This window comes from Phaseolus vulgaris, chromosome 11 (genome assembly GCF_051622355.1).
Source record: "Phaseolus vulgaris cultivar YP4 chromosome 11, ASM5162235v1, whole genome shotgun sequence".
Classification (NCBI taxonomy): domain Eukaryota; kingdom Viridiplantae; phylum Streptophyta; class Magnoliopsida; order Fabales; family Fabaceae; genus Phaseolus; species Phaseolus vulgaris.
Genome location: NC_143508.1, coordinates 46943392 through 47015480, shown reverse-complemented (window position 1 = coordinate 47015480; position 72089 = coordinate 46943392). Strand labels below are relative to the sequence as shown.

Here is a 72089-nt window from a genome sequence, read left to right as displayed (position 1 = left end):
ACAATATTTAATAATATTAATAATATTTAATAATATTTAATAGTATTAATAATGTTAATAATTTTATATTATTAACTATATTAATATTGATAATCTTATTAATAAGTATAATAATCATAATGTGACAAGAAAACTTGACTGGTGTAATGGTTAAAGCTTATTTGGACATTCCTCAAGTCCCACCTATAAAGTATATTGAATTACATACGGACCCAGTAGGTAGGTATTACTTACGGACTGAAGTTGGTGGGTAATGTTTGCGTTTATAAATCGAAGAGATACAAATGCGGCTATGGTAAATAGCCTGCATTCGTAAATCGTATTTTTTAAGTGCAATCTGTTTAATGTTAATTCCCAATTAAATTGACCTATTCAATTATAACCCAGCCAAAAAATACATAAATTCAGATAATCAAATTTTATATATTGATCAGAATGTTTTACAAACACTAATAATATATCTTTATCTATCTATCTAATTCTTAACTATTCATCAACTATCCTAGAGTGATATGAGTTGATTTTATATAATTCCATTTTAGAGATGACACTTGACTTATGATTGAGATTTTAGCAATTATATGGTGAATGATGATGAAGGGCAGAAATTAAGAGAACTCAAAGGAAGCAACATAGTGATTATGACCGAATGGAAAAGATGCAAAAATAAGAACATAACATAAAGAGATATGGCGAAATGGAAGATGAAAAACAAAGATGGAGGAAAAGGAAGCCCACTTAAAGGGTGGTTTCCTCCAAGATAAGTGTAGAGGACCGCCACTTGAGAGCTCTCAAATCAATCAAGATAAGACTTAATGCTAAATGGACACAAGCCTCACAAACACCTCACACAAATTGTGTTGATTAACTTTTTTATTCAAATTCAACATGAAAATACAAGGAGTAAGACATCCTATTTATAGGAGATGGTGCCTTGGAAAACAAGAAGCAATGATAGGATGGGAAAAACCAAAATAAGGTGTGGCTAGGGTTTTGACCAAGTCAATGCCACCTCTATAAGCCTACTCTTCTAGAAACTAGGTAAAAAAACAAGCTAAAGTGATAAGCACACCCTCCTATTATGCTAAAAGCACCTTATTCTACTGCAATTAAAAATAAAGACACTAGTTGATGCTAAGCACACCCCCTATTATGCTAAAGACACCTTATTCTACTTAAATTAAAAATAAAGACACTAGTTGATGCTAAGCACACCCCTTATTATGTTAAAGGCACCTTATTCTACTGAAATTAAAAATAAAGACACTAGTTGATGCTCAACTCCCAAGGCTTGTGCTCTGCTCCTCGTGACCCTCTGTGGAAGTCTTGGTGCTGAGGCATTGACTAGTGGATCTTGACCTAGCCCTGTGTCTTGCGTCATGCTCCTAGTCATCCGCCTGGAAGGTTGGGCTTGGTTAGTGGGCACACTCTCTCCTAGGTCATCATTATGCTATTCGGGTGGGATGAAATTCATCCCCGAATTTGGAAGACCTGCAAAGAAAGGAGTGAGATCACTGACATTAAAAGAATTACTTCCTAGGCAAACAAGAAAAGCTCAAAACAAGAAAGCTAAATCAAGTTTGAAAGAGAAGATGACAAAACTTTTTAAAGGAAGACAAGCAAGAAAAGCACACAAAAAAACTCTAAGACACTTACTAAACCTTTAACAATGAAGTTTTCTTTTCTTTAGAAATATTCAAAGCAAAAGGATAAAAATTACACAATGTTGAAATCAATTTGCCAAATAAAATGAATCCACCATTTTTAAATGTTGCTCTTGAAAAGATTGGAAGAAAAATAGTTTGCGCAACTCCTCTTTTTTTTTTTATACTTGTTTTTGGTTTATGGAAATAAGATGTCCATAATTTTTGTCATGCAGATTTTCATTTAGCTCCAATTATCACAAAAAGTTTGGGATTCAAATTAAATGAACACTTGAAATGTATGTTTGGAACTTAAATCTACTTCTACTAAAACCAATTTCTAATAACTTTTATACCTTCACAATTAAAAGCAAATCAAGTAGAAGAAAAAAGGACTCTTAGAAACCCTAAGAACATATGACTCAAAACAAAAAGAGGCAAGAACAAAAAAAAAATGGACACAAAATAACATTCAAAAGCGAACAGAGAGCTATTGAATAAAAGAAAGCAGAAATCTAAAATCAAGAAATTAAAGGGCTGAATTTAAATTTGCTTGAATGTAAAGGCACAAATTTAAAGGTGCAAGAAAAGTAAAGTGCAAAATCAACTCAAAGCAAATATGCTAAAAAAAAACCAAAGCTCTGATAACCACATGATGTGAGTTGATTTTAGATGGTTCCATTTTAGAGATGACATTTGACTTATGCTTGAGATTTTAGCAATTATATGGTGAATGATGATGAAGGGCGGAAATTAAGAGAACTCAAAGGAAGCAACATAGTGATTATGACCAAATGGAAAATATGCAAAAATAAGAACATAACATAAAGGTTAATGGCGGAATGGAAGATGAAAACAAAGATGTAGGAAAAGGAAGCTTATGGATGATATGAGAGGGGTGGACACACCATTTGAAGGGTGGTTTCCTCAAAGATAAGTGTAGAGGGTCGCCACTTGAGAGCTCTCAAATCACTCAAGATAAGACTTAATGCTAAGAGAACACAAACCTCACAAACACCTCACACAAATTGTGTCAATTAACTTTTTTATTCAAATTCAACATGAAAATACAAGGAGTAAGACATCCTATTTATAGGTGATGATGCCTTGGAAAACAAGAAGCAAGGATAGGATGGGAAAAACCAAAATTAGGTGCGGCTAGGGTTTTGACCAAGTCAATGCCACCTCTATAAGCCTACTCTTCTAGAAACTAGGTAAAAAAACAAGCTAAAATGATAAGCACACCCCCTATTATGCTAAAAGCACCTTATTCAATTGAAATTAAAAATAAAGACACTAGTTGATGCTAAACACACCACTATTATGCTAAAGGAACCTTATTATACTTAAATTAAAAATAAAGACACTAGTTGATGTTAAGCACACCCTCTATTATGCTAAAGGCACCTTATTCTACTGAAATTAAAAATAAAGACACTAATTGATGCTCAGCTCCCAAGGCTTGTGCTCTGCTCCTCGTGATCCTCTGAGGAAGTCTAGGTGTTAAGGCATTGACTAGTGGATCTTGACCTAGCCCTGTGTCTTACGTCATGCTCCTATTCATTCGCCTGGAAGGATGGGCTTGGTCAGTGGGCACACTCTCTCCTAGATCCTCATCATAGAGTTACAAAAATTTAGGAAATATGTGGACCAAGTATTTCTCACATATGTTAAGGCTTCCGAAGACATTGGTTGCTCATTCGTGAAGTACTGCATTACAAAATAAGGTTCACATAAATTAGTTTTAAGATACATATATGTTAAAGAATTATAAAAATAATTTACCATCATCTTAGCTCATGCCAATCACTTTTAAGCCCTAGTCTTACTATGGTAACCATCCATTGCATAATGTAATATCCACACACAACTTTCTGGTTGTTTATTACATTATAATTCAATAAAAAGTAAAAGTTAATATAGAAAATTTGAATTGGATCGACCTTTTAGGATGTTATATCCACGCCATGAACTGATTAATACAAAAAACCGTGTTAGTAGATGCTTAATTAGTAACATATGGAGTCAAGTTTATAGTGTACTTACTTATCAATGATATTCTTCAGATGTGTGGATGACTTCTTGTGTATGGAACAAAACCACACAATAGTCTTTTCAACCATTGATAAGAGTTAGTAAATATTTAAAACATGAAATAGTAATATTTGATGACTTATAATTAAACTTACTCATTAATATAAAGGCATAAATTAATTTCTTTACCTTTTTTTTCTAGGGTGTTAGTGATGTATGATTGGGTTTCATTTGCCTTTGTTTCAATGGGATTAGTATATGCATGATCAAAGAATCCATACACATTTTCCTTCCCCACAGTGAGACATACTTCATTAAAAAACCTACAAGTTATTAGTTAAAACATAATCAATAATAATTTAACATAAAATAAATTGAAATATAGGTAAAGATACATACATCATAAAAAATTTGAATTATATTTATATTGAGCTCCTGATTCCCAACTACAAATTCTAACAAATCTGCCATGTATATGTACAATGACAATTCAATGTTTATTTAAAAAAATGTATCATCCTAGGGGAAAGACTCGGTTCTGTAAAAGACTCAGCTCCCACATTACAAACCATGTCCTCCGATTGATCATCATCTACATCATCATCTACTGCATCATCCATGGTGGACCCCATATATTTTTCAGTTACAGAAACACGTGGTAAATTTAATAATTCACCATGCCATGTCTAATTTGTATAAGAACGAAGAAACTCGTCACATAGAAGGTGCTCCCTCATTATCTTAACATCTAGAATCCTTGCATTCAAACAGTTAACGCACGAACACCTAATCTTTTCTCCATCATGACCACTATTATTCGTGTTACGTTGCTCAAATTGTATAAATTCTTCTACTCCTCTTTCGTATTCATCACTTATGCGAACAAAATTAATCCAATTTCGATCCATTATATTTTGTAATAGTTATTCAAGTGTTTTCTAATAAATTTTCTATCTCAAGCGATTTCCGAGGGTCGAACAACCCCAGACTCAAAACCAGCACGTATCAATTGTCAAGGGTTGAACACCCTCGTATTCAATACAAACACGATAATTTTATTGTAAACTAACAACTAACATAATATAAATTAATAATAAATATAAATTATAATAAATACAAATATAAATCTATCTACCATCTAATAATTTAACAATTCTATTCTATCTTAAAAACAAAAATAATATAAAATTTAAAAAATAAAAATTATAATAAATAAAAAATAAACAAATTAATAACATAAAAAAATGTAAAAAATTTAAAACACCATCAACCTTGTGCGTGAAGGCAACGGTGGTGGTGAAAAGCGGCGCGAGACAGGCAGCGACAACGTCAACGTAGTCAACAACGACAACACAAGGCGACAACAACGACGAGGAAAGCAAACAAAAATATTCCCAATGAAATAGTGATATTAGCAATGACATAAGACAAAACCTATAACAAAAACGAAAAACATACAAAAATCAACGGTGAAGAAGAAAATAGGAACACAATGCTTACCAATGGCATGAACAATGCAAACCAGAGAGGAAGCACGGAATAGAGGAAGCAGAAGAGAAGTGAGCAGGAACAGAGCAAACATGAAGACAAAAAAGAGGAAGAAAGTATGAAAAGCGTAAGTGGTGCGCTTCAAAGTTAGGGTAAAATTTGATTTAAGAATGCGGCTATTTTGTAATAGCTGTATTCTTAAATCATATGCTGTGATTTATGAATACGGCTACTACAAATAGCCGCATTCATAAATGAAAATAATTTCAAAAATACCACTGCATTTTGAAAGACTATGTTTGAGGTAAACACGCATTTAATAAACCGTAGTTGTTTTAACATTTTGCACTAGTGTTTATACTGGTCGGTATCAGACGAGTCAGTCATTCGACCTAGTGATCGACCGACTGCGTCAAAATACATTTAACACACTTAATAAATAAAAGCAATGATAGTTATGGAAACTCCCTACGAATCATAATAATGTCCCACCTAATCTGGGTGACATCTCCAAGAAATCAACTAAGACTGATTTAGTGAAGGATATTAAAGATATTCTTCAAATATAGAATCCCTACAAGGGATCATGCTATAATCAATTAACAACTGATATTTGATAGATTCAGCCTATCACAAAAAAGGCCCATGACCAAACACTATAATAAACCTTGTACAGAGGTGTAAGGTACGCTTTAATCAGTTTTCATCATACACTCTTTACACATAGTACTTACTTGATCGTCTGAGTACCTTTTTCAAGTTAACCTCGACTGAGCTTTGACAATTAAAGGAAGAGACTTTAAGTGAGGAGCGAGAAGGCAACCCACATGTAAGCAATTGTACAACCAATTTCAGGTACTATCTAAACCCTCTTTTGCCTATACAGGTACAATTGGCATCCACCGTGGGGTGAGGAAACTGCAGGTGATTTAGCCCTCCAAGGAGATGGAATTGCCACAGGAGGCGAGACCTGTACATGAAGATCTTCAATAGGAGCATGAGACTCTAAGCCCTTTCCTTGCATAACAACAGGTAGCACTCCTTGTTCTGAAAAATTTGAAGTATGAGTGGATAACCCTTTCCTGGATTCGTGATCTGAGGCATCCTCAAGAGGAGGCATATCATCCTCCACTCCTCCTGGTTTATCAGAAGCAAGGTGATCCAAGGGTGACCCTGCATTAGCCCCGCCAGGAACAATGATGTTCAATTTATCTGTGGGGCCTTCCACGAGCTTCGGTTGCGGATCTTTCTTATGATATTCTTTACGTTGTTTAGGAGCCATGGTCCTCCCCTGATTCCGTTCATCGAAACCTATGTTCTGAGAAGATTTTTGTTGAGATCCAGGAACACGACCCTGATCATGAATGACCCGAGACTGAGCAAGATCACGCCCTATCATCTTATATTGAGAGCAAAAGGGTGGTAGCCATTCATATTTCACACCAACTATAAAAGTATAGTCTGGATGTTCAACCAAGAGGTTATCGGGAAGAGGGGACCGCATATCAATATCCACCAGCACTCTAGCAAACATACTCCTGTTCTTTCTCATAGTATTCTCATCCAAAGACAAAGGAGTACCAAAACCTTTGATGATGGAAAAAATCGCCCTTGATCTCCAATACTCCAAAGGCAAATTGTAGATTCGAACCCAGGCCTGAGTTTTAGTACTCTTCATAGTAGCTGGAACAAAGTCTTTTGTCCAGACAAACAGTCTCAAGAAACCTGGAGTTAACTTCAAGGAACCCATCCTGAGGACCCATCGCATGTCTTCTAAAGAAGCGAACTCAAACTCATAAAAATCCTTCCTGAGAGGAATTGTTTTTCACGGTCCGAGAGCCTTCCACACCGGTTGTAATTTTTTAGTTAAATCCAGGTGTGTGAGAGGTTTATCCCCCTTAGAAAGAATAACCTGACCATGTAGATGGGTCTTGCAATCCTCAAGTCCAGCCAAGTAATCTGCCTCATCAATCCGGACCACAATCATGTCTCCCTTAATACAAGGATTGGGTAACTATGAAAAGGAATGTCACATGTAGTTCCCAAAGCCTGAGCAAAAGTTTTCCTTCGGCCAGACTTAGCATATACATTCTTCTCAAGAGATACTTCACAATCCTTCAAACAATTCCATGGGATAAGGAAACCCTTGGAACCCTCCACCATTCCCAACGGCTAGCAAGCTACTTCCCACAACAACCACACTGTCGTTGTCCAACTAACATGCCGCACCACCTAAAAATCTTGACTTTACCACAAATGGTGATAAAAATTGTGACTTTACGATAAATTTCGATAAAAATAGTGACTTTACCACAAATTTCGATAAAAATCATGACTTTACCACAAATAAGAACTGATTGCATGAAAAAGGTGGCAACTTTGGTAGTGTGCAATAGAATTTCCAAGAAGAAATTTAAGGAAAGAATACACCTTGGATGCAAACGTAGAGAGTCGTCGCGCCACCACTAGCGTCTCAGTAGACTGTCGCGTCGTCACCTACCAGCACCCACGACCCCTACGCCACCACCGTCCACCACCAAGCTTGAGAATGAACGATCACCCACACAAACCCTAGCCGCACCAAAACCCTTCAGAGGAGAGAGAACAAAGCATATATCACCTGGATTTTATGTCTTTATCTCCAACACTTTATTTATTTCCGGTAAACATCTTTCCTTGACTTTAAGAACCAATTTTGCATGTTGATGACTATTATGTTCTTCTTGTTTAAGACTAATTTGTATTTCTTAGAGGTTTAGGGTTTCTTTTGTTTTTATTTTATGTTTTTAGTATACATTTATATATTTTTGCAGTAAATAAGAGTTGCAACATTTTTTTTAAAAAACTATATTTTTTAGTTAAAATTTTAGAACTAGTATTTGACTATAATTCTTGTAGATATCTGTGATAGATGATCTTTGTTCCTAACTTTTAGAGCCTTAATGAAGATAAGTGGATCATGAAGATTGGGAGAACTAAGCTTAAAGAATCAAATTGATTGAAACAGAAGGTGGTAGACGATCTGGCAGAATTGGATAGTATTGGCCCAATTTCTATTTTAGGTAAGGACCATCCAATTATAGTAATTCAAAACATTATAAATAGAGGATACATGAAGAGATAAGATAATCGCTAGTTTGACAACTTAGCATTTAAGCTTCATTTTTTTTTAAAATTTTCGTTTGTACTCTGTTCACACTTTATTCATTTTACAAATTCCGTTATGTGAATTTATATTAGTGATAAGTGTCTAATTTAAGTAATATGTCATATTAAAATATAGACACGCATGAGAATTTATTGTTAATTTACATATAAAATAATCCCTAATTTATGAATTTATACTTTTTTACATTTTTTATGATATTTATTTGAATAAGAGTATTTTATTCCCAAATTTGGTTTTAATTGCAGATTTCTAGGGAGGATTAAAGATTTGGAGTAAAGGAGAATAATTTGAGCTAAAAAGAGAAAGCTGGAAGGTCCCAGAATGGATAAAGATGCAAAAAAAAGATTGAGCCCTTTTTATACCTATATTACTTAGCCCATTAGCCTTTCTTTCTAAGTTGTTCTTATAATTATGCAAGGGATCAATAGTTAGGGAACATTCTTAAGGATTTTATATGCGAGGAATCGATATAAATGATTTTTATATGGGCATCAATTTCAATCAAAGAACTTAATATTGACATGCTAATCAAAATACATGAGAGTGAGAGAGATGAAACCTAATCCCTATTTTTCCAACTTGAAGCAATCAACTCTTTGTCTGTTTTCTTATTGATCAACGCCAACACAACCACTTTCAATACACTTCTAATTGTTTTGTTTTATATTTAGCAAATTTTGTATTCGATAATTCATTGTTCCTCGTGGGATCGATATCCGTCCTTAGGGACAATTATTACTTCTGAAAAACGCGGTGCATTTGCTGTAAAAAGTCATCAATTAGAAAGTTGATTGAGTTTTGAAAATGGGTAACAAAGAATTTGAAACTATGTTAGACGAAAATCTCTTCGAGTTATTTTCTTCTTTGAAATTGTTTCGAAATTCCATTTTTGTTTGAAAACCATTTTCTTTAAACATACAAATTGATGGTTATGTGTTTTCTTTATTCACAAGGAATCCAAAATTAGGTTTCTTACATTCAAAGTTGAAGATGACTTGATCATGGTTTTTATTCTTTGTTTTGCTGTTTCTACCTTAAAATTTTCTTCTCTTTATTGAAATTTCTTTTAATTTTTGTTTGTTTACAATTTTTCACTTTACATTTTCAGTTTATGTACTTAATTCGTTTCAATTTCAATTTATTTCAATTGCACTTTTAATTCCAGTCATACTTCGTTTACTATTTCTCGCATTTACATTTATGCACTTTAAAACTTTTGTCATTTACATTAATACATTTTATAATTTATGTGATTTACATTTATACAATTTACATTTTTGTCATTTACAATTCCATTAGACGCTATGTTTTTCTTTGGTAGAACTATTCGACAGTTTGGTAAACGATTATCGATTAGATGGTCTAACACTTGTAATAAATTTTCATACTACACAAATTGTTATGTATTTTACTTTTAATTCAATTTACATTCTATATATACTTGAATCATCTAATAAGTTTTCTTTTAACCATCTAATGCATACTCTTTTTTTTTTCTTTACTGTAATTTTAATTTTTTTCCATTTAATTCCAGTTTTTAGTTTATGTTTAATTCTCTTGCACACTTTCATCTACTTTTCACTATTAAAAGTTCATTTGTTGTAGATGGTTTATTAGACGATTCTCTTTAGATAGTTTACATCATACTTTGTTCTACATTTTTTTTGTCAATTCTAATCTCCATTCAAAACTTCCAATTTTAATTTGTGAAAGAAAAAATATTAAACAATAGATTCCATCAACATGTGTTTTCAAGATTCGACCTAAGTTGATCTTATACTAGAGAAACTTAATTTTATTTCGAAAACCATACACTACTAATGATTTCTTACGTGTATATTTGAGTTTTTTCCCTTTTATTTCCTAATTTATATATGGATTTGTTCTAGAAGAATCCATACATATTACACATCTATGCTCCTTACATACTTCATTTGAAACCGTAAAACATTATAATTTTATGTTTATTATACCTTAAATATTAATATAATATAAATAGTGAATATGTACTTAGAAGGTTCAGAACTACAGAACAAAAATGTTTGTTGGCTATTTAAATTAATGTGTACAAATATTTCATATTTTATAATTAATGTGTAGACTTTTACCCATATGGGTTTCCATGATGTAGTTATATTCTAGACTAGGTCAGTTTGCAAGATGGTCCTATGGTTGACCAGGTAGGTTTGCATGATGGTCCTATTGTTGACTAGGTCTGGGAAATAGTACCAAAAAATTAAAGTTTATTTATTTCGCAAACAACATGTTCCAAACTCTATTGTCTTGTTTGGATTGGGGTAAAGATTTGTGAGGAGGAGAAAGAGTGGATTAGAGAGGATTAGAGAAAATGTGTGAAGTTGTTTGGATTGAAGGATGATAAAGTGGATTTGTGAGGATTGTTTATTGAAATTTGTGAGTGATGTGATAGTTAGGAAATAATTTAGAAATTATTTTAAAAATATAAAATGTAAATTTACAAATTTATCCTTATCAATAAAAAATATTTTAATAATGAGTTATGATATATTTTTTATAAATTTGAGTTAATTATTTTTTCCAATATATAATATTCATAATTACTCTTATTTTGTAAAAAATAATAATTTTGTGTTAAATTCAAATAATTTTATAAATATTAAAAGTATAAATATAAATATAATAAAAGTATGAATATATTTATAAAAATTAAAAACAATAAATACATAAAAAAATAAACAACAGAGTACAGATATAACAAAACAAATGTAAATACAATTATTAAGATTAAAAAAGTAAACATATAAAAAAAATTAAACAGTATCTTCTAAATGAAAAAGATATAAAAACAATAAAAACAATATGTTATATATATATATATATATATATATATATATTAAAAACAATAAAACATAGAATGAAAAACTAAACAACAAACACAAAAATAATAAAAAATATAAAAACAGTAAAAAAATATAATAAGAAAATATAAATAAATTTATAAAAATTAATAACAATAAGCACATCAACAAATGTAAATGTATTTATAACAATTTAAAATAGTATTAATAAAATTAAAAATAATAAATACATAAAACGTATTAAAAAAATTTAATAAACATTAAACACATAATAATGTTAAAATAAAAACAAATAAAATTATTAAAGTTATAAAATACAAAATAAACAGTAAAGATAATAATAAAAACTGTAAAACCAACACGTAATAATGAAATAATGAAGAAAAGTAAATACATTTTAAAAAATAAAAACTGTAAACAATAAAAATATATAAAAGAATATAATTACATTTATTAGAAATAAAAAACAGTAACCACACTTAGTAAAAAAAAATTCTAAATAGAAAAAAAATATTAAAATTTTACATGAAGGATGAAGGCATGGAGAAGAAGAATAAGAACAAACTGAAGAACAAGAAGAAGAAACCAACTCCAAGATGCAATCTGGAAAAAAAAAAAACAGAATCAATTCCAACACTTTTCTCACCGAGGGAGAATTCTCCTTCTATCTTTAAAAGCCATAGAATCGATTCTCGTTTTACTTTTAAATGCCATAAAATCAATTTTTCTCCTACCTTTAAAAGTCACAACACAGAATCGTTTCTGCACTATTTGGAAAAATCGAAAATCGATTAGCGCCATTTGGAACAATTGAAAAATCGATTTTGCACCATTTCGAAAAATCAAAAATCGATCCTACACCAATGTACAAGGATAGGAAAATCGATTCTGCACCATTTGGAAAAATCGAAAATCGATTCTGCACTAATTTACAAAGAGACGAAAATCGATTCTGCACTTCCAAAATTCGGAAAGAAGAAGGAAATTGTTGCACCAAGCACAGACACTGTAATAGAGAAACTGAAAACTCACTGGTGCCCACATAGTTTAATATTAGAATTGATGGAAGGGTAGCAACGTAAATGTCTATTTGTGCCTCTACAATTAACGCAAATCTTCTCAATTTTGCGAGAAGTGAAAAACCTATTAAACTCGCTCGCTCGTCCGCTCCCACGCCCTCACATACTCTGATCCAAACAAAAGTTTTTTCTGCACGTCCTTTCTTCCTTAGTTGTTAGTTGTCACACCTAGAAGCAAAACGGTGGAAGAGCTAAAATAAAACGTAGATTTATATGTCTTTAGTTCCAAGATAATAGATAGGTTGTAATAATTGAAAAGAAAAAAATATATTAACGCCTTATATGTTTTTAAGTTAATAGTGTATTCACATTTTGTGTGTTTTTTTTTTTAATTTAATGGCATCTTGACAAATGCGTAATAATTTAATCATTACTTCTAGATGAAATTTAAAATCTATAATTTGAACTAATCAAATTATTTCTATAAATTTTTACTAAAAAACCAATTTTTTTTATAAATAATTTTAATTTTTTTATAAAAATAAATAATCCACTATTCATTTCTACAATTTTTTTATACATTACAAATAATTATTTAGTAAATACTTAAAGCAAAAAATGTTCCAGGGAAACATTTGGCTACTCTTCAGGTCTAAACTTTTTTGCATCTAACTATAAAGTCCTTAACCACTTCTCTCATTGTTGGTCTCTCACCTGGATGCTTGACACTCATTTCCATCAAAAGCACTTGTTCAACTTGTTTCCTCAAATTTGAAGTCAAAAGTTCCTCTTCAACTATTGATTATCGTTGTTATAACTTGGGAAGGAGAATTATTGTGAAAATATATATTCTAACGTTTTAGCCAAAAAAAAAATTAGTTAATCTATTGAGTTACATATGTTATATTTTATAGACACAAAAGTTTTTGTCTCATCACTTAGCAAACAAAACCATCGTTTTGAATAATTATCATCAAATGATATCATTTTTGAAAATATTTCAAAATTAATTAAAACACAATCCAACTCTCTTCTTGTATTTTTTTTTTCCATTTTTTCACATAATTTTACTCTCATTTTCAACATTCGGTAAAATGAAACTATATCAACCAAAGACTCTATTCAAAAAGAAGTATTCTAGATTGTTTAGTATACAAACAACATTGAAAATTTTATATTGGTTCACTCCAACACATGAGCTACATCCAGTTCTTCCTAAAGAAATCTAAGATGTTACACTAATAAAATCAATTGATTACAACGAGTACATTAACCACTCCTGATTATAGCTTAAGGGACTACTACAAGTGATTTATGTATTTGTGACAACTAAGAGTGATTGATGTACTCGTTGTAATCATTGATTGATTAGTGAACCTCTTAATATACTGTCTTGAAGTAGAATTGCATGTGGTTTATGAGTTTAGGTGAACTAGTGTAAAACTGAATTGTTATTTCGTCCTCAAGTATTTTCTCCTTTTTCTCTCATTTAATCGGTAAATGTATGCAAATATACTCCGACATGGAAGTGAGATAGAGAAAAGATGATATAATAAATGTGTGATCATTAACAGTTCATACCTTTAATTGTCCACTATTTATCCTACTAGTAAACTTTTTCTCATATGGGTTTGCATAATGGTCCTATTGCTGACTAGGTATGGGAGTTAGTAGAAGTATGGTTCGATTACCAGCCTATATGTTCATCACCAAGTAATCAAGATGTTTATGCCTTAATTAAGGGATTAGGGGTCCCTTTTATTAATCTAAGGTGTATTCAACCTATTTTTTATATTGGTGTCCCATGTTCAAGGAACTGCAAAGTGACATGAAGTCTTTACGAAAAAATTAAAGTTTATTTCTTTCACCAACAACATGTCCCAAACTTTAAGAGCTACAAAATAACAGAGTTTTTGAAAGAAGAAAAAAAAAATCTTTAACCAATAATACACTAATCTATTTCATAGAGATATCATATCAAGAGGTTAAATAGTAAATATATTTAGTTCCCATATAATAGATTGTAATAAAATTATATTCACATTTTATGTTTTTGTAATTTAATGGCATTTTGACAAAAAGAAAGTAAGACAATAAATATGTAAAAATTACCTCTTCTAGATGAAATTTAAAATCTATATTTGAACAAATCAAATTATTTATATAATTTTTTGTTTTTTATAAATAATTTTAATTTATTTATAAAAATAAATAATCCACTCAAAAAATTCATTCATACAATTTTTCTATGCATCACAAATCATTATTTAACAAATACATAAAGCAAGTGTACTCATGAGCTATTTAAGCATTTTTCTTTTTTATACAATGAATGTCCTAGGCCAACATTTGGCTACTCTTCATTTCAGGACCTTTTTTTGCATCTAACTGTCATGTCCTTAACCACTTCTCTCATTTTTGGTCTCTCATCTGGATGTTTCTTAGTACATCTCAATGCCATCAGAAGCATTTGTTCAACTTCTTCCCTCAAATTTGAAGCCGAAAGTTCCTCTTCAAGCCCTGAGTCAACAATTCCATCAATGCCTTTTGTTTTTTCCCAGGTAGATGTGACCCACCCCACAAGATCTGTTCCTTCCACAAATGAAGGATCATCTACCACCTTCTTTCTGCTTATCAGTTCTAGTAAAACTACTCCATAACTATACACATCAGACTTTGTACTCATCACTGTTGAATAAGCATTCTCTGATGCATACCATAATAAACATGTGTTATTCCCAACAAGATAATTTAAAAGAGAAAGACTAATGTAAACATAATGAAAAAAAATACTAGAAGAATTACCTGGTGCAATGTACCCAACTGTACCAAGAATAGAGAAAGATTGCAATGAAGAGGAATGGTCTAGAAGCCTGGCAATGCCAAAATCAGCAATATGAGGCTCCATGTCAGAATCCAAAAGTATATTCTTTGGTTTAATGTCTCTGTGCACTATGAACGAATGACAATCATGATGAAGATATTCAAGTCCATGAGCAATTCCAACAGCAATCTTATAGCGGACATTCCACCCTAAAGGTGGTGGTGGATACTTCTCATGCAGAACATCATGAAGACTTCCATTTTCCATGTACTTGTATAGAATTAGACCACAGTCCTTTCTTAACCAGAAGTTTTTTATTCTTACTAGATTTCGGTGTCTGATCATCGCAGTGGTTTTAATCTCTGTGGTCATGCTAGTGATCTGATCATTGTTGTCTGAAAAGGGAAATTTCTTTATGACAAAAACATTGTCTTGGTCGAATTCAACTTTGTAAATAACTCCATGCGCTCCTCTCCCAATGATATGCCTATCATTTAGGTTCTGTGTAAACTTCATCACCTTCTTGAGGAAAGTTGATGACCGTTGTTCAGGAAAAATCTTCACATGTTGCTTATAGTGTAGCCAGTAAACAAGACCAAGTAACAGAAATGTTACAAGTAGTGTAGATCCAAGTGCTATCAACACAACTTTAATTTTACTCAGCCCTTTTTTATGTGTAGAATTGCTCTCATCACATGGCTTCAAGCTGTTACTTTTGGAGCAATTCGATGGAAAACATCTAATACATAAGCCAGGAAGGCCCAAGAATGACAGGGGAGAAGAATGGAGCAAGTTCACCAGTGTGTCTGGAAGAGGACCAGAAAAAGAATTGTATGAAATATTGAGTTCAGTCAATGAAGAGAGATCTTCAAGAACTTCAATTTTTCCAGTCAGATTGTTAAGAGAAATATCGAGGCTTTGCAGGGATTTCAGTTTCCCAATCTCTGGAGGAATTTCACCAGTTAGCTCATTAGCACTTAGATTCAACTCATACAAAAGGTTGTGCAACTCACCAATTGATCTAGGAATATGGCCTCCAAAATCATTTCCCCCAAGATGTAGATCAGAAAGGCCTTCATATTCTGATAAGAAAGTTGGGATACCACCAGTGAAATGATTGTCCCTTAAATTTAATGTTGTCAACCCTGTCCAAGTTCTTAAACTCGATGGGAATGAACCATTTAGATAATTGAATCCAGCATCAAAGTATTGCATTTTCTTGCAGTTTGACAGCTCAGGTGGCAAAGAACCTCCTAATTTGTTGTGAGAAAGGTTCAACTTTTGAAGGTTCACAAGGTTTCCTAGCTTAAAGGGTATGATACCAGAAAGATTGTTGTGGGACAAAATAACATTTGTAAGATTTGTGCAGTTTCCCAAACTTGATGGAATTGCTCCATTGATATTGTTCTCACTCAAGTCCACGAAGGTGAGATTACTATTTCTTGTAAAATGAGGTAAAGGTCCAGTTAAGTTGTTTCCATTAAGCCGTAACCTAACAAGTGTTGTGCATCTTCCTATGTCAGGAGGTATACCACCTTGAAATTGATTTGAAGTGAAGATTAGCCTAACTAATTGTTGTCCAAAGCAGAGATTAGGTGGGATGTTGCCAGTGAAGTGATTATATGAGATATCCAACACCTCTAAACTGCTATTGATTCCTAAGCTTTGAGGAATGACTCCAGAGAATTGATTGTGATACAAGGTGAGTTTTTTCAGTTGTTTGAGTTCTGCTAATTCTGAAGGCACCTCCCCAGAAAGGTTATTGTAATACACATGCAAATCTTGAAGGCTAGAAATTTTCCAAATGCTTACTGGAATTCCACCTGTCAAATGGTTGAAATGAAGTCTAAGATCTTGCAATTGACTTAGCTTTCCAAATTCACTTGGAATCTCTCCCTCAAGTTCATTGTTATTCAACATCAACTGTTGTAATGATCTACAATTACCGATTTCTGAAGGTATCTGTCCTGACAAATGATTGTTTTCAAGGCGAAGAATAGAAAGTTCTCTTAGTTGGCCCAAGGATGATGGGATTTTGCCTCCTAAACTTGTGTTGAAAGCATAAATATCTACTAATCCACTGCAATTTCCCAAGGTTGAAGGTATGCCTCCACTAAATTTATTGACTGAAAGGTCCAAATACTGTAAACTTTTACATATGCTAGAACCAAATAATGGAATGGTACCCTCAAGTCTATTATTACTGAGACTTAACTTAACAACACTATGGAGATTGTTAAGACTTTCAGGTAGAACTCCATGCAACTGGTTATAATCCAAATACAGCTTCACTAATTTACTGCAGTTTCCAATGGAGGAGGGAATCCCTCCTGACAACTGATTACCCTCCAGATACAGTGTCAAAATTTTTGTACCATTCCCAACATTCATTGGAATGGAACCAGTCAAAGAGTTTCGGTTCAGCAGAAGATCTTCCAAGTGTTGAAGTCGAAACAAGAACTCAGGAATTTGACCAGTTAGCATATTGTACACAACACTGAAAGAGACTAAACTCTGCAAGTTTCTCAAACTATCAGGTATGTTTCCTGTGATACTGTTATAAGAAAGGTCCAGGTTCTGAAGCAAACTACAATTTCCTAACTCAAGAGGTATTTTCCCTGAGAAGTTGTTTGAGGCCAAGTCAAGTGTTTGCAAATGACTCAAGTGTCCTATTTCAGGTCCCAAAAGACCTGAAATAGAGTGTCCAGAGAGATTAAGAAAGAATGCATTATGGTTATTGTCACACTGGACTCCTAACCAAGAGCATGGAGTGGAATCAGAAGCATTCCAACTCAAGTTTATGGAAGGAGGAACAAATGTCCAATGCTTCTGGAGTGACAGAAGAGCCACCCCATCAATGTTCAGTGCATTAACAGCATATAACAACACAGATAAGTAGAGCATGACCAAGTTGAATCTCACCATGATGTGTAGTTAGCACACACACATGCAAGCTAAAAAGAAATTGATAATTGAAAAGCAACAAAAGTATTGAAGAGAAGAAGTACCTATCTTCACGCTTTATAATGAAGGTTTGAATGAGATTTTTAAAGAAATTGATGACTAGAATTGAATGAAGGAGGATTGAGAGAGAAGGGAAATGAGAAAGGTGCAAAACAATGAATACAATGCTGGGCATCAAGAACTATGCAGGTAGCTCACTATATATAAGGTTAGTCTATAAAAACTATTCACTACAATTATGTAATATCTCATTTATGATAATACAAAATTAAGAGTAGTTAAGCAGAGAAGTTGTCATACTAATTAATTAAGAGTAGCGTTCCAAGTCTAACTTTTAAACATTGACTAAATGGATTTAGGTCAAGAGCTATTCAATACTAAAAATTTAAATAATGAATTAAATAATATCCTATCACATTTTATTTAAGTCTTTATATATGAAAACTTTTTATTTTGTTGACTTCATAATTGAACTAGTTGAGGACTGATTGAATTTCTATCCAACTCCCATGAAAGGGCATTGAATCGAATCAACACAGGAAGATGCTTCGTAGATGTTAGTAGAAACCTCAAAAGGGTTTGACCAAGAAAATAAAAAAGTGTGACATAAGCATGAAAATAACAAGAAACTAATCTTGGATATTGGTTTAGATTTAGTTCTAATTTCCCTTATTTTTCTTTTCAATTCGACCAAAGGAAACTGTGTGTGCTTTTATATATATATAATTTAGGAGTTTGTTCGAGAGAAACATACCAATATTAAATAATCTTAAATTTTTAGGAATTTGTTTATATATTCGTGAGAAACTTGTCAAAATAATATTATAAAACAAATTAGTTTTACTAAGGATCAAAATTTGTCAATAATTAATAATATTTTTATTTATTATTATTATTATTATATATATATATATATTATTATTAGAGTTATTATAGTTAATATTAACTTTTTTTCTACAGGAAATTAAATTCAGGTTCACTTAACAACTTTACGATTCCTATTATTTTTATTATGTTATTATTATTAATATTATTATTATTATAACTGTTATTAATGTTATTAATATTAACATTAACATTATTATTATAATTTTTTTTCATTATTATTATTAGTTTAATTAATAATATTATTATTATATAATTATAATAATTTTATGAAATTTACTGATGTATAATATTGACACTCTTTCATCGATGAATATTACCGACAAATATTGATTCGCGCGACGAATTTTACTGATATTGTCAACAAGTATTGATTTGGCTAAAAAAAATTATTTTTCATATTCGTCAATAATTATCGACGGACAAAAGTCCATCAATACTAAAAATATTATTGATAGACACAAGTCTATTGGTAAATCAATAAATTTTTGTAGTGCAGGCTGATTAACTATAAAATCAATTACACATAATACAAGTCTTAATGGTAATCCAACCTATATAAAAAAAAGTAAGATTTCTAACAAAACCTACAAACCAAACCAGCATCCCAAAAAAGAATAAAACAACTTTGGACAATAAAATGAGTCCATAAATGACTGCCAATAACTTCTTCTAACTGTTAACCAAAATAGAAATACACCAAAATTGAACCTATGAAAAAACTATGTGATCGTGTATTGCCTAACAAGCAATGTCATGCACCTTAGCCCTCCATGGTTCTTGTTTGCTTTACTCAGGCCCCCTCAGACATTGTTCCCACAAAAGGATGTGTTTTTTTATAAATAACATCGGCACATGTTATTGCTTTCCACTGCCATTAATTCGCACAACCTCCAAACAAACTTGGACTTGAAAGTTGCCATGTCATTTTCGTTGGTTACAACTTGCTTGCCTTCTTGCTCTTTGCCCCAGTTTGTGTAAAAAATAATTAGTCATTAAATTAGATTTTAGAGACTAAAAAAATATTGGTATTTAAGATTTTATAAATTATTTATTAATAATATAAATTATCTTAGATGCCAATAATTTTTTTAGTTTCTAAAATAGTATCTACTTTAGTAACTAACTATTTTTTCTCTCTAAAATTAGTTTGTATTTAATAATTTTCTTGTAGTAGTTATTTTAGATCCTAACATATTTGACGAAATTGGTGATGAGTATGAGATGGTGAAGAAAGTTATGGGAGTGTGAGATTATCACTTTGAGCATTGTATAAATAAATTGTAACATATACTTATATAATTCAACAAGAATTTAAAAATAGAAAATACATAAGTTACCAATATTTTTTTTTATGATCCTACAAATAACATCATCATTATCTTGTTTTAAAAATTAAATAAAATCTTAATAACAATAAAATGTAACGATGACCTGTAATGATGACTTTAAATTTTGCGGTCATTCGTCGTGAGTTGTTGGATCGAGGGAGATTCAACGGTTGATATGAGAGTGATGGTTCATTTCCCGCCCCCTTCAAAGGCTATAAATAGTGGTTCCACATTGTTCTGATTTACTGCTTCCCTGCTCCGACATTCGAAACCCACTCGTTCTGGCGCGCTACTTCCCTTACCCGAGACGTTAGTCATGTCTTTCTCATCTTCTTCTCCATCTTCATCTTCGTCCTCTTCCTCTTCTGGCTCCTCCACAACCGAACCCTTGTCAGTCGGGGTAATTCAAACGTTTCCCCCCGTGGAGGAATTTGTAAGGGCTGATGAGCCGGAAGGTGCTGCCGACAGGTTAGATTCCCTTGAACAGTCGTCCCATCTCTTGGGGCTTGACTGGGTGGACCCAAAGGTGATTGGGTTTACGTTCGTCTACCTGGATGGGCCTTCCATTTCCTCTGTTATAGGAAATCATAGAATTTTGAAGTCGGACGCCAGCAATAGTATCTTGGCAATTGATTATTGTCAATCGACCATATGTATGGATCGGTCACCCTTAGAGGGCCCTTTTTTCTTTCTTTATTCTTGTCTCTTTTCCGACTTGCATGTTGCCTTTCCTTTCGATGATTTTACCATGGATGTCCTCCAAACGCTCAATGTGGCCCCCTTTCAACTTCACCGAAACACTTGGGCTTCTCTACAGACTTTTCACCTTATTTGTGACATGTTTCGTCTTTCCCCTACTCCTACCACCTTCTTGAGTTACTATACCTCCCACACGACCGACCCCGTTAGCTGGTTGTCCCTAATCAGTAGGCGGGGTAATACTTTGTTTAGCCCATACACCACCTCTTACAAAAATTTCAAAGGGAAGTTCTTCAAACTTTTTGTTGAGCCCGAGGGGATGGGGCTTTTCTTTGATGGGGTCGATCGGTCCAAATTTCCTCTGCATTGGACCTAGAACCCCACCCGGTTCAAGGAGTGGCTTCAGTCGACTCCGAGCGCCAAAGAACAAAAGATTTATTCTCTTTTGACAACCTCCCAGAAAGGCTCCCTTCATGAAAACTGTTGACCGTGTTCAAGTCTTCCCAACGATGGAATGATTTTTATGGTATGTTAGCATTGTTTTTTGCCTTGGTCAGTTAAAGATTTTTAATTTATGTGTATTTTCCTTGTGCAAATTGTTAGAATGTATGGCTTTAAACTAGAGGGGGGGGGGGGGGGGGGGGGGGAGGGGGGGAGGTTAAATGGTTTAAAGAGGATTTTCACAAACTTTTAAGTCTAGAAAGAAATTACTTCGAGAAAACTTGAATCAGGATTCAGTTTGCCAAAAACACAAAGCAAATAAGCACAACACCAGAAAAACAATCGGTTGTTTCGCAGAAACAATCGATTGTTTATACCAGTTCACACATATAAAATTGAATTTAAAGAGTTCAAGAGATAGAGAGATTGAACACACAGGTTTATACTGGTTCACTCTTAACCAAGAGCTACATCCAGTCTTCCCAGAAACCACTGGGGAATCCACTAAGCAATCAACCCTAGATTACTTACAACACCACCAAAGAAGTGACCTTGATCCCCTCAAGACACACACTTCCTTTGACTCAGCACAAACAACACTAAGAATGTTGATCTTGACAACCTCAAGAACACACAACACTTATCAGCTTCACAAACAGAGTTTCTTCATAGGTACAAAGGATTACACTTGTTACAGAAAAGATCTGAAATCAATACAAGATGAAAATCCTATATCACACTCTTTTTGATCAAAAGCAATCTCAAAAGCAATCTTCAACTCTTCAAAAGCAAAATCAGTGAAAAACTCAAATCTGTTTTTCTTTTGATTAATACTCAGTTCTTGTTTTTTACATTAACTGAACAAACTATTTAATGCATTCAAAGACTGGTCAAAGCATTTAAAACTGGAGCGTAATCAGTTATAAAATCATTTAATGCTCAGTCAAAGCACAAAACAGTTTTCTGTTATGGTCCCAAAACAAACAACCGGTTGAATGCTCGAATCAATCGGTTGTTTTGGTTTGACAGCAAGTCAACCATCAAAAACAGTTTTCAACCTTTCTAAAAACACCTAAGTATAAAACAATCGGTTGTTTCGACAAAACAACAGGTTATTTTTCCAAACGGATGTCCAGCTTCTCCAAACTGATGTTCTGCTCATCCTCTTTAGCACTGTTCTTCGGAATTTGAATGCTTTTGCGATCCACCTCATCATAGACAACATGAACAGACTCTTCTACATTCATTAGCCTCTTGTTGTAGATTTTGTATGCATGACTTGTTAGAGAATAGCCAATGAAAATATCATAATCAGCTTTTTCATCAAACTTCCCTAGGTTTTCCTTTCCATTGTTGAGAACAAAACAGCTGCTACCAAAAACTCTGAGATGATTGATGTTTGACTTCCTTCCATTGAAGAGTTCATAAGGAGTCTTCTTCAGAATTGGCCTAATTAGCACTCTATTCATCACATAACAAGAAGTGCTAACTGCATCAGCCCAAAAATACTTAGGAAGAGAAGATTCACTTAGCATTGTTATAACTAGCTCTTCAAGGGACCTGTTCTTCCTCTCCACCACACCATTTTGTTGTGGAGTTCTTGGAGCAGAGAAATTATGCAAAATTCCCATCTTTTCACAGAACTTGCTGAACTTTTCATTTTGGAATTCACCTCCATGATCACTTCTTATTGAGTCCATGTTGCTGTTCTTTGTATTTTGCAATCTTCTTGTAAGCTTCTTGAATGCAGAAAAGGCATCACTTTTTGATTCCAAGAAGAGAGTCCAAGTGAACCTAGAAAAATCATCCACAATAACAAGAGCATAGTAATTTCCACCAAGGCTCATGGTTCTTGAAGGTCCAAAAAGATCCATGTAAGTAGCTCAAGAGGTTTTAAAGAAGAAACAACATTTTTTATTTTAAAAGAGTTTTTCACTTGTTTCCCTTTTTGGCAAGTTTCACAAATATGGTCCTTCTCAAACTTGAGCTTTGGCAGCCCAATCACAAAATCTCTTGAAATTAACTTGTTCAAGTGATTCATGTGAATGTGGGCAATTCTTCTATGCCAAAGCCAACACTCATCATGCTTGGATAGAAGACATCCAATTGAACAAGGTGAAGAGATATCTAGAAGATAAACATTATTGATTCTCTTACCAATTAACATTACCTCTTTTGTGTTGGGAAGACAAATTTCACAAGAATTTGTTTTGAAGATAACCTGATATCCTTTATCACACAATTGACTAATGCTCAGCAGATTGTGCTTTAATCCTTCCACAAAGAGAACATCATGAATGACCAAGATATCTTTGTCTCCTATGGATCCTCTCCCAAGAATCCTTCATTTGTTGTTGTCCCCATAGGTAACGTGCCCTTCTTGCTTAAAGGAGATGCTTAGAAACTTTGATTTGTCCCTAGTCATGTGCTTGGAGCACCCACTGTCCAGGTACCATTGTTGCATGCTCTCCTCCAAGTTTTCCTACAAAGAAGATTTTCAAGTACAAAGATTTGGTCCCCTTATGAATGTGGGTCCATTTGGTTTACATTCATCATTTGAACCTTCACTATACTTGGGAATCCATTTCATAAAGCCCCTAGGAACAACATATTTTCTGATTTTACAGAATCTGACAGAATGGCCTCTTTTCATGCAGTAGAAGCATGTAACAACCGATTGTTTTGATGGTCCAATCGGTTTTTTTTCTGCCAGTTTCGAAAATGACTTTGAAAATCTATCTTGCTTGTTCTGCGGGTTAAAACCCAATCCAACTTTTCCAAAAACACAGTTTTGAGATGCCAAGACATTCTCAAAGTTGGATTGACCTTTAGAAAGCTTATCCACAGTTTTAACAAGATAATGGACTTTCTTTTCAAGATTTTCGCAATTTTCACAAATAAGAGTATCACACTTGCAAGAGGAGTTTTTGTAAACTATTTCAAGATTTTCAAAATCTGTTTTTGAATTTTCAATTCCTCTTCCAGTGTTTTGACTCTGTTTTCAAGCCAACTATTCATTCCCTTTAACCGGTTGTTCAAGAGGGCCAATCGGTTAGCTTCTTCATGTGTTTCTTGAAAGGCTTGAAGCAATTGACTGTAATTTTCAGAATTTGAGGAGTTGAAAGAACTTACACTACTTAAGTCATCTTCCTTTTGGCCATGAAGCAGAGGTTGAGGCTTTTTCTGTTTTGCCTCATTTTCCTTCGTGCTTGACTTCTTGACCTTACTTCCTTTGATTCATTGATGTTCCCATGAGTAGATTTGAGTGTGTCCCACATCTCTTTAGCAGTTTTGCATTTTGATATCCTGAAAAACTCATTAGTATCTAGTGCATAAGCTATTATGTTTTGAGCAGTAAAATCAAGCTTGGCCATTTTACATTCTTCATTGGTCCATTGAGACCAAGGTTTTCAAATAAAAGAACCATTCTTTTTAAGCTTTGGAATGAAAGGACCATTCTTGATTGAATCCCAAATTTCTTGATCAATAGATTCCATAAAGATTTTCATTCTAGCCTCCCAATACTTGTAATTCAATTCACAGAATAAAGGTGGTTTGTAGATTGAAGCACCTTCCTCAAAAGATAGTTTTCCAGCCATAGAAAAAAGATTTTCGGATCAAACTTGATTATCTTTCAAGTACCAAGCTTTGATACCAATTGTTAGAATGTATGGCTTTAAACTAGAGGGGGTGAATGGTTTAAAGAGGGTTTTCACAAACTTTTAAGTCTAGAAAGAAATTACTTCGAGAAAACTTGAATCATAATTCAGTTTGCCAAAAACACAAAGCAAATAAGTACAACACCAGAAAAACAATCGGTTGTTTATACCAGTTCACAAATATAAAACTGAATTTAAAGAGTTCAAGAGATAGAGAGATTGAACACACAGGTTTATACTGGTTCACTCTTAACCAAGAGTTACATCCAGTCTTCCCAGAAACCACTAGGAATCCACTAAGCAATCAACCCTAGATTACTTACAACACCACCAAAGAAGTGACCTTGATCCCCTCAAGACACACACTTCCTTTGACTCAGCACAAACACCACTAAGAATGCTGATCTTGACAACCTCAAGAACACACAACACTTATCAGCTTCACACACAGAGTTTCTTCAAAGGTACAAAGGATTACACTTGTTACAGAAAAGATCTGAAATCAATACAAGATGAAAATCATATATCACACTCTTTTTGATCAAAGGCAATCTCAAAAGCAATCTTCAACTCTTCAAAAGCAAAATCAGTGAAAAACTCAAATCTGTTTTTCTTTTGATTAATACTCAGTTCTTGTTTTTTTACAGTAACTGAACAAACTATTTAATGCATTCAAAGACTGGTCAAAGCATTTAAAACTGGAGCGTAATCAGTTATAAAATCATTTAATGCTCAGTCAAAGCACAAAACAGCTTTCTGTTATGGTCCCAGAACAAACAATCGGTTGAATGCTCGAATCAATCGATTGTTTTGGTTTGACAGTAAGTCAACCATCAAAAACAGTTTTCAACCTTTCTAAAAACACCTAAGTATAAAACAATCAGTTGTTTTGACAAAACAACAGGTTGTTTTTCACTTAGTTTGAAAAACACTTTTGTTTTAAAAGGTTTGAGAATGCTTAAGCTTTGGATTCAATCAAGAGTGGATTTATACAATTAATCTACCCAGATCCTATCTAAAGACAGCTCAGCAACAGCAAGCATACAACCAGCCTTCCATCAACCTTCAAAGGGTTTGGATTCTTCAAAGCTTGAACACACTGGATTTAACACAAATATCATGACGAAAGAGGTTGAAACGAATTTCAACCGATTGTTTTTCTACAAACAGTTTTAATTGCTTTGATTTTTTGGCTTCCCTGATTGCTCTTTCTCTGATTGTTGATAAATCTTAATTCTTAGCCAATCTTTGCAAAAACCTTTTGACAAACAATTCACCCCCTCTTGTTTAGCCCATTAATTCTAACAGAGGCAAGGGGTTCGACCTTGATCCACTTGGTGAAGTAGTCGACTCTGACCATGAGAAATTTTGTTTGCCCTTTGCTCGGGCTGAAGGGATAGATAATGTCCATTCCCCAGATGACGAATGGCCATGGCACACCATACTATGGAGTGTTTCGGGCTTGAGATGAGACGAAGGGCCAAACTCCTAACATTTAGTGCATTTATTCACATAATGTGCATAATCGCTCTGGACGGTTGGCCAATAGTAGTCGACTCTAAGAACCTTTGCGGCTGTCGTTCTACCACCCGAGTGGTGAACACATGCACCTTCGTGGACTTCCTAGAGGACATACTCTACCTGCTCCTGAGTGCTGCATTTTAATAGCGGTCTGGAATACCCCCTTCAGTAGAAGTCTTGATTGATCATGGTGTACCTCGCACACTGCATTCTCATCGCCTTCTCTTCCTTCGACTTGCATATGCTGAGCTGTAGGTACTTGACGATCGGGGTTATCCAATAATCGTCCCTGGTTACGGCCAAACATTCGACCTCTCCACACTTGGATTCTTTAGCAAAATCTGTACCACAGATCTATGGTGGCTCTTCTTTTTGGTCGCAGCGAGCCGAGCAATGCGTTGGCTCTCGTGTTATCCTCCCTGCAGATATGCTCCACCGTCACTTTGTCGAATCGACCGATAAGATTAGAGACTGTATGGTAGTATCTTTGTAGTAGCGACTCATTCACTTCGAACTCCCCCTTTATCTGGACGACCACAACCTGAGAGTCTCTTTTGCACGTTACTCTTTGTGCTCCCATGACATATGCCAGGTTTAGTCAGACTAGGATGGCTTCGTACTCGGCCTTGTTGTTGGTGGCTTTAAACTCGAACTTGAGAGCCTGCTCAAGAATGAGGTCGCCTGGGCCCTCGACGATGACACCTGCTTCGCATGCCGTTTTCTTGGACGACCCATTAGCATATACAACCCATCCGACTGAAAAATCCTATTGTGGGGTTAGCTCAACCGATAAGTCAGCTAGACACTAGGACTTTATTGCACCTTTCGGCTCATATCGGATATCAAACTCCGAGAGTTGTACTGACCACCCTATCATACACCCTACAAGATCTGGCTTAGATAAGATTTTGAAAATTGGGTAGTCAGTTCTTACCGTGATGGTGTGATTTTGAAAGTACGGTCTCATCCACCTGACCATCAGAACTAAGGCAAGGGCCACCTTCTTTATCATTTGGTACCTCGTCTCAGCCGCGTGGAGTGTCTGACTGACAAAGTATACATGGCGCTCTTCCTTATCCACCTCTTGTACGAGAACTGCACTCACCGCCTCCTTCTAGACCAACAAGTAAACGACTATTGGCTGGTCGGGTCTCGCCTTCTGAATCACTGTCTCTGAGGACAAGAACTTCTTCAGCCACTGGAAGATTTCTTCACACTTTTCATCCCAACTGAATTTCGCTGCTTTCTGAAGCAGTTGCACCATCGGTCGTGTCCGCTCGGCCAACCGAGGACGAACCTCAAAAGGGCGATAAGATGCCTGATAAGCTGTTGTACCTCTTTTACGTTTTGAGGGTTTCTCATCTTGGTTATCACTCGACATTTTTTGGATTGGCCTCAATCCACCGGTAGGTTAACATAAAACCCAGATACTTGCCTCCCTCTACACCGAACGTACATTTTTTGGGGTTTAGCCTCATTTTCGTCTTCCACAAAGCCTCAAAGACTTCCTCCAAGTCCTTGATGTGTTGGTCGCATGAGTTCGACTTCACCACTATGTCGTCCACGTAAACCTCCACTAGTAGGTTGCTCTAGCGTTCTTGTGGCCGAACGACATTACTTCGTAGTAATATTTCGCATCGTTTGTCATAAAGGCGGTTTTCTTCTTTTCCCTCGGATGCATGCTTATCTGGTTGTAGCCAGAATCTGCGTCCAAGAAACTGAGGATTTTATGTTCGGTTGTACCATCAACCAGTCAGTCGATGTTAGGAAGGGGATACGAATCCTTCGGACATGCCTTGTTAAGATTTGTGTAGTCTACGCACATTCTCCATTTGTTGCTAGCCTTGGTGACCATGACTACATTTGCCAACCAAGTGGTGTATCGAGCCTCCCATATGAACCCGACTGACAGAAGCTTCTCGGTTTCTTCCTTTGCTACCAACCTTTTCTCCTCCCTCAGCTTACACTTCTTCTCGACTACCGGTTGTGCTTCCATGTAGATTGTCAGTCTGTGTGATGATATCCGGGCTCATCGCTGGCATATCAAATGTCGTCCAAACAATGAGATATACGTTTTTCTTCAATGCTTGGTGCACTAGCTTAGTCTCAGTCGTCGCTATCGTTGTGCCTACACAAGTGGTGTGCTCCTCGTTAAGGAGAGGTACTTGGTGCAAGTCCTCATTCGGTTCAAGCCTCGGTTCGACAGTCCGAGGATCCAGGTCCACTAGGGCGACCATGTGCTCCCTGCGTTCTGGTTGAGCTTCCCTTTGAGGGACTTCCGTCCTCGAGATGATTTCCTCCTGAGGGATCGGTTATGGCCGTCATCTTGATTCGCCAGCTCCACTCTTAGGCTCGCTGCATAACATTCCTGACACCCCACAACAAGAATCGGTCAAGGATGAAACCTTAACCGGTATACCCTACCGACACTTGAAGACACGGGTCGATCAAGGATGAAACGTTAATCGGTATACTCTCCCGACATGCAAAAGACTTGGTTCAAACAACCACGCTCAACCATATCAGTCATACCGATCGACACTTAACATCTTAAGCAGGATAAGCCTCATATATCGGTATCCTGGCCGATTACCAATTAAAGGTTGATTATTATAACGTGAATTATGTGAAGCAGGAAAAACAAAGAACAATCGATATGTATTCAAAATAAAAGAAGGAGGAGGCCACACCCCGGTCTCGGAGGAGCAAAAACAAAAAAGGGCCACACCCCGACCCGAGGGAACAAAATAGCGTTAAAGGCTAAAAACTTAATGGCCTTCATCTTCAATGCCCTCGGCAATAGTCCTCGGCGCCGAGTTCTTCAAGGCTTCCAGTTCATCAAAGGGCATTAGTCGGCTCTCACAAACGTCCTTTGTGGTGTCAAAAGCACCGACTGGTGGTAGCCCGTTGTAGAATAGGTAGCCCTATGGAACGACCTGGTCGAAGCTTTCGCCCAACATCACCAAGGTAAACCCAGTAACCTTTGGGTCTACCAGTCAAGCCCCAAGAGATGGGACGACTGTTCAAAGGAATCTTACCGGTCGAAAGCACCTTCGGATGATCAGCCCTCACAGATTCCTCCATGGGGGGCAACATTTGAATTGCCCCGACTGACAAGGGCTCGGTCGTGGAGGATCTAGAAGAGGAAGAGGACGAAGATGGAGAAGAAGACAAAGAAGAAAACGAGGAAGACATGACTAACCTCTCGGGAAAACGAAGTCACGCGCCAGAACGAGTGGGGTTCGGATGTCGAAGTAGGGAAGTAGTAACTCGGAACAGTGGGGTACCACTATTTATAGCCTTTGAAGGGGGCGGGAAATGAACCGTCACTCTCATCTAAACCGTTGAATCTCCCTTGATCTAACAGCTCACAACGAATGACACCAAAATTTAAAGTCATCATTGCAGGTCACGTCATGCGCCTGACGCCGCCAACGTGACGTCCCACCTCGGGAAGCCCACTATAAAAAAAACACTTTTAGCAACCACCAAATTCGGTCACTAAAAGCACTATAATCGGTCGCTAAACATATTTGTGACCGAAACAGTCACCAAATAAAGATGGAAGCGAAAACCCTAGTCGCAAAGCCTTTAACGACCGAATTATAAAATGGTTACTAATTTGCAACCGAAATTTCATTGGCTAAATCGGTCGCAGAAAATTTGGTAAAAAAAATTCAAAACCCAAATTAGCGACCGAAATTTTATAAAAAAATCAGTGGCTAAAATAGAAGGTGATAGCGACCTCCATTTTTTTGTTGCTAATGGATTAAAATAATTAATTAAAAAAAAAACTCTTGGTGGCTAAATGGAGACCCCTATAGTGACAAATTTGATTTTGGTGGCTAAAGAGTCACCAAATTGAATTTGGTGGTTATTTTTATATGTATTATTAATACCTATTTAAAATAGTATTTTAACCATTTTATAAAAAAATCAAACTTACTTTTTTTTTTATATAAAAGCTTTCGTGTTAGGCATCATTATTCAACTTGACATCTAATTTTGTTGACTTGCTCCAACCACAAAGCAAGCCAAAACGTTGAGGGGAAACATTAACGCACACCTAGGCAAGGTGGTTGGATTGAGGAATACAAACCTACTTATAGATACTCAAAATTCAATCAAACTAAATAAGAATAAACTTCAAATACATAGTTTAAGAAGAAGTTGTACTCAAATTGAAGGTTAATCGTATTACACAATGAAAACTATTGAAAACTAGTTAAAAAAAGTCAAATCTATTATATAATTCAACATACAAATAATCTTCTTCTGAAATGTCATCTCTAATGTGGTAATGTTTCGATATATGGTATTTTGATACTTGTAGCAGATAATACATCTGGATTGTTGTGGTCTTTGTCAACTGAGACCGGAGAGAAACCACTGAATTTACATAAAGAACGGTCAATTCTAGAAAGAATTGGAGTTTTCCTATCTTCCTCTGTCTCTGAAGAACCCCTTCTTGACATTCACTAGTGCAGAAACATAAAACAAATGCGGTTGTTTTGAATTTATAAATGCGGCTTTATAACCGCATTTGATCAACACGCACTTGTAAATCAAAAAATATAAATGCGGCTATATAGCCGCATTTATAAATACTATTTACAAGTGCGGTTATTTGCTTTAACCGCACTTGTATATGCCGAATCATTAAAAAAAATTAAAAATTTTAAAACATCGTCAATCTTGTGTGAAGCCAAGATTGATGAAGAGTCACGGGAACGAACAACGGTGGCGGCAGCAGAAGCGACGACGGACAGGGAAGCAGCAACGGAGCAAACCAAAAAATCCACAAGAAACCACGAAGACAATGAAAGAGTGCTTCGAGACCACTAATGCAAGGAAAAAAACATATATAAGAAAAACGAAAAACATTTATGCATATATTTGTGAAGATGAAGAGGAAAAAAGAGAGTTCAAGAAACTTACATTGCACAAATGGAATGCAGATGCGGTAAAAGGAGACAAACTCAGAGTGCAAACGCGAAACAAAGGCAAAGACGAGAAATAAAGTTTGAAATTGTGTGTGGCGCGCTTCAAAATTTAAGGTAAAAAAGGATTTACGAATGCGGTTAAAGGTATAACCGCATTCGTAAATCAAAGAATTTTGATTTACGAATGCGGTTATTCAAATAACCGCATTCGTAAATCAAGCGCTTTGATTTACAAGTGCGGTTATTCAAATAACCGCATTCGTAAATCAAGCGTTTTGATTTACGAATGCGGTTATTCAAATAACCGCATTCGTAAATCAAAATAATTTCAAAAATGCCACCGCGTTTTTTTCGAAAGCGGGTAGCGCAAAATCCGCACTAAATAAAGCGTATCCTTTTCTTCTTTTTGCACTAGTGATTGTAGCTTCTTCTCATTGCTTTGAATTTTTTCCTGCAGAAATACAACTAAGGTTGATTGCAATGAGTACAAGAAAAGCCTCGGAACATTGAAATTTTCGATTAACTGAATTCAAGTTCAAATTAGAAAACATAACATAAAGTTGTACCAGAAACATGCAACGAAAAGCTGTTGGAAGCTCATACAAAGACTTGCCACCAATATAACCAAATTAGAAAAATTAACTCTCCGTGAAAAGGTCAAATAAGAACTGCAATAAAATTTATAGATAATCGATTTTGCATACAATGACAAATGTTGCGAGATAGAGGTTAAAGTCATCTTCCTAAATTAACATAAACAAAAAGTTATCTCTCCAGCAAACAAACTATAAAAATATGGACTCATTCCTAGAAGAATCAAGCTAAGGCAGCATAAACCCAGTATCAATCTTACTTTAACGTATACTATTCTCTCCGCCTGGATTTGCTTTTTCAACTGACTTATCTTGAGCGACAAGGTTCCCAATGCATCATTTGCTGGCTCCCCAAGTTATTTCTGTCAACATTACAGAAGAAAACGTCACCACATTCAAAATACAAAAAATAGAAAAACATAAAGCAAAATTTCAATTCTCAAGCGATGAAGCACAAGGGGCCATTTAATTAGCAATGGAAAATCTGCAACAGAACAGAAACCAACACTGAAGACTAAGCACAATCCAAAAGCCCTACTCGCGACTCAAGTGTTGAGATATTCAATTACAGAGAGATAGAGGAACAAAGAACTCGAAAATGATGTTCGCCTGTGATTACCAGCTCAATTTCAAAATTCTATATAGACATAAACAAATTCTGAAAAAACAGTTATGCCACCGATTCTGTTGATTCGGAAGAGAAAAAAAGGAATTGAAACATTAAACAACAAGTTGTATTCAGTTATTGTTGTATTACGGCGGAAACAAACGCAACGTAATTTTTGGTGGTTGCGTAAGTTACGCACCATTCACCACCGCTACTATTTTCTTCATTATATTTTACGCACCATCCAACAGAGTTTAAGACACAAATTTTTCAATACTTGAAATAAAATTATTTCGAAACAACGTTACAATGTTTTATCTAATTACATTATTTATTATTAGAAATAAATAAAACTATGTCGCCATACATATTTTTTAAAATTAAAAAATAATATTAAATAAGTATTTAAATATTCATGATAATAAATATGGATATTTTAATCACTTAATATTTTTCATACTTATACAAATTTAATTGTTTCTAACTTGCAATGCCTATTACCTCTGTTAATAATTTTTAAATAAAATATTAGTAATTAAAAAATTATTTACAATTTAATTATGAAAATTTATTATTTTTATAAAATTAAAGTTATTTTAAACAGATAATTTTATTTAAATCTAATTATGTGACGTCATTTTTTTAAAGGATTAATTTTATTAATAATAATATTTTGTTATGTAATTTTATTTAGAATTTTATTTGAGCTGATATTTTAAAAATAATATTTAATTAACTTTATTTAAATTTAAGAAATTACAAATATAATTGACACAAATTTTTTAAATATTAAAAAAAATAATACAACTAATTATTTTATAAACAAATGACTACTCATGAATATCCAAAGTGGTCCTTCTATAGTTTTTTAAAATAAAAATGAATTATTATTATTATTATTATTATTATTACTATTATTAGTAGTAGTAAAATAAAAATTACATTTAGTGACTAAAAAAAATTCGGTGGCTAAAAAATAAACGTATTTGGTGGTTGATTCAATGACAAAAATAAACAATTATATTTAGCGACCAAAATAAAATCTATGGCTAAAAAATAAACAAATTTGGTGGCTGATTCGGTGGCAAAAAATAAACAATTATATTTAGCGACAAAAAAAAAAAATCGTGGCTAAAAAATAAACATATTCGGTGGCTAATTCGATGACAAAAATAAACAATTATATTTAGCGACCAAAAGAGAATCAGTGGCTAAAAAATAAACATATTCGGTGAAAAAAATAAACAATTATATTTAGCGACCAAAAGAAAATCGGTTGCTAAAAATAAACATATTAAGTGACTAATTCGGTAGCAGAAAATAAGCAATAATATTTAGCGACCGAAATAAAATTGGTTGCTAAAAAATAAACATATTTGGTCGCTAATTCTGCCGCAGATATATTGTTCCCAATTTATTCAAAACAACCACCACTTTAGCGACTGATGGCTTTGTCACTCTTATGTTCAATCGTTGATTCGGTTGCAAAACTAACAAACATCACTAATAATTCAGTCGGTCGCTATTTCGGTCGCAGATTTGACACTACGGGTATTTGGTGGCCATTTCAGTTGAAATTATGACCACTTATTTTCAGTTGCTGAATTCGGTGACTAAATTGTTTTTTTTTTTTTATCAGCAAAAATTGTTATTTTCTTGTAGTGGTCCAACCGGCACACCGACCTCGAATAAAGACTCTTCGGATTAAACATCCTCGAGTCTGGGGGTAAGTGTATCAGTACTATCAGCACGACCGAAACTATGACTCGGCATCCGGTCCAAACCGACTGACATTACCAAAAGCAAGGTTGATTAACAACCCAATGTTTGTTAATCTCCTTTTATTAGGCCCAATTAATGAGAATGAACCCACAATAATCATATAAATTAACACATATCATCATCTAATCCTTAATACTGGGTTCTGAGTGTTGAAGTCTAATTTGAGCGTCGGAGTACCTTTTTGCAGGTACCATCTAAGTCCGAAACTAGCAAGGAGGAGTGGGAGAGTGAGTCTGAGATTCAACCGAAAAGGACGAGTGAGGTGCAGACTGACTAACAAGGAAAAGTCTGAATCGTTCTCATGGTTTCAATCTCGTTAAAAACAAGTTGTATGAATTATTTCATTAGTTTATCTAATTTCAAAACAATGTAATACTTTTCTCAATGATATGATATGATGTAAACAAATATTAGACAACGAATTTCTCAGTCATATGAATATGAAGATGTTTCCTTGAATTATGTATAAAAGAATCACACTCATTATAGCCAAGTAATGTGAACACCTTCTTCTTTTAAATTCAACTTTCAAAATATGTCTATATCTAGAAACTCATTCTCTTTATATTTGAGACTGATTTTAAAACTATCATAATTTAGGCAAGACTTTGAGAATGTTTTTTTTTTATCATATAAGCGAGTTAGAAAACTAGTACTCCTTGATATGTTTAAGATAATGATTTCTTACATGATCTAAAAGAATGCCTTTTCTCCATAATAATATAAGAGAAAACAAAAAATATGTAGTATTATTGTAAGCTATGATTTTACATTTACTAGTGAAAAACAAGTCAAAGTGTTATTTTTTTTTATCTCAAACAATTACATATAGTTTATTAGTTACTATTAAGTTCACTTAACAATTTAATCATCTATATATAAAAAATTATTAAATAAAAACTAATTTTAAAAATAAAAAAAATAATTAATTATTATATTAACCAAATTAGATATTATTTATAAATTAAAAAATTATTGATATCTAAAATAATTTTTATTATTTATAAAAAAAAATATAAACTAATTTTTAAAAGGACATGTAATTGGCTACTATACAATTCCTGATAATAAAGATAATTAATTGGGTCTTTAATGCATTTCCAAACACATCTTTAGTTAGTTAGCTATTAAAATGTATTTGTTATGCAAAAAAACTACATATATAAAGAATCATTACACTCAATCTTCATCTTTATTCATACCATCGTTATCCATCTTCAAATTGTACTTATGTCTTCATAATAAAATCATTTTATTAGGAATGAGTCAATTGTTTCACGGAGAATGATATCCAACAAAATTATGAAACGAAATAGTAAGTTCCATAACTCTTATTTATTCAAGTAGACAAGTTTCATTAAATTACCCATTTATGATCAAAACACCTTTTTCCAACTTGATATTATACATTTCAATAATTTAACACTACACTTAAATTACCCTTTTATGACCAAACCCCCTTTTCCAACTTGATATTATACATTTCAATAATTCAACATGCAATTAGAATTCAAACCATCGCTCATTGTCATGCATGTTACATTTTAATTATTACATTGACTTTTTTTATGTTGTTTTGAAATAAAAGTAACTTAAGTTTTTTTTATAATTTTGTAATATTGAGCACAATCTAAGTTGATTATTAGAGGACACATAGATTGTATTCAATCTTTGATATTCTTCTTCTACAAATTAACTTTTGGGTTTTTTTTTTTTAATTAAAACAACATTGAAAAATGCAACTAATTGGATAAACAAAAATAGAAGATAATGAAAAGTCAATTTATAAATTCAACATCCATATTCTTTATCAAAGTTGTCAAAGGATTCAGATCCAAGAATAATTATCCATATATTAATTAATTAATTCAATCGAACAAATATTATTAAACTAGAAATACCATTCAATCTAATTCATATACAATTATCAAATCAAGATTTTTTTATTCCTAATTTTATTTCTAAAATAAAAAAACAAAAGTTACAATAATAAAGTGCAAATATGAAATTAGAAAATAAGAGAAACAAACTCCGAGGATTAAAAGATTGATACAAACTCAATTCAGATTACATGCTCTTGATTATATAAATTGAACCTTAAGAATTAGATCTCTATTGTTAAAGAACAAAGAACACAGGAAAAGGGAAGAAGAGAAGACAATTCAGAAATTAGAGAAAAGGAGAACAAAACATAATTTTTGAAACTGAAAATCTAAACAAAATTTTTTTTCCCTTTATGACACATTTAGGATATATATATATATATATATATATATATATATATATGCTTTATAATCAACTATAAACATGGGTCTCTCATGTGAGCTTTAATAGGTATGTAAGCCCAGTTACAAAATTCTAAGATGAAACAAGGAAATTGAATTTGCATAAGTTATTATTCACCATATTTGCTTCAATATTTCCATTTCGAAGTCCAAAAAATGTAGAATTCAATGCAACTGCAATAAGACAAAACTAACTAAAAAAAATTATAGCCAAAATAGTGAGCAAAGATTTATTAACTAAAAATACAACATTAAAACAATTATGTACATTGAACTCAATTTAATATTATTGTTCCAATTGTAATAAGATTTATATTCCATTCACATACTTGGGTGTCATAGTAGGGAACAATCATTGAAAGTAAGTATTAATGTTGGTGGCAGGGAGATCTAAGGAAGGTATGTGGAAACAAACAAATGAAAAATTGATTTGCTAGAAATATTGCTTGAGTAGAGGAAGAGGAAATCAAATTCGAAGGAGGCTAGAATAGAGATTGAAAATTGGAAGGAAGGATTTTGGGAGTGAAAATTGAAAAAGGAAGACAATGGTTCAAATTGGATAAATGTCAAGTGACTACAATAATGAATGAGTAGGAAAGTATACCCATGGAATGATTGAGTTTGGAAGGATATTGACACTACCTCACATTATGTAAAATGAACTTATAATAGAATTAGTAATTCTTTGTATAATATATATTAACTTTTATTTTTTATTCATTCACATCAATTTCGTCTATTCCAAACTTTTCACTCACTTTTTTTAATCTAGAAAATCTCATTTTCAACTCTTTTTTCCATTTTTTTTTTCACTCCACTAGCATCAAAGATAGAGTAGTTAGGGCTAGACTTCAATAAATGATGGTTGTGCAAAGTGAATCAATGGTGAGAAAAACACATCTTAGCCATTCATATTTTAGATTTTTATTAAGTGGTACAAAATTCAACAAGCTTCGACTGATCATAATCACTTTTAAATTTAGGATAATCATTCGTTGACGTATTTCTTATAATTTGCTAATAAAATATGAACAATATTCTTTATGAAGTTTTTTATGGTTGCATAAAATTTTGCAACGTTTCAGCACTATACAATCTAGTCTCACTTCTTTTTCCTTCTTCTTTAATTGTTTTATACAGGTTAAGATAAAAGTATTTGTTGTAAATGTATTTCTGACCATTGAGCAACTTCAACTCTCCTAGATTCAAAGTTTGGCTGCACTTCTTCCTGTTCTTTCTCTCAGTCCACGACATTCATCCTTGGATATAGCAAAGGTGGAACTGTGCTTAACCAGATAGTTACTGAACTGGGATTCTCAAATCTTGGTTCCAATGTGAATTCACCCGAGGTGGGATCTGAAGATATTTACGTTGTTCCTAAAACAAAGGAAGACCTACTGAACAGCATCAGCGATATTCATTATGTTGATGTTGGTCTGAACACTGCTGGGGCATCCTAACTAACCATGATGTGTTTGAGAGAATCTCCAAAAGGCTCATGCAAGGAGCTCCTCAACTCCGTTTCATACTTAATGGAACACCCTGACAGTGGAGTGACTGGATTAGGAATGAAAAGGACAAAATGCTGCATCTCTTGAATCTGAAGTCCCTAAGAGTTTATTTTGCTGATATGCCTCCAAGTATGCAGATGCACTTTGAAATAATAGAAAGTTTAGATGTAAGTTAGTACTTCATACTTGATAGGTCCAATGAAAGATTTCTTAATTATAAGGATAAATGTAACTAAAGTAAATGGGTTCTACTTGATTGTTTCAAAGAGCACTTACAGTTTAGTTACATTCATCCTATTAATTATGACATTTTTAAGTGGCTAGAAACACTAAATTGTGTCTCAGCAGAAATTGACGGGTTTCATAGAGCCTTGAAGCTTTCGATATTAAAAACAATAAGATGATAATTTTGAAATTGGATTAAGATAGATTGAAGTTAATTTGAAGACGTTTTACTTCTGTAAAAGAATAGTTGTTGAAGGAGCAAAAATTTCAAGATGATTTCACTGTGAAAAAGATGTTTAGATGACTTTCTTGGAGAATGAGGGAGAGTTTTCAGCAGTTCTGCAGATGAATTGATAGTTCTTTTCAGAGTTTAGTTTGAGTCAATTAAGCTGAAAAGGGACCTCCACATAAGAGGTTTGTTAAAGCTAAATAAACATAGTTTTGCTAATTTGGGGGAGTATGGACTAAAATTTTGTGTATTGGTTTGAATGTCCGAATTAAAAATTTCCCTTAATGCTGAAGATAAAAGATTGGTGATTGAAGTAAAAGTTCTTTAACATTGTCCTACCTAGCTTGGCACTGTGTTACGTGTTTCAGAGGTAAGTTAAAAACTATAAAAAGAAAGTGATGGCTCAAGCATACTAGACTCAATGTTGTTCCATCACATCAATGCTCCCACTTGGGTCACAAGCTGGAGTAACTCATCTCAGCAATTTTATATCTTGTCAGTGAAGTTTTAAAGACATTTTTGTTTCATTTTCTTTCTGAAGTGGGATATATAGTTAGCATAAAATATAAAATATAGAATATAGAAATATAAATATTTGGATGAATTTGGGGAAGACAAAATATCCTAATTTGTGCTTTAAGATCTGATACAAAGTGATTAAACGTTTGAAACTGTGCCATTTCATTTCATAATAGGATGAATTCTTCTGAAGAATTACGAAACTTTCAATATGCAACTTTCTAGTATTCACAAAATGTCTTTTCTATTGCCATTTCATTTCATAATAGGATGAATTCTTCTGATACAACTGAAGAATTCTATGCAACTTTCTAGTATTCACAAAATGTCTTTTCTATTGCCATTTCATTTCGTAATAGGAAGAATTCTTCTGTACAGCTGATGAATTACGGAACTTTCAATACACACTGAACTTTCAATATTCATGCACCATGCCACACTCCAAACCCAAACCATGCCAAACATTTTGCATAGTTATATATGGAATACACACTTTTATGCAAGATGTCAAACAACACTCCAAAAGTTGGACATTCCATAGAATTAGTGCCAAAAACTTTTATGCAACTGAGTCTTTGTGCAAATTAATTCCTTACATTCCATAGAACTTATATACAAGTGAGTCTTTCTGCAAATTAGTTAGAAATGCACAAGTATCATTCAGTTATTACATAACAAAGCAAACCAAAAAAAAAAACTCGATCTTTGTAACCAGATTAATAGCCATTCAGAAATGAAAAATTAAGATTATACAAATTTGAACTGATCTTGTGGGATGCACCAGTCTTTGCTGCAGTGCAAAGCAAAGACAATGCTTCAAAGCCTCAGTAACAAGCAACCAATGGTTCACATATCAGATATTAAACTGATAAGAACATATACTACACTTGTTCTTAGCCAAAAGGTCGAGAAAGGTATGCTTTGAACTGGTTAAATATTCTGGTTTTATATTCTTTCCTCCAGTTCTTGTCAGAGTTCTAATAAATGTGGAACTTTTGTTTCAAGAATGTTTGAACAAAATTATTTTAGAATTGGTTATTGTATCATTTAAATTTTATATTCCAGGAATTTATTTAATTGTTATGTGTAAATTTTTTAAAACCTGTCTATACAGTAGTTTAATTTTGTTGTACAAAAGTGCTATTTGCAGTAGTATTTTTGCTGTATGAAAATACTTGTTTGTAAACAAGAATTTTTTATACAAAAAAATTTGCTTGTGTGCAGTAATTTAAAAATATTGTTGTAGTATTTTGTAATTTGTTGCATTTTAATTCTGTTTCTTTTAACTCTTGTTGTTTATTGTATTTTAATATTTGTTATTTGCTATATTTTAAATCTGTTGAACTTTAGCAACTATTGTTTGTTGTAATTTAAAATGTTGTTTGCTGCATTTAACCTAATTCATTGTTGTATTCTATAAAACAAATAAAAATTCTGCTATACTACCTTCTTTTTAAAAATCTGATGTATATTGTTTTCTTTCGTGTGAAATATTTCTATTGTATTTTACTTTAGAAAACTAATTTTTCTCATTAAATGTATTTGGTTTAAGAAAATACTTAATTATATTGTATAAAATATATAAATTTGAGATATTTTAAGTATGAAAATTATTTCATTAGAGTATAATTTTTATTTGAGAAAGGCAATATGTTAAGGTAATCTAATGTGAGAAGTATTGTGTGGAAGAGACTCTTATGTTTTTTTTAATGATTATAAAAATATATTATAAATTATTTGTGTTAAGTTTTGTAGTAAGACAGAATTTTATTTTGACTATTTTTGGATTTAAACAACTATAAAGAAAGTACTTTGAATTATATTTGCTTATTTTGAATTGTTTTATTTAGACATTCATTTTTTTTTAGCAGCAAAGAATAAAATAGAATAAAAGGGGTACTTCAGGGGTACCCCAACCCATATACAAAAGCCAAGTAGTTCAAGATAAAGATAAATATACATTCTAGTGGGGTAGTAGAACAAACAGATCCTAGCTTTACTTTCCTATATACTTCAGACGACCCCACATCACCTATTTAATCACATCTTCAGAGAAACCCAATTCTTGACCACCTAGCCTCTTTTGTTACGTGTCTTCATATGCTACCTCCAGCACAACTTTCTTTTATGCCCCTTGATATGTATAAATCTGGAAGGCCAACAAGCTTTGTCTATCACAGATCAGCTTCTTCACGCTCCTGTCTACACCTCCACACGGCTTGTCGCACCAACTACTGCAACAGAGTTCCTGGAATCCACCTCGCACACCCAAACAACCTTGAGGCAGCACCTTGAGCCAGCTCCTACTCTGAACCAATGGCACCTTATTTCCTATCCTCACGCCCACCGAAAAAACTGCAAGGAAAAATTACTCCAGTAAGGATTACAGATTCCTTTACTGAAGCAACACAAGAATAGCTCATAATCCACCCTGCTTCACCTTGCTTCTCTTTAAACCTGTACCCTGTAAACTTTGACATCCTTTCCACCGCACCTACCAACCATTCAACTAACACACCACCTTCATATCAGCAATTTTGCAGACAAATGCTTGGATTAAGAATCCAATCCGAATAGGAAAAACTAAACGAACTCGCACCAAACTTCAAGCATAACCACGTGGCCAATTGAGCTGAATGGAATACTTCTTCAGCATCCGGTATCCCTTGTTTGAACACAATTAAATTTCTCTGATCCCATATGCTTCTAATAATTGCGACCCAGAGACCCTTCCAGACTTGATTATGCTTATTAGTTAAGTGAATTAGATGGAAGCTCTCAAAGTGAATTAAGAGATCCTTATGCTGAACAGACACAATACCCATCCACCTTAGACAAAGACCCCATATCCATTGTGCAACCAGACACGTCATAAAAATATGTTGAGCTGATTCATCAGCTACCTTACAGAAAACACACAAAGGGGAATTGACAACTATACCTCTCCTGATGAGATTATCATACGTTGGTAACCTCCCAATTAGAACCCTCCATGTCGAACACACATCTTTGGGTTCCGCTTTGACTTGCCACAACAGCGAAAAAACATTATGCAAGCTGCCATTGGGATAGTTACACAAAGTAAGGTATGCAGATTTGACAGAGAAAACACCTTTGGGATCCCCACCCCATTCAATAGTATCCTCAGAATCCTTGTTCAAAATCTTCCTTGTAATGAGGTTCATCATTTCTTCCTCTACAGAATTTTCCCACTCAAATTTAGACCTTCTCCACCCTAACCTCCAAGACCAGCCTAACTTCCCCCACGAGCCTACCTCTCCCACCAATTTTCCTTGCTCTAAGGATATGGTATACAAGGAAACAAAGATTTAAGCTTATTATTGTCCAGCCATGTATCTTCCCAAAACATGATTTTGTCCCCTTTTCCCACTTTCCATGAGACATGGTTACGGAACCAGCCCTCACCTTCTCCTTCTTCACAAACCTTACGAAGATCACTCCACCACCAGGAATGATTCTTACCACAGCCTTGCGAACTTGTCCTACCAGTACCGTACTTAGATACCAAGATCTCTTTCCATTTCCCTTTTTCTTCACTCATCATCCTCCACTTCCATTTTGCTAACAAAGCCTGATTGAAATTTTGTATATCCTTAACCCCCAACCCCCCTTCCTTATTTGGTTTGCATACATTTTCCCACCGAACCCAGGCTATATATTTACTATCCTTGCCCCACGCCCAAAGGAACCTCCTCTGAATACTAGATATCTTATCACAGACTGACTTTGGGGCTTTATAAAAAGATAGATAAAACAGGGGTATAGAAGTTAAAACCGACTTAATCAGACATAACCTACCGACAAACGATAGACATTTCCCTTTCCACGCATTAAGTCTGGCTTTAACTTTCTCCACCACCGGTTTCCAAAACTGCAGCCTCCTTGGGTTACCACCAACCTGCATTCCCAAACAGATAAAAGGTATTTGCATGATATCGCAATTGAGGGTTTTCGCATATAGCTCAAGATTGCTTCGATCTACCTTTAACCCTGCTATCTTTGATTTATGAAAGTTAACTTTAAGCCCAGAAGCAAGCTCAAATACCCTGAGAATCGCCTTAATTGTAAAGACATTGGAAAAGAAGTCTTCACACATGAACAGGGTATCATCTGCAAATTGTAGCAAGTAGCAGTCTACCTGAGCTCTTCCCACCTTGATACCTCTTAACAGGTCCTCCTTTACAGCTTTGCGAACTAGACCCGCCAGCCCTTCTGCTACAATAAGAAAAAGAAACGGTGCCAAAGGGTCCCCTTGCCTCAACCCCCTTGTAGGTCTGAACTCCTCTGTTGGGCTACCATTAACCAAGACTGACACCGTAGCCGTCTCCAGACATCCTTTCACCCACTTTATCCACTTACTATGAAACCCCATTCTTTGTAACATGTCCAGCAGAAAAGTCCACCTAACCGAGTCATAGGCCTTTTCAAAATCTACCTTCAGGCACACCCCACTCTTCCGATTTCTTCGAACCTCTTCAATCACCTCATTAGCCATCATGACACTGTATAGCATACTCCTATCTTCCACGAAAGCTGACTAAACATCATTTATAACCAAATGCAAGACTTCCTTTATACGGCATGACAAAACCTTAATGATTACCTTGTAAAGAGCTCCCACTAGAGATATAGGTCTGAAGTGCTCAACCAAGACGGGATTCTTCATTTTAGGAATAAGAGCAATAAACGACGCATTGCAACCCTTTGAGAAGCTCCCAGACTCTTGAAACAAGTACACTGCTTCCAAGATATCCTCCTTTAGAATCTCCCAATTACTCTTGATGAAATTAAAATTATAGCCATCTGGGCCAGGACTTTTCGAACCCTCACACAACCACACTGCAGCCTTGACCTCCTCCTCGGAGAAATCCTCTACCATTTTCAGACTAACCGCCTCTGCAAGAGTCATGAAGTCCACAAGACCAAGCCTAACACCATGATCAGGTGTGGCCTTGAACCTCTGTTCAAACACACGTTTCGCTTCCCTACGCACCGCTTCCGGTTCTTCGCACCACTGATTATCTATTTCAACACCTTTAACTTCATTCCTAAGCTTCTTCCACCTAATAATAGAGTGATAATACATGGAATTTAAATCCCCATGCTTAAACCAAGTAGATCTAGCTTTCTGCCTATTTATAGATTCCATCTTTTTATCTAAGATCTTCTGTTGACTGAGTAACTCCAATCTTCTCAATTTTTCTCCTTCCAATAAATCACATTCAGCATCCGTGACATCGAGATTCTCAATCTCCATCATGATTTTGCGCTTGCACTCCTCAATATTTCCGAAAACACTCCTATTCCACTCCTTGATGTCGGTTTTCAGCAACTTCAATTTATGTTTGAGCCTTGACATTCTATTTCCCTGTACCTCATAAGTGTTCCACTTACCTTTCACCAAGTCCTTAAAACCAGGTTCCAAAAGCCAAGCGTCGATAGTTTTGAAAGGTTTAGGACCCCAATCTTTAGCCCACGATTTGGCCACTATGGCACAGTGATCGGAGACTTCCCTCTGCAGTAAATATTGCTTACTCGCAGGCCACCTTTGTAACCATTCCAATGATACTAAAAATCTGTCTAATCCGCTTTTGGCAGACCCATCTGACTTGTACCAGGTGAACTTTTTGCCTACAAGAGGTAACTCCACCAACAGATTCCTATCAATGAACTCATTGAAGTCTTTAATCTCCTTCTTCTGGCTGGAAAGCCCTCTAACACCTTTCCTTTCCTCCATAATCCTAACAGCATTAAAATCCCCGCAACAACACCACACCTCATTCTGACTAGCACTTTTAATGGTTGACAGAGCATCCCATATGACAACTTTATCACTATTTGAGCAAGCAGCATACACATTCACAATAACACATAAGCAATTCATTTTAACATAAATCCCAGACACAGCTATGAAACCTCTTCCTTTAACATGAGACCTATACTCAAACGCTTCTTTGTTCCACATAGAAAGAATACCTCCTGCCCCATTTTCTCCTTCATTGAGTACCCAACCAATTTTATTATCCCCCCATAAAGCAAAGCATTTAGAATCAGAGAAATTCATAACTTTTATCTCCTGCAAACACACAAACTCGGCACCCTCCTTGTAAGAACTTTTACCCCTCCTCCTAGCCCTCTGATGTTTAAATTGATAATAATCATAAACAACCTGATTTCGTGCCCTTCTTCATCTTACTCAAAACTTGTCTATCCCTATCCTCCATCACCTCCACTTCTTGTAGCATCGTATCATCTCCCCATGGACATGTCGTACCTAACCTTTTGGCTAAACCCCATAACCTAACTGATTCGGATTCAACAACTTCTTTCCTAATTCGGTTATTACATTCAACAATTTCAGAATCAGACAACGCATAAGATAATGAACGTGACCTGGTTGGGTATCTGCTCCCGGAATGTAACGATCCTGTGCCCCCTTTTGAACGGCATCGCCGCTGGATTGTTCGGCCCCCTTGCTCCCATAGCGCACGTAGGTGACACACCCTATCTAGGGTTTGACGATCATCCACCTCTATATGTTCCTCCTCGCCATTATGAACGCCACCCGTCTTCTTCCCCAAATCTCCCTGATAACCTTTACTGATCGAATTCTTCCGACAATTATTCGATTCAGAAAGAGAATTCTTTGCTCGATTTGATGAACAAGCACCCCCTTTACTAACATTCAAGCATGAATGTTTCAGTGGTTGCTCCACCCACAGACTCTCCGACGTCGATGGTTGTACGCCGTCAACACTCGTTGCACAACCGCCTTCAAGAGATTTTCCTGAAAGTGATACACGCCCAGCGTAGGTGTCCACATGGGCCTTAGTTCCACTAACCTGTAAATGGGCCTCAAATAGAATTGGGCTTTCATTAAAAGAGTCAAACGACTCCACCACTTTTACTAAGTTTACCAAGGAACTTTGTATAGCCCCACACGCCACATTGACCTGCTGAAGAGCAGACGCTGCTATCCCCTCCTCTGCCCGCCCCCCCCCCCCCCCCCCGCAGACTCACCTCCTTTTTTGTGAAGGAAAAATCAAACTTTCCCTGACCTGACAATGGATCTTCTGCACCTTCCTTTTCTAGATCCATTTTTGTCTTATTCATAGACCACCCCTTCTCTTCCTTTCTGTTTTCCTCCGGCCACCCTCTGCTACCTTCTTCGTCCCCTCCCCTTTCATTACTCAGTTTTGCAGAACAGAGAGAGTCTTCAACAAAAGTTTCAAAAGATGAAACACTACCCGATGACCCTTCAAGACTAAGATCACAGTTGCATCTGAACTTAACTCCATCATAATAGTTTGTTTCCTCCACCAAGGTAATATTATACAAACATCCATTAATCCGAAAACCTTTGGACGAATCTACCTTACTCGATTTCAACATTCTTACTTGAAACCGCGCATACTCCAACCGATTCTATGATAAAGAGGCTTCATCCACCTCCACCAGCGTTGCTACATCCTCTACCACCTTCGAAAAACACTCCTTGCTCCATAAGTGAATAGGCAACCCATAGCATCTAACCCACACCCGTTTGTAACTGACCACAAGAGATTCTGACCAAGGCTTAAGATCTTCAAAAAAATAGTCGAACCATTCTTTACTAGATTTCACAATGTCCTCTAATTTCTCGACAAACTTAGAGGTCAATAAGACAAGATTGTCTCCCAAAAAACGAATTATGATCATTATCATCCCTCCCTTGATACATTCTTCCTGCAATGCCTCGTGTTCCCACTCTGCCTTCATACAACCAACCATGTTGTTCTTCATCCACGGCAAGATGTTCGCCTTAGTCATAAAAGAAGACCCTTTCCAATGAACACGAAGTGGGCTTCTTACTACATCAGCATAGGTTTGCTTACCTAAATCATTTCCATTAGCATCCTTTCCTACTCCACTCCTGATAACTTCTTTCCCTCTTTTTACCATCCACACCTCCTTGTTCTTCCTCTGAGAATTTTGAAAGGGAAACCCACCACTTCTACTCTTCTCCTCCAAGAAAGGAACACTACCCTTATTCTCAAACCTTTCCCTCCTGTACCTTGGTACATTAACATGAAGTTTCATGTTTCCGATGAAGCAGTTGTCTAGCTCCCTCTCTTGGCTTAGCACATTTCCCACCTCAAAAAACCTTACAAAGCCAAACCTTCTACCACATCTATTCAAACATTTAGAAATGAACACTTCTTTGACTCTGGCCCATTTCTGAAACAGTCTGAACATTTCATATTCACCATGATTTTCTGGAAAGCTTGAAAAGAAGAAGGTTGTAAATGACTTTGTCGACTGTTGATGATGATGCTCCGCCTGCCTTCTCCGAGTTTCCTTCTCCTCTTTCGCCCCACTCCACTCAACCATTCTTTTTAATCAATCGATCGGATGATTAAGAGTTATGTAGTTAATGTCTATATAGTGTTTCCCATAGAAAACACCATTCGTGTTCTACCTTTTTTTTTATAAGTATTTGATATTCAAATTAAAAAGACTATAAATACAAATAAAGGTAATATAATGTCACAGATATGGTATGGTAATGGTATAGAAGTATTATAAAGTGGACTTTAAGCCTAACTCAACCCCATAAAACCGACTCATAAGGTTGAGGTTTGCACCCACTTATATACAATGAAATGTCCGCATCTCTAGTCAATGTGGGATCTCCAATACACCCCCTCACGTCGAGACTGTCAACTCGTGCATGGGACTATATATTATCAGAGTCATTTCGAGCCTATCCTAGCGAGTGTTTATTGGGCTTATCAGGCCCCCCGCTATCGGGTCGTTATCAGACCACCCATAATATGTTATCCCACGCACGAGTTGTCACTCTCGGCGTGAGGGGGTGTGTTGGAGATCCCACATCGACTAGAGATGAGGACATTTCATTGTATATAAGTGGGTGCAAACCTCAATCTTATGAGCCAGTTTTATGGGGTTGGGTTAGGCTTAAAGTCCACTTTGTAATATGGTATCAGAGTCATTTAAAATCTATCATAGCGAGGGTTTGTGTTGGGACTATCGAGCCACCCGAGGATGTGTTGGAAAGATGTTCTCCTAGTTAGTAAGAAATGATAGTTTTTTAGTCTCTATCTAGTATCTAATTTAGTCAATATAACAACTAATTATTTTTTTCTATAAAATTAATTTTTATTCTATTCCACTCTTAGAAAGAATCCAAAGTCTTAAGCAAGTTTGGAAATTTTTTTTATTTAAAAGCAATCTTGTGTATCAATAATAATTGGGAGCGTAAAACAAATTATTATATACTCCAATCAGTTGTTAAAAACATTTAATTTAAAATCCAAATCAATTAAAATAGATTGAACTAACTTAAAAGAATTCTGTTAAGAAAATTCAAAATTCAATCTGTTGATTTTTTGAAACAACCGATTGAATTGGTTTGACAACAAAGTCAACCAAAGTCAAACAGTTTCAAATCCTTTTCAAAAATCTCTAAGTGTAAAACAACCGGATGAAATGTGATGAATTTTTACGGCAAGTGCACCGCGTTTGTCAAAAGTAATAATTGTCCCTAAGGACGGATATCGATCCCACAAGGAACAGTGAATTATCAAGTACAATAATTGCTAAATATAAAAACATAACAACAATTAAAAGAGTTTATGCCGGTTAGATGCCGGTATGCCGGTTAAGGCTACGTCCAGACCAAACCACATTGAGTGGTATCGACAGGGTATGCCGATTAGGGCTCCATCCAAATCGAACCGAGTGAGGGGTGTTGGCAAGGTATGCCGGTTAAGGCTACCTCCAAACCAAACCAAATTGAGAGGTATCGGTAGGGTATGTCAGTTAAGGCTTCATCCAGGCCGAACCAAGGCTTTGGAGGAGAGAAGTGCTAATACTTTGAGAAAAACGCCTTGTTTGTGGTCGGCTTGCCCGTTGGTTTGTGGGTGCTCAACCGAGGCGGTGATTGACTTGATGTCGCGGTCGTCATAGAAGGACTGTAGTCCTCGATCAATGAATTGCCGACAATTGTCCGTTATGATCGTGTGCGGCACGCTGAACCAACACACAATGCTTCGCCATACGAAATTCTGAACGTTTTTGGTCGAGATTTACGCGAATGGCTCGACCTCGATCCACTTTGTAAAATAATCGACTCCAACTAGGAGGAACTTGGTCTGTCCTTTTCCTGGCGCAAAGGGGTCGATGATGTCCATCCCCCAGATGGTGAACGATCATGAGGAGATGAGACTGTGCAGGATTTCTGATTTAGTATGATGGAGGGGGCCTAACTCCTGGTATTTGATGCATTTTTTCACGTACTCAGTACAATCTCCCTGGACGGTCGGCCATTAATAGCCTGCTCTCAGAACTTTAGAGGCCATCGTCCGTGCCCCCGAATGGTTTCCGCAGACTCCTTGGTGAATCTTGGTCAGGACATACTCACCCTGCGCGTTGGTGATGCACTTCAGCAGGGGGGTCGAGTAGCCTCTTCGGTATAAATCTTCGTTTATCATAGTGTATCATGCACACTATTGCTTCATTGTTTTTGCTTCTTCTAGCTTACATGTACCTTCCTCGAAGTACTGGATGATTGGGGTCATCCAGTTGTCAGTTTCGGTCTCGGTTATTGCAAGACATTCAGTTTCTAACACGCTGGGGTGTCTTAGCCATATCTGTATAATTGATCAGTGGTGGCTTTTCTTCTTTGTGATCGACAACCTAGACAAGGCATCAACCCTTTTGTTTTCTTGCCTCGGTATGTGCTCCAAAGGTGCCTTGTGGAACCGGGCGATGTTGTTTCGAGTAGCATGGTAGTAGCGTTGTAGCAGGGATTCCTTTACCTCGAACTCTCCCTTGATCTGTCCGACCATAACCTGGGAGTCGCTTTTGCACACGACTTCGCGTGCTCCCATGTCTTAGGCTAGGTTTAGCCCAGTGAGCAAGACCTCGTACTCGGCCTGGTTGTTGGTCGCCTTAAATCCAAACTGGAGTGCTTGATCCAGGAGGAGGTCGCCCGGTCCTTCTAGGACAACTCCTGCTCTAGAGGTTGTCTTGTTGGATGAGCCATCCACGTAGAGTGTCCACCCGGTCGATAAGGTGGGTAGCGGTGAGAGCTCGGCTGAGAAGTCGGTCAGGCACTGGGACTTGATAGCCTTCCTTGGTTGATACCGAATGTCGAATTCGGACAGCTCAACCGACCATCATATCATCCGCCCTGCAAGGTCGAGTTTAGACAAAATTTTAAAGATGGGGTAGTCGGTCCTTACAATGATTGAATGGTTTTGGAAGTAGGGGCGCATTCGTCTTGCCGTGAGGACGAGGGCGAGCACCACCTTCTCGATCATTTCATACCTCGTCTCGACCGTGTGAAGCGTTTGGCTGACGAAGTATATCGGTCGTTCCTCGCCTTCAACTTCCTGTACCAACGCAACACTAATTGCCTCATCTGAGACTGCCAAATATACCAGGATGGGTTGGTCGGCTTTTGTATGATCGATGGAGATGTTAGAAAATCCTTCAGTTTCTTGAATATTTTCTCGCATCTGTCGTCCCAGCTTAACTTGGCTACTTTGCGAAGTAGCTGCATCATCGGTTTTGTTCGCTCGGCCAGCCGAGGTACGAACTCGGAGAGGGCTGTAAGGCGTCCCATGAACTGTTGCACCTCCTTGATGTTCTTCGGACTCCTCATGTTGACGATAGCCCGACATTTTTCAGGGTTGGGCTCTATCCTCCTATGGGTCAGCATAAACCCTAGGAACTTCCATCCCTCAACCTCGAACGTGCACTTCTTGGGGTTGAGCTTCATATTAGCCTCCCTGAGGGCTTTGAATACCTCCTCGAGGTCTTTCACGTTCTGGTCGAAAGAGTCGGACTTCACAATGATGTTGTCTACGTACACCTCCACACACCGACTGATCAACCTTTGAAAATTTTTGTCCATGAGGTGCTGGTAAGTCGCCCCTACGTTCTTGAGGCAGAACAACATGATCTCATAGTAGTATTTGGCATCGGCCATCATGAAGGTCGTCTTCTCTTTGTCCTTGGGTTGCATACTTATCTGGTTATAGCCAGAATAAGCGTCCAAGAAGCTTAGGATTTTATGGTCGGTCGCCTCATCTACCAGGCGGTCGATGTTCGGTAAGGGATAAAAGTCTTTCGGGCAGGCGCTGTTGAGGTTTCTGTAGTCGACACACATCCTCCAGTTACCGTTCGTGTTGGTGAACATGACGACGTTGGCCAGCCAAGTTGTATACCGGGCTTCGCGTTTAAATCTGGCCGATAGAAGCTTCTCGAATTTTGCTTTCGTTGCTAAGCGCTTTTCATCGCCGTAATCCCTCTTCTTATGGGCTATCGATCGTGCTTCCTTAAACACTGATAGCCTGTGAGTAACGATGTACAGGCTTACACTCGACATATCGAATGGTGTCCACGCAAACATATATACGTTCTTCTTAAGCGTGGCATGCATTATCTCGGCCTCGGCTGCTGCCATGGCCGTTCCAACAGCGGTACTATGTTCTTCATCCAGGAGAGGTACTCGCCTCAGCTCTTCTCTAGCCTCTAGCCTATCTTCGATCGCCCATGGGTCTAGGTCTACCAACACCACGGTTGGCTTTACCGACATCGGTCGGGCTTCCCGGGATGAGCAGTCCTCTCGAGAGGATTTTATCTTGGGAGAGGGATCGTTCCTTAAGGGCTCCACTCTGAGGCTTGCTGCATAGCATTCTCTTGCTTCCTTCTGGTTGACGTGGACTGTGACAATATCTTCTGTTGGTGATGGGAATTTCATTGTCAAGTGAGGTGTCGATACGATCGCCATCAGCCGGTTGATGGACGGTCATCCGAGGAGAATGTTGTAGGATGTATTGGCGTCAATCACCAGATACTGGATCCTAATCATCTTGTAGTTCTTCTCCTGACCGAAGGTGGTGTAGAGCTTAATATAGCCCTTTGTTCCCACCCTCTCACCTGAGAAACCGACCACGTTGTCATTGTAAGGCACCATCTCGGCCTCGGGTATTTTCATGTCCTTGAACGTCTTCCAGTAGAGAATGTTTATCGAGCTTTCCTGATCCACAAGGGTCTTTCTGATGGTAAATTGGTTTATATAGACCGATATCACCATGGGATCGTCATGCCGATAGTCCACACCTTTAAATTCGTCGTCTGTAAAGGTGATGGGTGGCATCCTTGCTCGAAATGACACCGTATTGCCCGAAGATGCTTCTTTCAGGCACTGTGTGTACTCCCTCCGCCGGCAAAGCCTCCGGCTATGGTGTTGATAACCTCTTCTTTCGGCCACTCGGGGTGGATCATCCATGCGGGGAGGATCGTCTCTCCGAGACTGGCGGTCATCCCTGCGGTCTCGGTCATCTCGGGTTCGGGGAGGTGATCTTCTTCTCTTAGAGGGCCAATCTCTACGAGGTGAGCACCCTACGTCTCGGTCGCTCCTAACGAACCAGCATAGGTGCCCGACCTGAATGAGTTCTTCAATCTTGTCCTTCAAAGCCTGGCATTCCTCAGTGGAGTGCCTGCTGTTCTGATGATACCGACATTGCTTCCTTCAGTCGGCGTTGTTAGGGTTGGCCACCTTCCTAGGAGGAGGGATTAACTCGGCATTGAGTGCCTCGTCCATGATTCTCTCCCCTCTCGGCCATCAGGGGTGTATACCTTGAGAATCGGCTCCCTCGGTCTCAATTATCTTTGTCCCTGTCGCCTCGTTGATCTGATCAACCTTGGCAGTCCTTCTTATCCATGCTCTTTTCTCCACTGGCCTCGGCACGGGCTTGGTTGCGGAACTCCCTTAGTTCCTCCAACTGCGTGAACTTAGCAACTCTCTTCCTCAGTTCGTCCAGGCAGGTGGCTGGCTGCATGCACAAATTATCAGCAAAAGGCCCTGGGCGCAGGGCTGTCAGCATATGATGCATGGCAACGTCCAGGCTAAGATTCCGAATGCTCATTGCCACTTTGCTGAATCTATCAACAAAGGTTCTCAGTGACTCTCCCTTCTCCTGGCGGATGCCTACTAGGGGGATGGAGGTCAGGTGATGCAGTCTGCTGGTGGCAAACTGGGTCTCGAACTTCACCATTAGTGTGGCAAAGCTATCAATGGAATTGGGCGGGAGCTTGGTAAACTAGCTAAGGGTTGCTCCCTTTAGCGATGTGGGAAACACTCGGCACAACACTGCATCGTCTGAGGTGTAGAGGCTCATATGGGTAGTGTAAGCGTCCATATGCTCATCTGGATCGGTAGACCCATCGTATCAGTCTTTGTGGAAGCCTTTCCACTTGTCCGGCAATGGAACTTCAATGATAGTGTTGGTGAAAGGGTGTTAACGAGCCGAGTCCACTGTCACAGTCGTCCTGGCCGAGTCCACCGTGACAGTCGTCCTGGCCGACCTGTCGAGACAAGATTCGCCATCCATCTTGTGGGGGGGAACCTTGTCCCTCGTCTCTTCCACCGGTTTCGGGTTGGGAGGGGAGGTGTAGGACCTACCGACAACATTGGTCGGTCCAGCAGAAGGTCCTCCCTCCATCAGCTTCTTCTTCATCTCTTCATTCTTCCTTCGGAGAGCTTGCATTTCTTGCTCGTTCTTCTGGGCAGCTTCTTCGGTTTTCCTCTTCATCTCGACCATCTCTCTCTGTAGAGACAACAACAACATTGTTTGGTCGCTTCACTCATCTTTTCCATGCTTCGGGTTGAGACCATCTACTTTCTTTTTTCAGCTAGTTTCTCTCAGCCCCATGGTGGGCGCCAATTTTTCATGCTAGAGAGATGAGACCTAGAGAACTATTGAAGACTTCGTCTTCTTCCCTCCTTCGGGAAGATTCTTGGTGCTTCACTGTGATCCTTCTCGTCTCGATCTCTCAGTCTCGAGTGAATGCCAAATGGGGGAGGTACCTGCAGAAGACACTCTGATGCTCAAGTCAGTAAAGAGGGTATTCATCACTCAGGGTGTACAGTAATAATGACGTACCTTTCTTTTTGGAATGTGCGTTATTTATATTATTTTAATGGGTTTACCTTATTGGGCTTGATTAATGGAATGGATCACACTTACAATTGTATTACCTAATTCTTAATGGTAGTTTAGCTTCACTTACCTTGAGTTGAGTGTTAATGGATTAAATGTGTCGGTCGATCTGACTGTCCGCGGAATCTCGATCAGCTCAGTTAGAGAGATCGAGTCATGACAATTTTCAAACTCTTGATATTTTCGGCGACGATTTTCAAACTCCTGATATTTCCAGCGACTTTCAAACCCTGGTATTTCTGACAATTTTCAAATCCAATTACTTCTAGCGATTTCTAAATTACTTCCAAAATATTACTTTCCAATTTAAATTTCAAATTTCCAAAATTAATGTGGATTAAATTTATTAATTTTTTTAATCAAAAATACTTTCCACAATTACATTTAAATTCTCAAGATAAATGGGAGCATTGCAAAATAAAATAGTTTTAAAATTTACAGAAAGAAAAAATTAGTTTAATTAAATCACTGGTATATAAATCCCAAGCAATCGACATATATAGATCCCAAAAAAGAACAAAATCTCTAAAAAGACAGAAGCAAGAAAGAATATTGAATGCAATAAATTACATCAACATCAGACAAGTGCCCTGCCATTATTCTTAAAGGTTGCATCCTGTCCATGGACCAAATCCTAGCAGTTCTTTCATGTGAAGATCTGGCAAAACAATGCCTTACGGAACTAAAATGCATCCATAAAAAGAAATAAATAATACAACCTTTCAGAATGTAGAGCATATACAGAGATGAATGTGTTCTTGCATATACAAGCATATGCTTTAACTTTAATTTTTTATTCATTCAACTCGTATCTTGTTTTACATTCACTATCAGAATGTAAAATTTCACAATAAATGGTTTTTATTGTACAAAGATCACCAACCTCTCTCACTCCAATCGTTCTATCTCGTTTAATTAAGAGAATCCAAATTTGATTATAGATTGAGAAAATTAAGAAAAAAAAAATCACCACTGAAGACGACAAAATTCAGCAAGAGTATATGAAATAAATAAGTCGAAGTAATCGAAACACACTTTGAACTTTTAACCAGTACAAGAAAATCATGAAATACAAACTAATTTTTAGACACCAAAATAATTAGTTGCAATAGTAACTAAATTAAAGATCATTTTAGAAACTAAAAAAAAATTAGTTTCTAAATTAATTTCTATTATTATTAAATAATTTTTAAATTAGTATCTAATTAGCAACCAATGTTTTTACTACCAAATTTAGAAATTAATTAATTGATAGTTAAAATATTGGTTGTTAATTAAATACCAATTTAGAAACTATTTAATAATAATATAAACTAATTTAGAAATATTTTTTTGTTAGTTTCTAAAATGATTTCTACTTTAGTTACTATTGCAACTAATTATTTTGATATCTAAAAATTGATTTTTATTTCATGATTTTATTGTATTGAAGAAAAGAAACACGGTTTGTAAAGAAATCGGTTCGGTGGTGGACCAATGGTGGAAAAAGCTTTCAAAGTTATGAAAATGTTTGACAGTGCGGTGGTGCGATGCGGTGCTATACAGTGCGATGCGGCGAGGTGAGAGATAAACGATAAATTATGCGTTTAGAGGAAAATTGAGAAATCAGGAGTTTTTTCTAGAGAAATTACGAGTCTGCAGGAAAAAATAAAATTTACTAAAATATATATTAAATTAATTAATTGAATTTATTTCCTGGAGTTTTGACAAACCTAACATAATTCCTCAAGGTTATGTGATAAACCTTTAGATTTTAATGGGGTTAAAAAAAAACATATTTATTTATACGTATTTATTTATCTAAATTTTTTCTTTAATTATATCACACACTTTCCGTTACTTTCTTTTTTTTCCATAAAATTTTTCTTATTTACAAATTTTTGTAATTTAAATTTTTTTAAAATATATCTATTTATACGTATTTATTTATCTAAATTTTTTCTTGTTTAATAATTATATCCTACACACTTTCTAAATATAATTGCCTAATTCAATTTTATTTTTATTCAATTTTTAAATTAAAACACTTTTATTTTAAAAAAAATCCTCAAAATACATCATTTAGATTCATTGATTTTTATCTTTTATTTTCAACCTTTTTCTTCTTTCCTTTATTTTTCAAAGCAAAAACAGAAAAATAAAAATATGAATCGGTTGATTTTTCGGTGACACTGCAACCAAGTAGAGGTTAGAATATAGCTTTGAGAAGATAGAATTCTAACATGATCATTTTTGAAAAAAAAGACAAAAAGAAAAGAAAAGTATGGTATTTGAATGAGACAAATTCTCTAATCGGTTTTATCTTGTTTAAAATGGCCTCAAATAGTAAAGTATAATCTAATTTTTTAAATAATCTCCTACTATACATTATGCTCTACAGAAATAAACACATCATCTAAACATCTAATAAACAACATAATGAGTATTCTCAACTCCTATTTCATATTATACTCATTATATTTATGCTTTTATTGACTTGAGCGTCAGTATGTTATCGCAGGAGGGGCCCCTTTCGTTTTCAGAAGGTCTTTGAAGGGAGATTACAAAGAACTCATCTAGATTCCGACCGACTTTAAGTTGGTTAGAACACCTACGTTATCACATTTCATACCTTCTTTCAATCCACGTCATTTTTAGTCTTGTTTAATTAATTTTTAAGAAAATAGTTTCATTATTTGAACATATAAAAGTATTGACGCTTTTAGTGTGAAGATATATTTTTTTAGTTTTTTTTTTCATAATCTTTTCTAAATTTTTTGACTTAAAAAAATGAAAAAAAAGTAAAAAAAAAATACCATATAAAGAAAAGAAAATGCAAGGAGAAGGTCCGGAAGTCCTGAAAGAATTTGCCTTTAAATGAAAAATTCGCCACCGAGCACCAAATTTTTTTTCACATCCAACACTGAATTCCTTAAACTATAAATGGTAAAATTAGAAAGAAAAATAATTTTTTTATTAAAATGTGGATTTATGTGAAAAGGTGTAGAAAGTTAAAAAATTTGTAAAATGATGCATTTGAGTATATAATTTTCAAAATATATTATTTTTTAACATTTCACATTTTCTCTTACTTCCCTTAACAATTTTATATATTAACTAGAGCAGAAATACTAAACAAGTGCAGATATTTTATATTTGAAGAAGAAGAGATGAACGAAATTTACATTAGCACAATAAAATGAAGATGCAAAAGAAGAGATGAATGAAAGATCAGCACAGGAACAATGCAAACCAAAGGCAAAGCAGAGAAATAAACTATTCGAAAGTTTGACACACTTCAAAACTTAAACTTTAAAATAAAAAAGAATTTACAAATGAGGCTAAATGTAAATAAAGTATTAACTCGAACTATTTAATTAAATTGTTGAGTAAAATAACATTAATGTGGATTGGGAAAACAGATTTTTATTTTGGCAAAGGCAAACGCAGCTGACATGTTATTTATTGTACATGCCTAGGTAGTACTTTTCAACTACCTCTTAAACCAAGACGCGGCGCAACGCCTTATACACGGACTGGTAAATTGCGTCGGAAACTGCCTCCACAGACGCCGGCAACTTCAACTTAATCACATTGGAATATATCTTATCACTGTAACCATTCTGAACATCGCGGTATCTATCCCACAGCATCACTCCCTCGTAATTCGAGGCTTTCTTCGGGTGCGGAAGCACCCGGCCGTTCATCACCTCCGCCGGAATGTAACCGTTGCCGGCGCTGGGCGCCGCTGGCAGGCCCACGAAGAGCGAGTTGTTGGAGGGGACCAAGTCGACCCACTTGTCCCAGGAGTTCAAGAGGGCGTTGGTGCCACTGACGTAGGAGCAACTAGGGTTGTTGTAGAACTGAACGAAGATGTAGTCGAAGAGTTTGGTGGCGATGGCTTTGCCGAGATAGTAGATTGGGATTGGGCACTGAGGGGCGGCGGACAAGTAAAAGTAACGCCCCGTCGTTCGTCGGAAGAAGTCGAGTTCCCTGGCAAGGTCGTCCCAGTAATCCTCCGTCACTTCGATGTCGAAGTCGATTCCGTCCAACGTGACGCTTCCCAGTGGACCATATTGGCCATTGAGGAAGTTTCTGTAGAGGTAGTTGGCCACCTCCTTTGCGTCCTCCGGCGAGCTCAGCGAGTAGCTTGAATAGTCAGGGGCTCCTCCGATTGAAAGGAGAACTCTGATGCCTTTCGCCTGTAACCATTACACAAAACAATTAGAAAAATATTTAGGGTTGAATATTAACCTAAAAATCTTATAAAACTGCAAATTAGATGAGATTATATACCTGGCACTGTTTTATTTCGGGCTCTAGTTCGGTGCACTTTTTCCAGGCACCATTGTCGCAGTGACCGGCGAAGTTCCATTCTGGGGTTCTCCCTGCACCGAACTTGTTGAGGAAAGCAAGGAGTACAATCTTGTACTTTCCAGTGTTACATGCGGTTACCAAATCACCTTCTCGCGCGTCTTGGCCCCAGTACACAGCAATTCCGGCATTGTCACGGTGTGAGTAAGAGATGGTGAAAAGGGATAAGAGAAGTATGATGGAAGCTAGTCTTTGAAAGGCCATTGCTTTTTCTTATGGTTTTCTTGTTTGAGTTAAGACAAACTGAACCAACCTATTTATAGTGCCAAAACCATGTCCAAACAAATGGTATCAATGATTGGCAATCATTTTTGGCTCAATCCTATTTCTCCTAAGGGGAAATGTATTAATCAAACAGAAAAAAGTAAAGCTTTTCATTTTGGAAAAAATAATTTATTATTATTATTATTATTATTATTATTTTAACCTTATCTTTGGATAGAAAACTTAAGGATTTTTATGACACTCAAATAGGTTGAATTTGAATTGTTTTATTTTTTAAATATTTAGTTTGGATAAGACAATTTAAATTTAAATTTAATTTTAATTTTAATTTTAAATAAAGTGTTTCAATTAACACTAAATTTTAAAAATTATTTAAATTTTTAAATATTAAAAAATATCATTATTAATGACATTTGTTCCTTTACGACAAGCTTTGTCCCCCATATTGAGTTTTCACATCCCAAAGTCGTTCTCTCTCGAAAATTTAACAATATCAAACTTGGTGGTCATTTCTTTATTTTCTTAACTTTTTTAACTTGTCCCGAGTTATGATACCAATTGTTGGGATATCAACCATAACAAAAAGAAATATAAGAACAAAACTGAAGAAAACATTTTAGGGTCACCTACGCTATAGACGGTTCTGTACATAATATTTTCCTATAATTGTCTAATAAACTACAGTTGTGTGACTGTCTTCTATAATTCAAAACTATAAACAACATGTGCACTAACTATGACTCTAAAATCGTTGTCTAAGATCTTTAAAAATCGTTGTCTAAAACATTTTTACAAGAACAAATTTAAAATTGGTTTTAGCTACCAATTTTAGAATCCAATTAACTAATCGATATCTAATTAACTACCAAAGTTTTAGTTACCAATTTTAGAAACTGAAGTAGTTGGTAGTTAAAACCTTGGTAGCTAATTAGATATCAATTAGAAATTAGTTTATAAATTTAGAATCTACTTCAGATAGCAATAATTTTTTTTTTAGTTTCTAAAATAATATCTAATTTAGTTAATATAGTGACTAATTATTTTTTCTCTCTAAAACCGGTTTTTATTTTAAAAAAATTCTTATAATGTCTACATGGACTACGATTTTTAAACTGCCATTTAAGATTGTTTTAAAACCGTTGTCTCTAAAGATATTTTTACGGTGGTAAACATATTTTTTTTTATATAAAAGCTTTCATGTTAGGCATCATTATGTAACTTGACATCTCAGCTAAGCTAACACCTCAAGTTACAAGAATCATTTGCCCTCACATAAAAAAGTATTATTAAAAAAAGAAAAAGAAAGAAAATACAAAAAAATATGGGGGGACTAGACTAAAACTCACATGTTAACAAAAACGATACATAGATAGACTATACCTATTCATAAAGAATTCTAAGAACAGACTAGATGGAAGCCTATTATACCAATGAAATTATTCTCTATGGATAACCTAAATTAACCAATTTATCAACACACGTATTCCCTTCACGAAAATATGAGTAACCCTAAACCTAATTTTCCCAGAGTAATTAAGACAAGTATTCCAGCGATTATGAAGTGTCCATAGAACATTAGTTCTAGCAGTAAACACAACACAAACCGAGGCAGAATCACATTCAAGTCAAACATTAGTAAGTCCCATCTTTTGAGCTTCCTCCATAGCATGTATAACTCCATAAAACTCAGCAACCATAGCAATCTGAACTTCTAGTTGCTGGACAAATTAGTCAAGATCCCTTTGAAGTTTTGTGGGATGATACGTTTTTTTGAAATAAACACTGACATGCCACTATACATATACATGTCAGATTTGTTAGAATTTGTAGCTGAGAATCAGAAGCTCACTATAAATATAATTCATTTTTTTATGATGTAAGTATCTTTACCTATATTTCAATTTATTTTTTGTTAAATTATTATTGATTATGCTTTAACTAATAATTTGTAGGTTTTTTTTAATGAAGTCTTTATCCATGAGAGGAAGGAAAATGTGTATGGATTCTTAGATCCCGAATATACTAATCCCACTGGAACAAAGGCAAATGATACTCAATCATACATCACTAACACCTTGGAAAAAGAGGGCAAAAAATTATTTATGCTCTTATACTAATGAGTAAGTTTAATTATAAGTCGTCAATTATTTGTATTTCATGTTTTAAATATTTACTAACTCTTTTCATGGATGATATAGGGGGGTCATTGACAGTTACTTGTCTTATCAATGGTTGAAAAGACTGATGTATGGTTTTGTTCCCTACACAAGAAGTCATCCACAAGTCTGAAGAATATCATTGATAGGTAAGTACACTCTAAACTTAACTCCGTATGTTACTAATTAAGCATCTACTAACGCGATTTTTTGTATTATTCAGTTCATGGCGTTCATATAACATTTTAAAAGGTTGATCAAATTCAAAATTTCAAAATTTGAACGGGATAAAACTAAAGGTTTGTAATATTTTTTTTTCCCTTTTCATTTTTCAATATTAACTTTTACTTTGTATTGAATTATAGTGTAATAAACAATTAGAACGCTATGAGTGTGACTATTACATTATGTAATGGATGGTTACTATTGTAAGATTAGGCCTTAAAAGTGATTGGCATGAGGTAACATGATGGTAAATTATTTTTGTAATTCTTTAACATATATGTATCCTAAAACTAATTTATGTCAACCGTATTGTGTAACGCAGTTCTTCACGGATGAGCAACCAATGTCTTCGAAAGCCATAACATATGTGAGACATTCTTGGTCAACATATTTTCTAATTTTTTATAACTCTAGGTTAGCTGATGAATAGTGTAGGAATTAAATAGATAGATAGAGATATATTAGTGTTTGTAATACATTTTTATCAATATATAAAAATTAATTCTTTGAATTTATGTATTTGTCTAGCTGAGTTATAATTGAACAGATCAATTTAGATGGAAATAAACATTAAAAAGATTGTGCTAAAAAAAACAACCATATACAACAACGACTATTTACCATAGTCACATTCTTAAATTCAACGCAAATTTATAAATGCGGCTATTTTCGTAAATGCGATTTAAAAATGAGACTATGATAAATAACTGTCTTCGTAAATGCATTACTCCTCTTAAAATCATTCAGAAGCATGTAAGAATGCGGCTATTTACCATAGCCACAATTATAAATCGCATTTACAAATGCGACTAAATAGCCGTCTTTTTATGTATTGAATTTAAGACTACGTGTACATCAAATGCGATTATATAACCACCGTTATAAATTGAAAATAACTGTCATATTTTAACCTTTCTACACTAGTGAATAATCCGACCATGTAGATGAGTCTTGCAATCCTCAAGACCAGCTAATCTTCCTCATCAATTGAAACAAAGAAATGTCACATATATTTATAAAAACGTAAGCAAATGTCTTCCTTCCTTTAACCAAACATAACATACACTCTCTTATTACATACTAAGTCCATGAAACAACTCCATGAAATAAGAAAATCCGTAAAACCCTCCATCATTCTCAACTATTAACAAGCAACCAATCCAATTCTCAACTGTTAACAAGCAACCAATCAAAACTAGCGCACAAACAGAATGCAAGGATAAAACGCCCTACACTAACAAGGACTGCACCGAACACCACCGCTTCACAAAAGAAAGCCACACATTAAACTCACAAGGACTACACCGAACAGAACAACACCGCTTCACAAAAGAAAGCAACGCAAATAAACTCACCATGACAGCACCGCTGCACAAAAGAAAGCCACGCAATTTCACACCAAAGCCAAACAGGAACAATCAGAACGAAACTGCACCGCTCCACAGAAGAGAAAGCGACGCAACTGCACCAATCCGCGAAACGAGAAGAAGCCGTCAGCACCTCGCTAATTGCAGACCGAAGCGAGGAGAAGGAGGAGACACGAAGCTCAACCCCAATCCAGCCTCCGATCACCCACGCAAACCCTAATTCCCTAAATTTACATAGGTTATTCTAAGTGACTTTTATCTTATTTAATTTCACCGCGATCCCCTATTTTTCAATTTATTTTCTTATCATCTTCAATTTTATTTTATATATTTATTATTATTAGATATTTTCAATCTTGTAAACATCACTGGTTATTGTAGTATTTTTAGCAGTTATTTGGTTAAAACTATTTAAATTTTTATGCACTTTAAATTAAATATCTTTTAACAGTACAAATTAAAATAAAAAAAATACACTATGTAAAAACGTCATAACATACAATAAAAAGTGTAAAAAATAAATTTAATATAATATTATTTCAAATTAAGAAATAAAATTTAAATTCTTAAAATTAAATAAATATTAAATTTAATTAATACTCATTAGATCAACTTATTTAAATTAAATATTTTTTCAAATAAAAAATCATATAATTTTTTTAAAAAATAAATAAAAATAATATGAAATTTAATAAAATTTAATTATTTAAATTTGTAATTATATAATAATATATTTTTGTTTTAAAACATAAATTTCATATTTATATATTTTTTCTTTGTTATTATCAATATTAAATTTTTATCTTTGCATTACTTAAATCAAGAGTGTAATTAAAGAAAAATATTGTTTTAAATTTAAAAATGATAAATAAAAACAATTAATTTTCTATTAAAAATTGACATATGACTATTGTTATTATTTAGTAGTGGTAACACAGTATGTATCCGTATTTTTATTTTTATTAGTACATGTGACATCATTAAGTAATAAACTAAAAATTTATCCTCAATTATTCAATTCATTAATTATAAAAAATATTATATACATATAATTAAATATGCTTATCTTTTCTTTGTCTTAGACTTTGCAGAGAGACTTAGTCAAATCTTTCTTATTTTTTACTATCATTGTCAATCACTTCCCTTTCATATTCTCCATTATCGCTGTCATCCCTTTATTTTTAACCCTCCCAATCAAATCCCAAAACGTAAGTGTTTCGTTTGTTTGTTCTTCCATCTCCCGATATATTTTCTCGTTTCTTTCGCTCATAGACTAATGCATCTTCCCCTTTCTTCCTAAACCCTCTCTTTCTCATAGACTAACCCCTTTCACTTTCTCCGGCGCACTTTTATCTAGTACATTGTTTTTCCTTTCAATTTTTTATTCAATGAACAAAATCCTACTAATATTTTTTCTTTAATAGTTTTGTTATAAGTTTGATTAAATTGTTGTCTTCGTGTATTTTATGACGTTATTTGTGTAAGAACAATAATAACAATATTGTCATCATACAATGCTAAAGACATCCATAAATAAATAAAAAAGAAAAGTAAATTCAAACATTGTATTTCCATCTTCTACTTTATAATTGAAAAACAACACTTACGGGTTGGTTTCGTGGTTCTGAAAGGAAACTACGACTTCTAATATTTTAAATATGAAAATAGAAAACAAAAAAGATATTTTGATGGGATAAAAGTAAAGATGAAATGGAGAAAAATATGCAATTGTGTAATGCTTCCCGGCAAATCTCACTTTACAATGTTTAGTTTTGCATTTAAAAAATTTTGAATTTAAAAATAGTGTTATCTCTTTTTTGAGATATAAAATTAAAACTACTGAGAAAGTGATAAATATCTATTTTTATATATTTTTAAAATAATAAAAAAGAAATATAAAGATAAAAAATTTGAAATAAAATCTATTTTCATATATTTTTAAAATAATAAAAAAAGAAATATAAAGATAAAAAAATTAAAATAAAATAAAGTGACAGTTGGAAGAAAAACTGCATCAATAGTAGGTAAGCAATTTTTACACGCTTTTGGTGTGAGGGTTTTTCTAGCTAGTCGTTCCCTATGCGGAACGCTAGAGTTTTTTTTTAATTTATATTACTTGTTTTACTTTTCTATAATAAATAAAATACTAAATCTTGTATTTTATTTTCCATTTAAGTTTTTTATTTTATTTTATTTTTAAATTTTATTTTTAATTATTTTTCTTTAAAATTTAGACCTATTTAATTTTTTTATTATTAGAATGTGTAGGTTTTCTGAAAAATCTATCTAAAAATTAAAATTATTTTATTAGTGGGACTTAAATTCTATAACTACTTCTTTTCACATTTTTTATTTTTTATTTTTTTGGTAGGTCAAAATAATTCATTAATTTAGTATCGAATAAAATCGACAAAAGAAATCATTTATGTATTGAAATTAAGATGGATTAATACTTTTTTTATGCCTTACCAGCGAGCCAAACTATATTTGTACGGTTCTTGCATGTTCAGCTATAACATGAGAATTGTTTGGTAACTTAACAATTATAGGTTTTATCTTATAAAAAAATTTAAAAGAAAATTTATTGTGAGTAACGTAATTTTTTACATGTTTACATTTCTCAATTTTTTCATAAGATAACTCACTAGTGAAGTTGTTCACCTTATGAGTAGATTCATTATTTGATTCTTGAAAAATCTTCAAGATTTGTTGAACCTATACTTGTGAAAACTATGCTCTCTCTTGACTAAGGGAATGCTTATGACCTTCTTGATCAATATCTTCAGTCTTTTCAGTAGCAGCGTAACTTTGTGAAACAATATTGTTGATGACTCGATCATTCTTGTGTTTATAACATGGAGGGAATCCATGTTTCGAAAAAACATTCATCAGAAATGTGATTTAGTTTATGACAATAACTACATTGCTTACCATAATTCTGATTTCGGCTTCTTCCTCTCCCTTGTGATTTCCACCCGGTTCCAATGACTCTATCTTGTTTCCAATTATTTTGGTTTGCAAAATTTATCAGAACTTTATTGTCAAAGACTACACTGCCTGTTAATTGCCTTTCTTGTTGTTCAACAAGGGAGAACACACGTTGATGCTTGGTAAGGGATCCATGAGTAAAATTGGAGTCTTAACCATGTCGTAAAGATCATTAAAACCTTTCAAAAAATAGATAACATATTCTAAGTCTTTATATTTGGTAACATTTTTCATCAAAGAATAGTTACATTTTACCTTACAGATGCATTTTGGAGTTGATTTTAATGACTCAAGTTCCTCCCATAGGATATTCAGGTCTGTAAAAAATCCAAAAACACTTTTTTCTCCTTGCTTCATAGAGAGATGTTCCTTGTTGTAGTGTATCCAAAGATCTGTTAATGAACTTCAATTTATTTTCTTAGACAATAAGGTTCGTTTCGTAGTCTTGCTCCACGTTTGATAATTTACACCATTGAGTTGTATATTTATCAAGATCATGCCTAGTTTTTCTCCAGGATGAAGATAATGGGGGCTAGAAGGATTTTGAGGATTGTTAACACTGTTGGCATTTGATGAGCTCTCCATGAAAACAAAAACTCAAAAGACAAGAAACAACAAGATAGAAGGAAGAGAGAAATAGGGGAAAAAAACAAAAGGACAGCGAAAGTAGAGCGGGTCTCAGTCCTCTCTGATACCATATTGGAATATCTCCATGGTAGAGGCATGGAAGATTTAAAGATGAACAATGTGTGTGAAAGGCAACAACTCTGCACAAAAACTAATACGTGTAGATGCAAACACAATACGTGTTAAGATGCAAGAAAACAAAACAAGAGAAGAGACATGTAAGGGGATATAACTCTGAATCTTACATTTCGTATATATTGCTTTACTTTTACAAAAGAGAGGAAAGCCTATTAAATAGGCAACATTAAAAAATAAGTAACCACTTCAAGGGAAACACAATAGGATTCATTGTAATGTGGAAAAAAATCTCTTATAGTGCTATAAGTTATCTAATTTTTAGCTCTAGAGTGTTTAGTTAATTGAGTTGGATTACCCATATGGTATTTTTGTAAGTCTAGTATATAGAATTGTTAGAACTGTTTTGTATAAAGATTGAAACATCCTTGAAATGCTCATTTTAATTGATTTAATTATTTTTCGATAAAAGAATAAACATTGTTACATTTAAATAAGAATGATGTTATTGAACATTTAGAATAAAAAAACTATTTTTATTTGTAGAATTCAATCATAAGCAATGCTATATTGTTATACAATATTGTAACATTGTATTTCTCTCAAATTAAAGCTCCGTGTGAATAATTTCATCATCATGGCCTGTGATCATCCTGAAAAATCCATTAAAAACTCGTTAGTATTTTTATTCTCTCTTAATTTCTTATACTATATATAAACTAAATTTACTTCTCACACAAAAGTTATTCTCTTACAAAATATATTACCCACAATAAGTGTGCATGTACAAATAGAGAGAGACGGCGAAATAAAATAAATAAATAAATAGAATAAAAACCACAAACTTTAAACAAATTAACGGTTCATAAAAAAAGTAATAAAATAAACAAATTAACGGCTCACAAAAAAAGTAATAAAATAAAACAAATTTTAAACAAATTAACGGTTCATAAAACTATTGAGTTTAGTTGTGTTCTTATGGTACGGGAAACATTTTTTTTTCATTTTACTTTTAAAATTATTAGAATAGAATATACATTGATGTGTGAATTTTTTATTAAATTTTACAAAAATAATAAATTAAAAACAATTCAATTCAAATAAAATTGGTATTGTCAAAACTAAACTTTAGAAAGAATATTTATTTAATTAGGGTGGACAATAATAAAATTACTACTATCAATACATTAGTCTCTCTCTCTCTCTCTCTCTCTCTCTCTCTCTCTCTCTCTCTCTCTCTCTCTATATATATATATATATATATATATATAATCAAGGTGTTAAAAAATTATACACAGAATTCTAGAAATGAATTAATTAAAAACAAACTCATTACTCATTAATTATAAAGCTACTGAATTCTACTAATTAATTTGATAAGAAATTATTTTAAAAAATAATGTAATTTATATTTGAGTTATAAGTAACGTACTTCTGTGCTTCAATATCAGAACTGCTTGGCACATTCTTTTGAGTTTGAGTTGGTGATGAAGATGGAGGACTGTGAGGATCACTATTAATCCTATTAAAAAAGAGTTAGTATTTTTTTTTTATATATATAATTAATATTTGAGTTATTAGTAACATACCTTTGCACATTTATATTAGAATTGCTTGAGGAAATTTTGGCAGTAGTTTGAGTTGGTGGTTTTGATGGAGGTGGAGGAGATTGAATCCTAATAACAAAGCAATATAATTTGTTTTATACAAAATTAATATATAATTGATATTTGAGTTATTAAAAACATACTTTTGCACTTTGATATTAGAATTGCTTGGAACATTCTTCTGGATTTCACTTGGTGGTGGAGATGGAGAAGTATGAAACTCACTTTCAGTCCTATAAAAAAAAGTTAGTATTGAGTTTATTATATATATATATATATATATATATATATATATATATATGATATTTGAGTTATTAGTAACATATACTTTTGAAGCTAATACTAAAATAAAACAACAATAATTATATGAAGTTATTGAAGGGAAATTAATTATTAAATTTAAATGATTTATTTAATACAGTAAAATGCTTGAATAAAATTGGGTCTATAATTAATGAGAAATTTTGTCGCTATTACAGTTAAATTTAATAATTAAAATTAAATATTTTTAATAACTAATCAATGACTATTATTATAATGTTAACAATGTGTCAAATTTCCTATATATGAAGTACCATAACCATTAAAAAAAAATCTTTTGTAATCATCTATTATTATTATTTATTATAATTATTATTTGTGATGCTTATTATTATTATTATTATATTTATTGTTATTATTATAATTATTTTATTATTATTATCATATTTATATTTTTGTTTTTATTTTATTATTATTACAGATAATATTATTACTATGTTAACAATAGTCAAAACAATAATCATAATAATAATAAAAATAAAAAATAAAAATTTATTATTATATTAACTAAATTAAATATTATTTTATAAAATAAAAAAATATTAGTATTTAAACTAGTTTATATTATTAATAAATAATTTTTAAATTAATATTTAATTAATTACGAAATCTTTAGTGTCAATCATCACTGTTTTGGACGTCAGTGTTCCGTTACGGTTTTATCCTAAAAATGCACCTCAATAGGTTAAGGAAGGAAGAAGTATATAAACTGTCTTAACCTCGATTCCGGAGCGATGAGACTATATAGGTGTACGGGACGATATATATATATATATATATATATATATATATATATATATATATAAATATATATATAACTATATAATTGATATTTGAGTTATAAGTAACACACCTTTGTTGTTTTAAATTAGAATTGCTTGGTCCAATTCTCCCAGTTTGAGTTGGTGGTTTTGATGGAGGTGGTGGAGATTGAGTCCTAACAAAGAGTTAATAACTTGTTTTATACAAAATTAATATATAATTGATATTTAAGTTATTAACAACTCACTTTTGCACTCTGAGATTAGAATTGCTTGATACATTCTTCTGGATTTCACTTGGTGGTGGAGATGGAGAAGTGTGAGAATCACTTTGAATCCTATTAAAAGTTATAAACATTAATTATTTTGAGTTTAAGTTGATGGTAAAGATAAAGAATATAAAAATCAATTTAATTAAGTCCTATTAACTATCCTTTATTATTATTATTTGTTTCTCTCATTCATCCTCTTCCTGCCCTTTCTATCATTTGTTTTTCTTAAATACATTTAAAAAACTGTTCATTCAATAAAATTCTATATATTGGATATTACTTTATACTGAAATAAAAAAACAATAAATATATGAATTATTGTGCTATATGCTTAATAAAATAAATATAATAAATATTTAAAGTTAAAGGTAACAACTTACCTTTGGATATTTATATCGGAATTTTGTAATACGTTATCAGTTTGAGTGTCTGGTGAAGAAAGTAATGGGAGTGTGAGATTATCACTTTGAGCACTGTAAAATATTTTGTAACATATTAACAAAGAATTTTAAAATAGAAAATACACAAGTTACCAATATTATTTTATCAGCAGAAAATAAATAAATTAAAAATAATGAAGTGTTTCAACTCTTATAAAAAAGCTACACTTATACATCAACTTTCAACTAAAAAAACACTACAAAGTGCATTCAAAACCAGAAAAACATTTGATGAACAATGCTACCTGCATAATTTTACAGCATACTATAAAGCATAAAACATATGAGTAGCAATGTTACCTTATGACAGAAGTGGGAAAATGATGATGCAGCAACATTAAGAATAAAAATATATTTGAATTTAAAAGTATTAATTATAAAAATAGTAAAATGATTAAATATATTGAACAAAAAGACAAATAAATCAGTTGAGATATATAATAAACTAATAAAATTTATATTTGAGTTATTTGCAACATACAGCTCTGTTCCTCCATTGATGTTGCTTGGCACTTGGTCATCAGCATGAGTTGGTGGAGAAAGTAATGGTAGTGCCAGATTATCACTTTCAGCACTGTATTAAAAAATTGTAACATATTAACAAAGAATTTAAAAATACAAAATACACAAGTTGCCAATATTTTTTTTGTGATGATGCTGGGATAACAATTTTTTTTTATCAACAAAATAAAAAAAAAACATTTTAGAAATGTTACAACCCTAACCCTAACCCTAACCCTAACCCTAACCCTAACCCTAACCCTTATACAAGAACTTACACTTTGTTACATTTAGCTTCCAACTAAACAAAACACTACAAACTGCATTCAAAACCAGAAAAAACATTTGATAAACAATGCTACCTGCATAATTTTACAGCATACTATAAAGCATAAAAAAGCTGCATAATTATGCAGCATGTTTCTTGGGAGTGAAACCTTAATAACAATAAAATGTATCTTTTCATGTTCTAAGATCTCTTAACCCCATCTAACAAAATCATTGAACCGTTCTTATTTTAAAATAAGAAGTAAAAACATATGAGTAGAAATGTTACCTTATGACAGAAGTGGGGAAATGATGAAGCAGCAAGATTAGAGAAAGAAGGAATGGAAGAAACGCGATGACACCCTCTTGAGAAGCCATTTCAGAAGAAAGATCTGAAGTTGTTGTTGTTTGAGTGTGATTGTTGTGGAGAACTCAAAATGAAGTGATATTTATAGAGAGGATAGAATGCAGTGATGGTGGTGGTGTGCTGTATAAAGCCATGACTTTTTCTTCTTAGTCTCAGCTTTTTGTCCTTTTGGGTCCTTTTTTAAATGGAAATTAAGTGAGTTTACATTACGAAATAACAACTTCCATCTTCCATTCTGCATGTCGTATACGTCCTCGACAAAACAACAATTAGTTGTATGAATTATTTCATTAGTTTATCTAATTTCAAAACAGTGTAATACTTTTCTCAGTCGTATGATACGATGTAAACAAATATTAAGACAATGAATTTCTCAGTCTTATGAAGATGTTTCCTTGAATTATGTATAAAACAATGACACTACTCATTGACTATATGGCCAAGTAATGTGAACACCTTCTTCTTTTAAATTCAACTTTCAAAATATGTCTATATCTAGAAACTCATTCTCTTTATATTTGAGACTCATTTTAAAACTATCATAATTTAGGTAAGACTTTGAGAATGGCTTTTTTTTTATCATATAAGCAAGGTAGTTAGAAAAATTGTACTCCTTGATATGTCTAAGATAATGATTTTTTACATGATCTAAAGCAATGCCTTTTCTGCATAATAATATAAGAGAAAACAAAAAATATGTAGTATTATTGTAAGCTATGATTTTACATTTAGTAGTGAAAAACAAGTGAAAGTGTTTTTTTTTTTTTTTATCTCAAACAATTACATATAGTTTATTAGTTACTATTAAGCTTACTTAACAATTTAATTATCAATATATAAAAAATTATTAAATGAAAATTAATTTAAAAATAAAATAAAATTAATTATTATATTAATCGAATTAGATATTATTTTATAAATTAAAAAATTATTGATATCTAAATTAATTTTTAAAATGACATAATATACCATTTTTGATAATAAAGATAAGTAATTGGTCTTCAATGCATTTCCCAACACATCTTTAGTTAGTTAGCTATTAAAATGTATTTGTTCTGCAAAAAATTATATATATAAAGAATAATTGCAAAGTCAATCTTCATCTTTATTCACACCATCGCTATCCATCTTCAAATTGTACTTATGTCTTCAGAATAAAATCATTATTATGAATGAGTCAATTCTTTCACGGAGAATGGTATCAAACGAAATAGTAAGTTCCATAACTCTTATTTATTCAAGTAAAAAAGTTTCATTAAATTACCCTTTTATGATCCAAACACCCTTTTCCAAC

The 72089-nt window shown here is 34.1% G+C and overlaps 5 protein-coding genes, 1 long non-coding RNA gene and 1 pseudogene across 6 annotated transcripts; all 7 read right to left on the bottom strand.

Annotated features, from left to right (window-relative positions):
* Positions 1-14483: 14483 nt before the first annotated feature.
* LOC150023315 (uncharacterized) lies at positions 14484-17987 on the bottom strand. Its single transcript, XM_090297841.1, has 2 exons — positions 14996-17987; positions 14484-14896 (listed from the first exon to the last, which is right to left on the bottom strand). The coding sequence occupies exons 1-2, from the start codon at positions 17937-17939 to the stop codon at positions 14556-14558; spliced, it is 3285 nt and encodes a 1094-aa protein (XP_090153967.1). The 5' UTR covers positions 17940-17987; the 3' UTR covers positions 14484-14555.
* Positions 17988-39978: 21991 nt separating this feature from the next.
* On the bottom strand, positions 39979-40126 carry LOC150023314 (U2 spliceosomal RNA; annotated as a pseudogene).
* Positions 40127-41736: 1610 nt separating this feature from the next.
* Positions 41737-46621, bottom strand: LOC150023313 (uncharacterized). The gene is made up of 5 exons (XM_090297803.1): positions 46250-46621; positions 45457-46071; positions 43833-45365; positions 42635-43766; positions 41737-42506 (listed from the first exon to the last, which is right to left on the bottom strand). The coding sequence occupies exons 1-5, from the start codon at positions 46619-46621 to the stop codon at positions 41737-41739; spliced, it is 4422 nt and encodes a 1473-aa protein (XP_090153929.1).
* Positions 46622-46654: 33 nt separating this feature from the next.
* On the bottom strand, positions 46655-47599 carry LOC150023312 (uncharacterized). The gene has a single exon (XM_090297802.1). The coding sequence runs from the start codon at positions 47597-47599 to the stop codon at positions 46655-46657; it is 945 nt and encodes a 314-aa protein (XP_090153928.1).
* A 10031-nt stretch (positions 47600-57630) lies between these two features.
* LOC137823104 (acidic endochitinase) lies at positions 57631-58829 on the bottom strand. Its single transcript, XM_068628230.2, has 2 exons — positions 58519-58829; positions 57631-58424 (listed from the first exon to the last, which is right to left on the bottom strand). The coding sequence occupies exons 1-2, from the start codon at positions 58798-58800 to the stop codon at positions 57723-57725; spliced, it is 984 nt and encodes a 327-aa protein (XP_068484331.2). The 5' UTR covers positions 58801-58829; the 3' UTR covers positions 57631-57722.
* A 3352-nt stretch (positions 58830-62181) lies between these two features.
* Positions 62182-62805, bottom strand: LOC137823125 (uncharacterized). Its single transcript, XR_011083058.2, has 2 exons — positions 62558-62805; positions 62182-62464 (listed from the first exon to the last, which is right to left on the bottom strand). It is a non-coding gene; the product is annotated as an uncharacterized LOC137823125 (long non-coding RNA).
* A 3996-nt stretch (positions 62806-66801) lies between these two features.
* On the bottom strand, positions 66802-70806 carry LOC150023311 (uncharacterized). The gene is made up of 9 exons (XM_090297801.1): positions 70718-70806; positions 70142-70234; positions 69601-69693; positions 69197-69286; positions 69041-69124; positions 68010-68099; positions 67849-67935; positions 67692-67781; positions 66802-66912 (listed from the first exon to the last, which is right to left on the bottom strand). The coding sequence occupies exons 1-9, from the start codon at positions 70804-70806 to the stop codon at positions 66867-66869; spliced, it is 762 nt and encodes a 253-aa protein (XP_090153927.1). The 3' UTR covers positions 66802-66866.
* Positions 70807-72089: the final 1283 nt, after the last annotated feature.

Coding starts and splice junctions, on each gene's coding strand:
- LOC150023311 (XM_090297801.1), bottom strand. CDS start 70,806: ATGGCTTCTCAAGAGGGTGTCATCGCGTTTCTTCCATTCCTTCTTTCT. Junction 70,235..70,717: donor TTCCCCACTTCTGTCATAAG/GTAACATTTCTA, acceptor TTTTTAATACAG/TGCTGAAAGTGATAATCTGG. Junction 68,100..69,040: donor TCTAATTTAAAACAACAAAG/GTGTGTTACTTA, acceptor TTTTTTTTATAG/GACTGAAAGTGAGTTTCATA.
- LOC137823104 (XM_068628230.2), bottom strand. CDS start 58,800: ATGGCCTTTCAAAGACTAGCTTCCATCATACTTCTCTTATCCCTTTTC. Junction 58,425..58,518: donor CCGAAATAAAACAGTGCCAG/GTATATAATCTC, acceptor TAATGGTTACAG/GCGAAAGGCATCAGAGTTCT.
- LOC150023312 (XM_090297802.1), bottom strand. CDS start 47,599: ATGGTTGAGTGGAGTGGGGCGAAAGAGGAGAAGGAAACTCGGAGAAGG.
- LOC150023315 (XM_090297841.1), bottom strand. CDS start 17,939: ATGGTGAGATTCAACTTGGTCATGCTCTACTTATCTGTGTTGTTATAT. Junction 14,897..14,995: donor AGTTGGGTACATTGCACCAG/GTAATTCTTCTA, acceptor GGTATGCATCAG/AGAATGCTTATTCAACAGTG.
- LOC150023313 (XM_090297803.1), bottom strand. CDS start 46,621: ATGTTGAAATCGAGTAAGGTAGATTCGTCCAAAGGTTTTCGGATTAAT. Junction 46,072..46,249: donor TTTCCTTCACAAAAAAGGAG/GTGAGTCTGCGG, acceptor GCCCATTTACAG/GTTAGTGGAACTAAGGCCCA. Junction 42,507..42,634: donor GGTTTGTGAAGAAGGAGAAG/GTGAGGGCTGGT, acceptor CCATATCCTTAG/AGCAAGGAAAATTGGTGGGA.